General features: G+C 39.5%; 2 protein-coding genes across 2 annotated transcripts; both read left to right on the top strand.

The window, feature by feature from the left end:
- Nucleotides 1-22,598: 22,598 nt before the first annotated feature.
- On the top strand, nucleotides 22,599-43,211 carry LOC129067071 (adhesion G-protein coupled receptor F2-like). The gene is made up of 8 exons (XM_054568797.1): nucleotides 22,599-22,670; nucleotides 26,898-26,940; nucleotides 27,650-27,801; nucleotides 29,681-29,914; nucleotides 30,820-32,181; nucleotides 37,423-37,464; nucleotides 40,606-40,665; nucleotides 43,150-43,211. Exons 1-8 carry the CDS (start codon nucleotides 22,599-22,601, stop codon nucleotides 43,195-43,197), a joined length of 2,013 nt encoding a protein of 670 aa, XP_054424772.1. The 3' UTR covers nucleotides 43,198-43,211.
- A 12,690-nt stretch (nucleotides 43,212-55,901) lies between these two features.
- On the top strand, nucleotides 55,902-67,430 carry ADGRF4 (adhesion G protein-coupled receptor F4). Its single transcript, XM_054568796.1, has 8 exons — nucleotides 55,902-55,988; nucleotides 57,112-57,166; nucleotides 59,751-59,902; nucleotides 61,071-61,322; nucleotides 62,166-63,545; nucleotides 65,831-65,872; nucleotides 66,300-66,359; nucleotides 67,383-67,430. The coding sequence occupies exons 1-8, from the start codon at nucleotides 55,902-55,904 to the stop codon at nucleotides 67,428-67,430; spliced, it is 2,076 nt and encodes a 691-aa protein (XP_054424771.1).
- The last annotated feature ends 4,659 nt before the right edge of the window (nucleotides 67,431-72,089 follow it).

Genomic DNA, 72,089 nt, shown 5'->3' with positions numbered 1-72,089 from the left:
TTTCACTATAAGAACTTGGAAAATATTAGATGGTAAACATTTTTAACAAGTCCAGTAACCAGAGAAGAGATTACTACTACATTTTAATTTATTTTTTTAAAAATGTCTATGTTGTGTGTATACATATTAGATATTTATTACTTGACATTTTATTATCTTTTTTCACTAAGTTATATAATTCTCAAAACATGACTTTACATACTGTATAGTCTCCCTTTGTATGGTTATACTATAATTAACCAATTTCATTATTGTTTGTTGGACATTTACATGAATTTCAGATTTTTTACTATTATAAATGACATCATAATAAACATTTTTACACTAATATTTGGATACATCTCATATCCTTAAGCTAAAGAACCAGAAGTTGCTGAGTTAATGGTATGAACCTTTTTAGTACTTTTGATAGATGTGTCCCAAGTCCTCTGCAGAAGTTGTATCAATTTATACTCCCCACCCTTTTTAGCGAGACTTATGTCAATCTGCATGGGCTATAGCAGGGGTCCCCACCCTCCGGGCCACAGACCGGTTCTCGTCCAGGCCTGTTAGGAACCAGGCTGCACAGTGGGAACTGCGCTTGAATATAATGCACTTGAATCATCCTGAAACAATCCCCCCAATCCCAGTTCATGGTAAAATTATCTTCCACAAAACTGGTCCCTGGTGCCAAAAAGGTTGGGGACGAATGGTCTAGAGTACACTGACCCTGCATTCCAGTGACCCTGAACAGTTGGTTTATCCTGGATGATAAATTCTATGGTAACTCTATGTAGAGATGACATTAATACAAAGACATAATTAGACAGAAGAAGGTGAGATTAAAGGCCACTTAAAAAGCTAATTCCTTACTCTTCTCAAAAATGCCTTCTGACTTTGATGCATTGTCTCTGACTAAGCTTTTCCATCTCACCTTGATTTTTTTCTCCCATTTGGGTTCATTCTTTATCACGAGGCATTGGGATCCTAGAGCTAGCAGTCTTCTAGAAATCCTTCCTCATTGGTTTTCTTGACCCCTCTGAAGACCAATAGGATTCACAAGCTGCTACATAGCACTTTGATGCCTGATGTTTAAAGCACATCCCAGTGTGATCTGTACCTACTTTTTTCAGTTTTTTTCTTTTGTTACATTCATTTTCTACAAGGTACACATGCTCTGAACATGTCTACCTATGAGCCCACCAACTCTGTAAAGGCAGTGGAGCAGGTGCGCCTGGAGGCCCTCTTCTGAGACCAAGACCCGCAGGGTCCCAGGACAAAACGGCAGCATGCACACTGAATGAAGGTCCTGGGAGGTATATCTGAAAATGAAATATGCAAATATTAAACAACACAGGAAATCAGCAGAAAGGACCAGTTTTCTTTAAAAAAGGAAATCAATGAGTTTAATTGATGAATACAATGAAAAGGAAACATCTCTCCCCTGGGAGTAATTCACCGTCATAGTCCCTTTAAGCATCCAGACTCTTAAAGTTAGCCAGTTGGCTAATTTTGTGGTGGATAATAACACCGTAATATAAAGCTAATAAGATCCCTTGATGCTTAAGGTGGGAAATGGAGTTATTGATTTATTAAACAATGGAGTCAAAAAAGGGTGAAGGGTGGGCAAAGGCAGACGAATGTAAGTTACTGAATGGTAGGACAAATGACAGTGAGTTGTAGAACTTTACAAAGAAGTTTTCCCAACCTGGGTTAAACAGTATGGGAAGTGAGTATTCATTCCTGTGCCAATGTGAAATAACACAAAAACTTAGTAAAAGGAACTTAGGTACTTGCTCTCAAGAAAATACTGAGTCCTGGAAGATAAGCTCTGAACCATGCAAAACAGCTGATTACCAAGAGTAACAGCTTGCTCACCAAGACTTCAAGAAGACCTCTGTGGTGTGCTCACCTAGCCAAGCCATTATGCCACAAACTCTGCCCAATCTCAACCAGTTTTCAAGGCCTGAAAACTGTATAAGCATCACCCTACCCTTCCTTGACTTCCCTCATTGGAAGTTACTAAGACTGTCTAAGTGTAGGTCTAATATAGTTTGGCTTTGCTTGATCAATAGATTTTCCTGGCGTTTTTGTTTGTTTGTTTTTTGGGGAGGGCGGGGGGGGGGATAGTTGATAGGTCAAAATTAAAATGTTCTTCTGTGAGAAATAAAAGTTTTATTGTTTTTTGTCAGAAATGAGGCCACTGTATTATATTGTCACCTTTATATTTTGAATATTGGATTAAATATCAAGATTTCTTTGGATCCTTCAAAGAATCTTGGGTCTAGTAATCCTTAAAATATTTTCATCCTTGGAAGTTCAAAAACCTTACAGAAACTTTGTTTCCCACATCAGCCCTGTGGCATCTCTTACATTTCTTCCTCCTCTCCTCCCCCTACTCCCAAATGTCAGTAGAAGGTGCCCCGAAACTGGTAGAATTTGAAGCCATGTTCTTTCAAGGACAGTTGAAGGAATTATGAATATAAAACCAAACATTTACTGTGTGTGTACAGCTCTGGTTTTCCTGAGGCTGGGTGGATAAATAGACAATCTCAAAATAAATAAATATGTAGATAATTATAAGTTTGAATAAATGAACTGAGAGAAACAAAGAGGTTGCAATAATTTAGGGTTACTGGGTGGGTGGGGAGAAGGATGGAGGAACTATTTAGAGGCAATGGACAAAAAAGGCCTCTTGTGAGCAATTCTGGAGCTAGAAAGCAAGAGAGGAGACAGACCAGACTAAGAGGAGCAGGATGGGGCCCAGGACACAAACTTTAAGGAGATGCTCACTCTCAGTGCCATGCAAGGGTTGGTTTGGGACTTTTTGACTCTGACAGTGAGGGCCTCCTGCACGTTTGCTCCCAGGTTCCTCTCTTTCTTCTTCTTAGTCTTGGCACATTGGAGAGGAGGAATAGCCAGTTCTGCAGAGTGTGAGTGTGTATGTGTGTGTGCTGAAGAAGGCAGTGGGATGAGGGACTGGGAAGGAGGCATGGCACAGTGACCCTAGGCAGCAGAAACAGGGTACACAATGGCATGGAGGTGGAAAAAAACTTGATTATGTCTCCAAAGTTAAAAGGAGAACTCATGTCTACATCTGAGTAGACAGAGGACAAGAGACCCAAGGTGAGGCTTTAGAGGCAGGCAGGTCCCCAGTTAGCTGGGCCTAATAGGCCGTATAAGGCAAGCAGACCTTATTCTAAGTGCAAAGACAATAGGTTTTATTGTGGGAAATGCTATAATTGAATATATGTTTGAACTTTCTGAAAAACAGATTGAAAGAGGGGTTAAGTATAAAATCAGACAATAAGAAAGTATTCGTATTAGTGCAGGCAAGAGAAGATGATGACCTAGATTGAATGAAAATGGAAAGAAATGAGAAGATTTGAGATACATTTTGTGGAAGAAATAGGACTTGCTGACATGTAAATAGGGAGCTTAGAAATGTAGCCTGGAGAGACATAAGCCTTGGATGTGGATGAGCTACCTTAAGGAAAGAGAAAGGAGAAACTGGAGGAGAGGGGTGTAAGGCAGAGGGATAAGGAGAGGGCCTGGGAAACTCCACACTCAAAAATGCAGCAGGGATGACACCAGACAGAAAATCTGCACTTGAGGAGCACATACATTTAGAAAAGAAGTGTCTCAGGCACCCATATGTCCACTGACAGATGAATGAATAAGCATTATATGTGTACACACGATGGAATATTATTCAGCCTTAAAAAGGAAGAAAATTCCGTCACATGCTACAGCATAGATCAGTCATAAGGAAGTTTTGCTGAGTGAAATAAGCCAGTCACCAAAAAACAACTACTATATGATTCCAATTATATGAGTTATCTAGAGAAATCAAACCCATAGAAAAACAAAGTAGAATGGTTGTTAGCAGGTCGGGGGAGGGTTAATGGAGTATTACTGTTGAATGTGTAGAGTTCCAGTTTTGCAAAAAGAAAAAATTGTAAAGATCTAGTGCACAAAAAGACGCGAACATACTTAACCAAAGAATCTTAAAAAGGTTAAGACAGTAAAAGTTGTTTTTCACCACAATTTTTAAAAAATAAAAATAAAAAAGAAAGAAAGGTGTTTCAGAAAAGGGATGAGTGACCATGTTGAGTGCTGCTAACAGAACAAGCAAGAAGAGAACAGAGAAGTAATATACTGATTTTTGAAGGTGGCGACCACTAGTGACTTATACACCTGATTGCAATGGTGTGAAGGAGGAACCCAGATTGAGACAGCTGGCAGCTCAGGAAGTTGAGACAGCCCAGGTGGACAGTTCTCAGGAGAAGGTTAGCAAGAAAAAAAGACTGGGGGCAGAGTCAGTAGGAACTAAGGGAGACTTTTGGTTTGGTTTTGTTTGGAGAGGGAAGCTATTTGAACATATCTTAATGATAATGGAATGATGTATTGTATAGGGAGAAATTGATGAGGCAGGGAATAGAAAAAGGAATGTTGTCCTTGAGGAAGTCTGCGGAGGAGGGGACAGAGCTACTGAGAAGGAACAAGTTTTGACAGGAGGACACTTTCTCTAACTTGACAGGAGTGAAGGAGAAGAAGGCGAGAGTGCATGCAGGTCGGTTTGTGGGTTTGGAGGTTTCTATTTTCTCTGCAAAATGTCAGGTGATGTTGATAATGTGTGGGGTGAGGAGTTTATAAGTGCTTGAAGAGAGCAAATGTATGTCATTAGTCATCCAGAATCATGGAAAAACAAGCCTGTCAATGAATCACAGCAAGATTGACCAACTACATGGCAGGCTGTGGAATTCTGTATAATTCTGTAAGAGACACCACCATGTTTTATATTGGTCAACTCTGAGGCTCTCCTCTGAAAGTGGGATATATTCTAGTATTGTTCCATAGTTTTCTAGCATTGTCAGAATTTGTCAGCTTTGTTTTTTCTTAGTAATCCGTAAGACAGTGGGCATCGTATAATCAGTAGCATCTTAGAGTTAATGAAATACGGTAATTTTATCCCTGCCAGGTCCAGCTGCCTGTGTGAAGACACGGAGAAGGCACTTCTTTCAGGGTTAGCTCTCAAAGACAAGATGAATAGATAGCAGTTCGACAGTAGCTGTCAATCAAAAAGAAGCCTGTTTGAGCCCGCTCACATTTAATGTAATTCCAACTGCATTGTAAGCCCTGTCTCCTGAGATGATTAACTCTATGTTACTAGAAGTGTTTCTCCTAGAAACTTGGTCTACAAGGTCAACCTTTAAGATCTTTTGCCAGTTTAAGAGTCTATCATAAAATTTTCTTGTAAGCTCATCTGTTATAAAACAACAGTTCAGAATTCTTTTATCAAGGCATCCAATGTTGGATGCTCAGAAGTTGTATCTTAAATAGAGAGATGGTTATTGAAGAAAGGATCCAGAGAGCATATGTACCCATTCATAAAATATTATTTGCCTACTCTATGCCAAGCCAGGCAGTCTGTTAGGTTTGAGGGAAATAAAAACACATAAAATCTGGGTCTCTGACCTATAGGAGCTCAGAATCTGTTACGAGACAGACAAGAAACAGAGAGTTGTCACCAGAGGTATTCATTCTCCTCAGCACTTGTGTAGCACATATCTACTGAGCTCCTACAAAGTGTCAGGTACTGTTGTAGGTCTTGGAAAGACAGCACTAATAAAATTGACAAGGTTTATGCCCCATAATCCTTAGGAAGTAAAATTAAGCAATAATATTCCCAAACATGAACACCTTTGATGAGTTATATAGATAAAAAGTGGAGTATGAGAGAGAATAATTGGGGTGCTGTTTTAGATAGGGTTAGGAGTATCAATTAAGCTACTTTGGCCACAAGTAATAGAAGACCTAACAGTGGTACAAGTCTTAAGAACATTAATTTTTATATTAAAAGCCCAGAGGTTATTGATCCCAGGGCGGGTTTAGTAAATCAGTGGTGTCCATTAATGACCAAGGTGTTTTCATCCTTCTCCTCCTCCATGTTAGACATTTTGGCATTTTCCTCAGGTTTGTTGCTTCATGGTGGCAAGACAGTCACAATAGCTACAGATATTACCATCTCTTAGAGGTTTTAAATCTTGGAGGGAAGTCTAAAAGATAAAAGATAAAGTCTAGCTTCCTCACTTTATCAGGAAAAAAAAAATCCTATCTAGAAGCTTTCTCTTCCTCCAATGGACTTCCCCCTAAAACTCATTGAACACAAATGGCCACCTGTCTACAGCTAACTCAGAGACCCGAGTTCTAATTCAGAGACTAGACTAGGTCAGAGGACTTCTGTTGCACAGTTGGTTCAAAATAGTTGTCATCTAATCAAAATTTTTGGCAAGAAAGAAGACAAAATGAATTTTGGTGGGTAAATAATGGCTGCCAAATCAGAGAATGCAGAGGAGGTAACATTTGAACTGAAATCTAAACAATGAGGTAGTGTCAGTCTCATGTACTATGTAGCATGTGGTATCAGGCCAAGGTAGTTGGTCATGGAAGGTGAGACATTGCAGGCACTTGAGGACAAGGATGAGACAACCAGGTGAAGCTGTGGTTAGAGATGGGCGGAGGCTTTTCGAGCTGCATGAGAGGCCAATGGGAAAGAAAAAGGATATGACCCAATTTCACATTAGACTAGAGCTAGATAAACAAGACAGGGCAGATCTCAACCCTGGTGAGGGGGGAAGATTCACATTCCAACGTTACAAAATGCGTGACTAGGTCACTCATGCAAATACATGTAAAAACAGAATCCTCAGTTTCACTTCAGGCTTTGGAGCAGATTTTCTCAAGAGACAGTTGGGTTGAATCATGATTGAGGACAAGGAATCTGCCAGCAAACCAAGATGGGAAGGTTTCCCAAGGGATAGGGCACAGCATGCACAGAGGCCTGCAGACCTGAAGCAACAACATGATGAAAACAGTAAGGCATTATAAATACATATAGCCCATGTGAGTCAGGGAGCATCTGGTGACCAGGCTGAAGCCTTGCTTGGGAGCTCTGCTTTATTTGGCTGATGCCAGCACTTTCCTTTTAAAAAGTTGAGAGTCTCAGGTAATAAAAGCTGGTTTTCTGATTTGCGCAATGTGAGGTAGGGCTTGGGTGAGCTCCAAGAACACTTCCATCTTTATGTTTCTGTTCTCTATGGGAAACAGAAACAGAACACATAGTATGTGTTCAACAAAAATTTATTGAACAAAAGTATGAACAAGCCTTAGTCTTTCCTGCTGCCAGGCTTTGTTCATCAAGATGAACCGGATGTGTCTGACAAGACTGGCCCACCTCTGTGAGCTCCAGGAAGTGGCCCTGGACCACATGCCTCCGCCACCATTTCCCTGCTTTAGACTTGCTGCTTCAGCTTTTAGCAGAGAAGGCCTTGCACATATTTCACATTTATGTTTCTTTTCTTCTCAATTAAGCTGTAACATCTTAGTGGTTCATATGTTATGTAAATCAATATATCCTCAAATATATGGCACATTAAGGATATGAAGTTCAATGGCAATATTGAATTTTCCCACCTGATGGATGAACTTGACTGGATTTCAGCCCAAAAGACGATTCTTAATTATCTGGTCACTCCCTAGAAGATCCAGAGCAATCCATGAAGCAAAATTAAGGTGAGGGAGCACTAAGATTAAAAATAAGTGTGCCTCTCCCTATGGTGCAAGAACTTCTTAGTGAAGGATTTTAAAAATGCCACACCCTAGATAAATCTGAGTGTGGTTTTTGAAAAATTGAAATATGGGCTTGGGAGCAATGGAAACTCTATGAATGCTTAAAAAAAAAAAAAGAATTTTCAGTGTCCATAAATAAGAAAGATACATCACTGTCCATGCTGCCTTCCAAGCGCCTTCCTCTTTGTGTCAGTAGAGGTTAGGTTAAGCTGAGGTAAAAAAAAAAAAAAAAAAAAAAAAAAGCTCCAGAATTTCAGTCACCAAGAGCAATAAAGAATAATTTTTGCTCATGCTTAAAACAGGTCAGCAGGTCAGCAGGGCCTTGGGCTTACTACAGTCACTCAGGGACCCAGGCTGATAGAGTAGCTACCATTTTCAATTGTCGGTCACTGTGCCAAAACAGCTCACGTGACCCTACAGAATCACAAGGAGGTTAAGAATTGCAATGTCCCTGTCTGCCTGACACTTGGGACAACCAGAAACAATTAGAGAACCATACTACCACAATCCCAGCAACCAGAAAACCAGACAAAAACCTAACTCCAGACATAATCAGAGGTGTTTTCCATGTCCCATTTTTATGTCTAGGCAGGTTTGTAGGGATGTTAATAGCCATGGCCAAGTACTACAGACCCCGTGGCATCACCATAATCTTGGATCCCTTGCCAAAAAAAGGGAAGCGTCCGCTCTTTGTGAGAGCCTGTGTGTCACCCAGTGAGTGACTCATCCATTCTCCCCCACTGTGCTCCTCCCATTGGAAGAGCTTCATCCATGCAGGACTGGTCTGTCCGGCTGCGGAGCCCCTGCTTGTGGAGTTGGCTTTCCTCAGCCTGGGAATCTGCCATTCAGGGGTAAATTTACTGCTCAGTGATATAGGAACCTGGCCTGCTGATTTGTGGCAAGATATGACAAAGGAAATCCACTGATGCCAGCCTGTGTCTCAGCTGCCAGGGATTGGGGCAAATTTGCTGGTAACTTCTTGTTGGCTAGCCACAGTGAGTAGTCCCATGTCCTCCTTCTCCTTCCAGTGACTTTCTTTGGAGAGGAATTTCAGAAATGAGAAGCCAATCATGATTCCACAGTTGTGAGGCTTTGTAATTTGGAGTTTAATAACATAGGGAATGAGTAAATGTTAAAAAGGAATTTGTTAACTTGGAGGAACTTTGCATAATTCAATAACAGCACTAGTTTGGTGTGAAAATATTTTTGTTTCTAATCTATTACTGTCTATTCCTCTGACCCCATCCAAATGTCAGAGTCCAGGAAATTGGAACCTTTGAAGGAATATTCTTTTGTTGACAATCTAACAGTGATAGGCAAACACATAGGCTAATTAGCTGTTTTTTAAAAATAATTTCCCTCTCATAAACTTTATAATGTTTTATCTACATTTTTGACTTATTATCAAGATATAAACAGGTTCAAAGTCTCCTTGAAAACAAAGGAATATTTTTACACCTTCACAAAAAAAGTCCTGCACGTTCAACAGTTAACCTATGACATTAAGAATTCTTAATCCTAGGCGCTATTTCTCACAGATCAGTCTTTCTCAAGGTAAATGTAAAGTTTGGGGAGATTTCCTTTCATTCATAAGCTTGTGTGTATTTTGTCATTCTTTGTGCTTGGGGAGAGAATGACCAAATGTCTACATTTCCATTGATTTTCATATCATAGCCTAAAATAATTATTGTAATTGGTACCTAACTCTATGCCTTCCTTTTTGTGAAGGATTTTGTGTCAGTATTTGTTGAGCATGAATTTTAAAAGTTCAGTTTTACTTAAAAAAAAACTTTAATCCTTTGAATTTTGACACAACGTGTTTTCCTCTCTAAAGTAAACTTACAGATAAAGAGTGAGGCTTGAATTAATCTAACATTTTTGGTTTATTGAATTTCTTCCTTCAAAGTTCATTCAGATTCTTAGAGTTTGGGAAAATTGACTTCTTTGTAACTCAGATAAATGATTTCAAGTAAGTTTCTGGATGTATGATTAGCCTTAGAAGACAGCAAAACTTATATTTTATGTCTTTAGGGATTGTACAGCTCCAAATGGCTTTTCTACAGCAATTACATAATACAGAGTTACAGCACCATTGTCTTTTTTGCAAAATGAATAGAAACCAAAGCTCTTATCCAAAGATGGTGAGAACAGTGGACAGCTCCAAGCCTGATGACAGCTTGTCTTTCCAAAGCTGGGCTTGGGAGCAGAGGCACGGGGGTTGGGGGTGGAACTCTTCTGCACTGGGCCTGGCAATAATGGGGTACAGGGTCTATAGAGAATATTTCTAAATATGGCTAAAAAAGTAGAACCAACTAAAAATCAGTCTGCCTTTTATTATCAGCATGTTCTGCTGATTCTGAACTACCTCATTGATAAAACACTTCTTGCCACTGGGGCAGACCATGTGCAAGGCCCCCTCCGCTCTCCCTTTGGTACTGCACCTGTGTTGTGCAGGGTTTGACTTCATTCATCAGTGGAAAAATGGTCTATTTCAGAACACAGTAGCTATTTCTGCAGAACCATAATTTAGCATGCAGTCTCACATTTTTAATCCTATTATCTTGGAAACTCACGCACTCTTTTTTGTTTTTAAATATATTTCCCGTAATGTAATCTCCATCTTTCAAACCAATAGCTCCCCTGTTTTCATTTTTATTTAAGGGTTAGGTTGTAGAATCTTATTACTTCTGCATATCATTCCTGAAACTTTTGATTTCAATGAACAAGCTCCTAAGTCATCCTACGTTAAGCCCCAAAGGTGGTTTTATTATAATGATATCAGGGTATAAAGTACAGGACCATTTGAGTCACCAGGATCCTCCTTTTATCTTTGTCCTTGGGGTATCTGCTTCATTTTGTCCTGGCTGTCCTCTCTGTAGGGCCTCCATTACATATTATTATCACCTGGGGCTGTTTTCATTTGTGTGTAAATATCACCTGGGGAGTTTTTGGTACAATGCCTGTTCATCCCTAAATGTGAATAATTAGCTCAGTCTAGGTGAAGAGGTATATAGGTCTTCACTGTACTCTTCTTCCCATTTCTCAGTAGTAATGAAGTTATTCAAAATACAAAGTTTTGGCGGGGGGAAAGAATCTTAGTGTCTGAGCCTTACCACCAGAAAAACCAATTCAATGGGACTGGAGCAGGCTTCAGGCTGGTAATTTTTTAAAAGCTCCTCTGGGAATCCTAATGGGCGAAGTTGGAAATTGCTATTATGGGGATTCTGTCTCTTTTGGCTTCCCTAAAAGAGAATGGATCCCTTTTCTTTATTCCTTTCAAAATTTGAAAATTCCTGGAGTGAGGGCTGGGGCCCAGCTTGGATCAGCTGCCATCTCCTAAACCAACCAGCAGGGACGAGGCATATCGTTCAGAGTGGCTGCGTGCACAGTGAGAAAGGTAGACAAGCATTTTCCGGAGAAGCATGGGTGCGCTGAGAGGACAGGTAGACAAAATAATTAATAGTAATAAAAATAATAAATAATAATAAAAATAATAAGAAGTATCCCGTGTATTCCTCCAACAGAAATGCAAATTGAGTCCTGAACTGCTAAATCTGAGAATGTCTGGCTATTGATAAGCTAAAGCCATTTTTTTCTTACTATAGTAACGTTTCAAATTATGCCTTTTAAAATGATGGAATGATGGAGAAGTAGTCTTTCTCAGTTTGAAAGTTTTGTATACCAAGATACAAAGTAAATATATCAATATTTAATAACAAAAATAAAAACTCTGTCCAGAACAAAGTGGGCTTTACAAATTGCTATGCATTAAATAATATATATTAATGAATACTATTAAAGAAGGTCACTTCTAGGCCTAATGTTCTCATTGTAGCAGGAATACATTTTACTTGATAGCACATCTGGTCTTTAAAATTTCCCATGTCCAAAAAGAAATTCTTTAAATGAGTTTGTAGGCTGTGAGTCAGCCCCCGCCCCACTGCCTTGCAGCAGATTCTAGCTCAGCTTTGTCTCTGAGGGAGCTGCCTCTTGCCAAGGGTCTGGGAGGAACTCTGAGAGCCTTAAGCAGACTCAAATTGTCTTGTAGTTAGAAAAGAGTGACATTGTCACTTCTGTGCAAGCTTGGGCATAGAGATGTTCTGTGATAGTCCCTAGTGCCACGGACCACAGGTTTCCTGTCTTTGTTGCACCCTGAGTCTCCCACAGAGATCCTGTCACCTCTAGGGGATTTGGGTTGCCAATGACCACGGAATCTGTTTTTTGGGAGAATGGTTTTGGTATGGAAAAGCAGGAGATGTGTAAGCAGATGCAAAGGTGACCGATGACATGTTTCTAGCTCATTCTGGAAAGATAACTGGGCTTCCTGTAGTAAGAACTGGACTTTTTGGAGAGAGAAAGGCTCTGTGACTTTTAAAGGAATCAGAGCAGGAAGAGAGAGGAAGAAGAACGCATGAAGAGGGATGAGGAGTTTCCCAGGCCCCGGGGAGCAGCAGGGACTGGGCCTACCCCAAGCAGTCTTTGCTTATTGAGACAATAAAGAATTGGTGTGGTCTCTGTGGACCTGGGAAGTAGAGAGGAGAGTGGGGCACAGATGTTTCAGTGTGGACAAAGAAGGGCCAGGCCCAAAGCCTGGCAGAAGCTTGCATACAGCGGGGCTCATCTTTGCATGACTCTCTCTGGTTGCTGATGTCAGAATATCATCATTCCTGGGGAGAAAGGAAGAGGAAAAGAAAGAGGAAATGCTAAATTGATCAGAAGAGACCTAATTTACACTGACAGTAGATGAGTTTACCATGCATGGGAAAAATCTCCATCATTGGGTCAAATAAGGGCTCCAGTACAAATTTAATTTGGTTACAGTGCAATAAACAGTTACATCTGTTTCATGACTGCTACACATCGTCACCATGGTCTTTGCGTACTTGTACTACATATAGACTTTAGGTGCCAATTCTTCCTGAACTGATCGATCCAGAAGGCAGGCTTCTTTCCCAAACGCTGGCTGTACCTCTGAGATGCCTGCCCCTTTTACCAGAGCTCCGCGTGTCTTAGTTCTCCTTGGCTGCCTTTCTTCTACAGTCTCATGTCTTGGAAACCATTTCAATACTTAGTTGGTTCAAAAGTATCTTCCTGCCCAAGAACCAAATTGTAAACGAATTCCTCTTTGAAAAGAAACATTGATGACTTGGCCATTCACCTGCTCATTTATTGAGGAGAATGAGAGGAACTTAACAGCTTTTTCAGATATTCAAAGATTAAGAGAGTTTGCCACCCAGAAACCTTTATTAAAAGAAGTTTGAAAGGATACAGCCCAGCAAGAACTAAAGTAGATATAGAGACAGGCATGAAATAAAACAAAGAATGTGAAATGTAAGGTACCAAAGGATGAAAGGTATCTTTTTTTAAAATTGAACTGATGTAAATATCCTTTTAGGTTTAAGAGTTAGATGATTTCTTGTTTTCATATTGTTTTATGTTTTTTAAAGATCAACTTGGGGAACACTTTTTCTTTCTATTTATATTGGGAAATAATTATTCATGGCTCTTTCATATATATAAATTATGAATAATTATTTTCATATATATATTATAAATGAGAGAGAATACCAAATGTCAAATGAGACAAAGTCCCCCAAAATATTATAAAGCTATTTCAAAAGTAATCTGAAACTCCAATTTGCCATCTAATTAAAAATATCTCTGGTTGAATAAATATTCATATTTCAGTGTAATTATTAAAGTGTTGAGTAAAGAAGTCCACATTTTCAATCCTTTTACTGCCATGCTGATCAGAGGAGGGATGCCATTTAAAATTTCTTACTTTAATATTCTCATTTTGTGAAAATATAATCATTACTCATCCAGGAGCATAATTGGGGATTTATACTACATAAATATTCAAATTTAATGACTCTGTGGACGTCCATATGTCAGAAATCATTTCCATGGGATGAGCTGTCATATATTTTTATCTTATAACAGTTACCTTATAATTGTTGTGTACTTTTTTGTGCTGGGCTCTTTCACTTTTGAGTCTTCCCTCTTGGGAACGACACAGTTCTGGGATGCCTTTGCAAAAGTAGTAAATGTTGCAGCCTGATGTTTCCCACAGTTACCAGTTATGGACAACAAGATGGTTTTAATCGTAAGTAAAAATGCTTAAGTCCATCAAAATCCGAACAATGATAGAAGTGCTTCAGGAGAAAATTTGCATTAATGGAAACACATAAATCTTGAAACAAATTTTTCCAGCTAAATGCAACTTAAATGTCAGCTCGACTATCTCATTTATTTCTCTTCATTTTGAGTCTTACTTCTTCTGTATTTCCTCTCTTGATTAATATTCAAGTTCTCCCAGATGCTTAGTCTAGCATAGTCAACATCATCCTTTTCTCTGCTACCTTTCCACATACGCTTTTCCCCTAAACTTTTGCTTATTCTTCTAAAACCAACTTTTAATAGTATTTCCTCTTGATTCTTTTCTCTTACTCATTTGGTCATGAGACCTTCGGAATCTGTCCCCCTGCCGTTGCTGTCGTTCCAGACCTCGCTGTTGATCACCTGGATGAGGACTGGCCTCTTCACTGGCTTCCTGGCTCTTGTCTCTACTTCCTGACCTCCCTTGGCACTGTGGGTAGAATAGTCTTTCTAAAATAAAATTTGATGCTCTCACTTGATGGGTCCTTATTGTCCATGGAAGAATCCCATTACTTTATCATCTCACAGAACTTGCCTCACTGTCGCATCAGAGTGTGTTTAGCTGATGAGGTACCTATGTCACCTTCCCATCACACATTTGATACCCAACTTGGTGACCCTCTCAGCCATCCCTGGACAACCTGGCTTTTTCACACTCTCTGCTCTGGACCTGCTGTTTTGCTGCCTGAAATAGTTTTCTTCCTTCCCCCTCAACCCTGGCAGGGTCCACACCAAATGCCACCTTGTTTGTGACATTTCCCCAACCCCCCTTAGGGAGGGCTTATCACTTTTTGCCATAGGTTCCTAAAGTGATGAAGGTTATAAAAGGATCATGACAGATATTATGTGCTTTTCATTCAATATCAAAAAATTTTACTTTTTCTCATTGTAAATCTAATTATTTGTAGAAAATTGGATTACAGAGAGAGAACACGTGAAAAAAATATTTTATCCTTTTCGGCAATTGCTAATATTTTGATGCCTCAGTGTTTTATTTATGTCTCATTATTAAAAATTAGAAAAACTTCAAGTATAAATATGACAATAATAAACCATTCACATTTCCTCCGTCAGAATTACTGGATTTTAACATATTTCGGGCCACTCTATTTTTTACTCACTGTCTCCTTTTTAAAACCACGCTTCTGTTTTGGCAGAAATAATACATGCCTTTATAAAAAAATTAAAAGAGAGCAGAAAATTTAAAAAGTAAAGGATATCATCCCCAATTTTCCTACCTAGAAATGACCATTGCTAGTGATTAAATATTATTCCAGATGTTTTTCTGTGTGTGTTTATACATAAGGCCATGATAGGGCATGATTTGTTATTTTAAATAAAAGTGAATAAACAGTTTTATTTAAATTAAGTGGAAAAAACAGTGAAACATGAGATATTTGAATGTCTAAGACTCTTTTTTTCCTTCACAATAATCTCTAGATTATTTTCTAGAAGAGGTTTCTAATGCTTAAGAGAAAATTTATGAAATATATTGAGATTGAAGGCAGCAATTAAAAAAAGAATTCCTGTTAATTTTAGGCAGTGTGGATTTATTCCCTACTAGAAAGATGAGATTTTAACAGTTCAAATTTTTAGCACCTTCAAATTTTTTCCATTTCCCTTTCACCTCCTAGTTTTTAACAGTTACATTCCACTTTCATATTAATCTTTTCTCCTTTTGAAATTTCAGGGAAATACTCTTGCATTATATCTGAATACAATGTTTAAATTTTGCTTACATTTAATGTGCGCTCTTCTTCAGGGACTGCAATGATCCTTGCTTTGGATTTTCTTCCTCTGTCTTCCATTAATATTACCTTCTCTCTATTTCACACTCTATTTCTTTATCAACATTTCTGCTTGATTAACTGAAGTCTTTATTGATATTTTCCATGTTGCCTCTCCTGTTGCTTGAATTTCCTAATTCATGAATTTCATAATATTATTTTGATCTTTGGGGTTTTATCTCAATTTGTTATTTTTATAATTTCTTCTTGAAGCTCATGCATAATAAAAAATTCTATATTAACTTGTTCCGTGGCTTGAACTAATTGCATGTGCGTGTGATACAATGTTTTATGTTGGAGTTTTGGCCATCTTTCACAAGCTCTGCTCCTTGGTGTTTTTCTTAAGAAACATTGCTCCATAATATGTTTGCAATGGTACAATGCGTTTCCCTTTATTTTGCTCATGCTTAAATCACTCTGATATACAGTGGGTGACTTCTTGTCCTTCTTCTGTATATATATGACACTACATTATTTTTTGTCATGATAGTTTGGTTTGATGGTTTGGTATTTTGTGTTCTATTCACTTTTCTGCAGTCTAAAGGGATGGTAGGAGGAAGAAGAGTTCAGTGGCAGTGCTATTCTTAGTGTACCAGGTGAGCTCTCTGCTAGGAATAGCCAGCACTTGGAAAAGGATTTAGCTGAAAAGAATAAACTGAAGAGAAGTTAATGAAGAGATTCTTTGCAGAGGTGCAGGCAGGCTAAGGGAGCCAGCAGGAGACGATGGGGAACCAGGGGACTAGCAAGACTATCCCTAGACCTCAAGAGACAAAAAGAGGGAATCGCTGGATTCTGGCGCACACTGTAACCTGGAAGAGAGAATGCCCAAAAGGAACCATAGTCAGAAGAGAGCAGTCACTGTGGATGGTGAGCACAGAGGGAGGGAAAAGAGGGCACACATACCCCTTGTGGCCTGATTCTCCCTGCTCTCCCAGATCTGCTGATGACTTTCATTGGAAGAACCCAACTGAAAGCCAGAGGTAAGACTTGTGCAGAAGTCAACTACGGAAGTGGGCTCAGCTCTGTTACCGAGACTTCGTTCAGTGTCCTGTACCAGAACTGACTGCATTTTTCAGGGTGGTCTATGCTGATAGCAGGTGTCCTTCGTCTCCGGATTGTTTCCCTGACTCAGGATCTCTCTGGAGTCTTTATTTCCATCAGAGAGAGAGTCAGTCCCTGTCCCCCCATTTACAGTGTGTCTCCAACACCCAATTAAAAAATTGTCTAGTTAGAAGAAGAAAAACAAAAGGATTCTCACATTTTGCTTTGCTTTAGATTTCTGGGTATTAATGAAATTTCTGAATTTTTTTCTACTCTTGTTTTGCTAAAAGGGTAAAGAGAAAAGGAAAAATAAAGTTTAGGAGATATGCTCTGCTTCTACAGGCTACTCTAGTTCAAAATTTTCAACTTCTTTTCTTTAGCAGTTTTGAGGTTATTCCCTTAAATCATGCTCTTTTTCTCATGTTCTTGCAATTAGTGAAGTTTTTGCTGGTTTTCAATATTTTGTTAGTGTTGGGTGAACTATTTTATGATTCGTTTCCAGCCAAGCATCCTAACTGAGAAATCCCACCAGTGTTTTTTCTATGGATGTATATATTTTACAGAGCATCTTAATGACTGTTCTTCCCATTAATATTATAAAATTGTAATATACTACTACCTGATAGTGATGTTACCAAAGCTCTTCATAAATGTTTTAATGTTTGTGCAATTTTAATATAGCTTTATCATACTTTACTATCCATTTTGTTATTGTTTGGCACCTATTTTGTTTCCATATTCATACTTTTGCTACTTTATACACAACTGTCATCAGCAAGCCTGCATGTCATGCTTTTCTTCTGTACTTCGATATTTCCATGAGATACAGTCCCAAAAGTTCTGCAGTGTTGCACTAGTTTGTGTTTACCTACATACTTAAGAGTTCATTTCCAAATATCGTATGCCATTACAGTCTTTTAAATTTATCCTGGAAACCTTTGACTGTGAGATTAGATTCTCTCTTGGTTTTGTGATGACTCATGAGGTCAGTGATTCTCGGGCACACCTCTGCCAAGTGTCTGACATAGATGCCACATGCACTTGCTCATTCTCCTTTACAAATTCACCTCCCAGGTGTGAGGAATCACCATTACTCAGTGCTGCTTGAAACCTGCGTGCAAAAGAGGGAAGTATCCAGTTCCAAGGAGGTTTAGAGAAACTGAGCAAGGCTCAGAGGAGCCAATGAAAATGATTTCAAGTTTTAAAAAAATGGCCTTCTGGAGAAAAGTGAGGATTCATTTAAACATATGGATAGGTAGCTCTGTGGGTATGATTTGGGCCATGGAGAATCATTCTCGCTCCCAAGAATTCGGCCTTTTGACACATGTCAGTACCTAACTTTCCACTGTTGGAGAGGTTACCTCTAGAAAATCCCTGTTAAAATGTACACTCACCTGAGATGATTAAAATTAAAAAAAAAAAAAAAAGGTGTTCACATTCACATGACTGATAGCTTATAGGATTAGTTAACTGTTCTTTCTTGGCACTCAGAAGTTCTGAAAGGCCCAAGAAAGGAGGCCCTTGATATGGAAAATGTTGCAGCAGAAGAGCTTTGTCCAAGGGAAAAGATTCTGGACCGGAGCTAAACAATTCTAGACTGTGACCCTGAGCATCTGGGCACAGCATAGGGGTTGACCCAGGGTAAAAACAAAAGGAGTTGGAAGGCAAATCTACTTAGTATGTACATTTCTTTAAGGTCATTTAAACCTAGATATATCTTTCTCTCCACCCTATCCCCTTTCTCTCTATCTGTCTCAGGATGTATATAGATGATAGGTAAATAGATAGATGATAGATAGATAGATAGATAGATAGATAGATAGATAGATAGATAAATGGAAAGATAGATTTATTTGGTCAGAGATTGTGATTTGCCCTTTCATATATCCAGTGAGTAAGAAAGAAAGACAGGGACAGAAAGATGTAGTTTAAAGAGCCCTGGATCGGGGATCCAAAGAGTGTCAGCTTCTTCCAATAACTTGGGTTGTAACTTAGGGAAAGCCACTCGCTATATCTGGACAATTTTCTCCTTGATAAAAAAAGGAAAATAATAACATCTCTGCCTACCTCATAAAAATCTTGTGACATTGAGGTAAAAGTTATATGTGAATATGTTCTGAAAGAAATAATCCCATATAAAAATAAGCTCTTTCTTATTTTAGATAAACCACATGACGTAATGAAAAAAGTCACAAACCTGGGTCCAGATCACACATGTGTCACCTAATACCTATGAGTTTGGGCAGCGTCAACTTTTAGCCCTTTATTTTAGAACATTGTGGAAATGACTTCAGTTGCACAGAATTACTTGATAGCATTAAAAGAGCTACTGTAGACATAGTGCCAGACACACAGTAAACAAACAATAGTTATTTGCTATATTCTCTTTCCTTCCATAATGTCTGCATTCAGGCAGGAGGGATGGGACTAGTCATTGACTAAAGGTTAAACAGTGGGATGGTTAAAGAATAGACATTATAGAATCTTTCACCCCTGAGATCATCTGATGTGTATTCCCACAGTCTGTCTGGGAACCCTGATAGCATTTTGTGGATCTCACTTGGAGCCTCAGGAATTCATTACAAATCCTGATTATGCAAGTAGTAGCCTCAGACTGCCAGCTGACAAAGCTGGTGATTGAAATACACTTGGGTGGCTGATAAAGTTCTGTCCAGAGTTTTGTTTACCTTTCTTTGTGAATACTGTGATTGCTATGCCAATCATTTCTTTCTAGTTAAGACTGAAGAGTTCAAGTTGTAGAGTTTCTTACTAGCTGTTAGTTTTATTCCTGAAATCACTCCATAAAATTGCTCTGGTCTCTAGCACTTATTTGGGTAAATGTGTGTTTAAATTAAGCAAATGTTTGTTCTGATGGAGCCATCCACAAAACATATGCTGCTCATGTTTTCTTTCTGTCAGTTTTGTCTTTCACCAGAGAGCTGTGCCAGTCGCCAGTCAATGATATGGCTTCGGGGTGGAGGAATTCGACATAAAGGTAGGAAGACATACTTTGAAATTAAACTGCATAAAAGATGAGAATTGTTTTGTAGAATCTGGAACTTTGGAATACTTACTGTCATAACTATTCCACTAGCTTTGACTCTTGAGGAGTCAAAAGTTTTTTACTCTAAGTAGCAAGTCCCATTCAAGTTTCCAATCTGCTGGTGGTGCCTCAGTAGGCCCCTCACACTGTGACTTCTCTGAGGTGGTAAGGAGGCAGAGAAGAAGTCCCCTTATTTAATTTCTAGCTGTTAGGACATTGCTGGGAAATGAGGAACTCCTTTTTTCTTTGCTAAATAAACACTTCAATGAACACCTTAACCACCTTTTTTAGATTTGGAAAGCAGGCAACAGAGAATGGAAAAACATTCTAAGTTGGATGGTTGGAGATACGACTTTGCCCCCAAACACTGTACTTTGCTGTTCCATTTTTCTTTTGTAAGGGAGGAAGTGAAGCAGTTCCTCCTCCCCACCCCTCTCCTTCTCGTCTTCCTTCTCCTTCTTCTTCTTTGGTGTAAATTGCCTGAGGTGACAGTTTTTTTAGGTTGTATGTTTTTGAGAAATTAGCCTTTTCTGAAGCGAATGTTTCTAATCAATGTTTGGACTTAGGCTACATGAAACCAACATTTCAAACATTTGAGAGGGAAGAGTACTCCAGCTACCCTTGCATTTCAGGAAGGTGTGGGCTGACCAGGGAAAGGAGGGATGAATCGTTAGAGACCTACAGCTTTTCAGAACAAAATAGGGGCAAAGGCTGTTTTGGGGGGAGGGAGGAGTGAGAGGTCAAAAGATCGATTTGTGCTACTATTTTGCCATTATACCCTTTTGCTTCATCTAAACTTTCCACTTTCATGGAACTGAAAAAAGACCTAATGTAAAAACAGGATTAATGTGAACATATCTGAATGAAAAATGGTTCTATTTAAGTTCAGATTAAAACATTCCACTTTATTTAAAGAGCAATCAGTTGTATAAGCAAACTCCAGAGTCAACTTCAGAAAATGTTCCTTCTGGTTAAAAAAAGTGGAAAAAAGTTAAAGTAAAAGCACTAAAAATTAGACTCACGCTTTTGCTGAAACTTGGAGAAAGATAGTATTGTAGAGTTGTGATCCCAGTTATTCTATGAAAAGGTAGATCTGGATCATAAGAAAGATATTAGAAAATTCTGGGCTCTAGGTAGCAGCATAACTATCAAAACAGGTCATTCCACAAAGTCTGGTGAAGGTCATTAACACATAAAACACAAAGGCCTTATTTTGCCATACAGAGAAACATAATTTTGGTAATAATCAGAAAGCATTTGCTATCCTTACAACTTAAAACAAAATGATAATATAATAAACAAAAAGTTTTTCAATACATCTGAAACATTTTAAGCAGCCAGTGGTTTTCATCTTGATTTGTTAACCTTAGATAATCATTCAATTCCTCCTCCATTTAAAAAAAATATATATATCTATTGAGTAGTGGGCTGAGTAGTGCTAACTCTGTGAGAGTTTTTGTCTTGAATTATTCCTTAAATCACTTTTTAAAAGTTTGTTTTACTTAAGAGGAAGAGCATTCTGTATGATGAGAATACAGTTAATGCAATTCAAAAAAACATGGAATCATGCTCAGATTTCATGAGAAATGTGTCAACAAGTTCATTGGTTTTAATTGTTTCCATTTTTGATGATTTCACCCAGTATCTGCTTTGGTGATGACTCTGACAAGTCATATTAATGATTTGCATCCTGGAATTTCTATCCATTGAATGACTTAGACTGGAATAAAGGATACAAACAAGACTGCAATTTACTTAAAATTGTGTGGCCATCTTGGTTGCTACTAAATTCTTTAAAAGTGATTATCAACAAAGTAATCCCGTTGCTTAAAGAACCTTCAGAAAGCTGCATTGATAATAAGCTGAAACAGATAATACAAAATATTTTAAATAACCATTGGATTTCAGTGGAATTTCAGCTAGGCAAGTATTTCAATTCAAGAAACATGATTTAAAAACACACTTTGCCTAATATTTAAAATAATGCCATTGTTTGCCATAGAATTATGCATGGTTGGGATCAAGACTATTCCCTTATGGCTAAAAATGGTCAAATAGCCAATATCAACCATTGCAAAGCCCCTGACCTTTGCTGATGACATCCAAGTCTTCTAAATCGTTCTATCCAAAAACAAAGAAACAGTAAATGCCTTTCAAAGAGGATCTCACTCAGGATAAAAAATATTAAAATAATTAAAGTTTAGGATTGAAATTTTCAACTTATGTGAGTCCTCTGTAGAGCATAGACCTGATGCAAATTCTCAGCTTTTCCCAACCACCTTCTTTTTTCCTCCTTTCTTCTTCCTTTACTGAGTATATCGTGTGCCCACCATGCATCCAGCACTGTTCTAGGTGCCAAGGAATCATTTTGATGTCAGTTTTGGCAGAAATAAGTTGCTACCTACCTACGAAAATACAGCTCCAGAATTAGATGGGAATGAAGAATAATAGGCCGAGCCTGGTCCCTACACTCCTTAAAAATATATTTCCAGGCTGAGTCTGCACATAGGAATCCCAGCTCACATTTCACTAGAGCCACCCACACGTTTCTCAGCCCTGCCTAACCCAGAGAGTCAGCTATCTTTCCCATCCCCCAAACATGGGCTGTTATTTATTACACCTGGGTAGGTAGCTTCCTTTGGAGGGATGCCCCCATGAGGCATCACATGCAAGCCCACAGCAGAGGCTGGAGGTTATCTCAGCAAATGTTTGTGCCTCCCAGTGCCAGCTGGCGCTCACAGGTGCAGCTTCCTGATGAAGTCTCTGGATGGGAGACCGCAGGGGTGGTGGCCACCTCAGGAACAGGGACTCCTTAGTAGACAGCAATAAGGACAGAACCCACTTTCATAGGCTGAGTGGATCTGCAGTGGCATAGAATTTTGAAAGCTTCAGATTGGAAACCTTTTGTCTTTTCATTTGTTTTTATAGAAGCAAGAAAGGCGGCTGTGTTGAAGACAATGACTCATATGTTTTTGCTGTACTGCTTAGTGTTTCTTGTGCCCACAGAGTCCTGCAGGACATTATGCCAGGTAAGAGAAGGGAGGGAGGGGGATGAAATGGCGGGGAGATCAAATGGAAACTAAAACCCAGCTCTATGTTATCTGAGCTGAAATGTAGGGAGAAGATGGTGGCAGAATGGTTCAGCCAGAAAAAAGTTGCAACTATATGAACCAAAACCCATTTTAGCCAAGAGCTACAATTTATTTTCCCATCAATTTTTTTCTGTACATTTCTGATATGCAATGAGGTACAAATTATTTAAGGGTGATAACTCTTTAACTCTTCTTTCTGTATCCTTTGATCATGAAGCTTTCAGTTGGTTGTAACTAGGGCAGTGCCACTTCCTCAGGGGCACTTGGAAATGTGGGTGCAGTGACTGGACTGGAAGATATTTAATGCCATTCAGTGTGGGCAGGACCTAGGAATGGCCTGCCACAATGAAGCACTGTCCCACCCCAAATGGTGTCTCCTTTGCAAAACCTGATAATGACCACTGTGGATGGACTGGAAGGAGCAACAAGCAACTCGGATAGTCAATGGCTAATCAAGGTCTAACTGGGATGGAGTTTGTAACAATGTACTGTTTGTATATTTTTGTGGGGCAGTGAGTGCTACGGCTCTCTCCGGGATATTTCTCCTCATACTACATAAGTCACTTTAATTTCCCTATTAGTTACTTATTTAAAATAAAGTATGGAGAACCATTGAGGGAGAAGGGGAAAGAGAGAAAGAAGGAGAAGAGAAGAGACTATTATTATTGGAGCACATGATCTGGAAGGGAGCTTTGAGATCAACCGGTGAAGCTCCACTGCCTTATTTTATCAATAGGGAAACTGAGGCCCATGGTGTGGAATGCGACTTGCTGAGGTTACATTCCTACTTAACTAAAGAGCAAGCCCAAGACACCTGTCTTCAAATTCCCAGTTTCTTGATCTTTCCATTTTAATATATGCCTTCTTAAGAAGAGCCTCCTTAAGAAAGAATGACTTTGGAAATTCTAAATTTCCAAGTGACATTTACTTTACTCTCTAAGTAGTCTGTCTTTGGGTGGAAATTTTCTCAAGGACTCCCCTTCCTTCTAACACTGAGCTAGTTCCTAGTTTCTGGAAGAGATTAGACAGAGACTCCTTCAGAAAGGCCTTTTCTGGGCAGCACCCCAACCCCGCAGCATGATGCTCATTCCTCTCTTCATTTTCTCCTCCATACTTTTCTACAAGACAGAACTTGAAGAGCAATCAGAGCATTGAAGGTTAGCTTTGTTTTCTTGATTATTTGGGATCACCTTACCAGGAACATTCCATTCTTTTATTTTTACTAAGCAAGTTATGGATGCCGAACTTCTGGTGCTACTCCTCTCCTGACCTTCCCACTCACCCAGGCAGCTCCGCAGGTTTAGCAGTGGCAGGTTTGAGGTGTTTGTTTGTTTATTTTCCTATTCATTTATTTATTTCAGTATTCGGTTAAGGATTTTGTTGGTATCTGAAGCTAACATAACTCATTTCAGATGCCACCCTGGAGATGAAGTGACCGGGAGTTGCATATGGGTGTGCTTTGGCAAATTAACTAGGAAGAAGTGAATCAGGTCCTTCACTGAAGAAGGCAGTTTCCAGAATTCCTTGTAAATAGCATACCCCAGCCTCGTGCCCACGTATCTGATTAACATTATGTGACTTCACTGTAGTCTGTTTAATGGGCCAAGTATTATCCAGAGTTAACTACTCTTACGTGCTTTATTATGGTGTATTGGAGACCATGGCCCTCTCAAGATGAGCTTAGGGTCTCTTGAGATGCTTGTACTTCCGTACACCCTCCTCTGGCTTCTCCACTTGGACATGGGTTGGCTTGGTGGAAAGAGCAGTGTTGTGGGAGTTAGGAGAGCTGAGTTCTGGTCGCAGCTCTAAGAGGAACACCCTGCATGGCCTTGTAAACGTTACCTCATCTATCTAAGACTCACTTTCCTTTTCTGCAAAATAAGAGGGTTGGACTGATTGGACTATAAGGTCTTTCATAACTCCAAAAATATCATTTAGTGTTCTTGTTTAGTGGAAGGCCTTTACTCTTCCATATATACAATAAGGCTTGATTCTCTAGATTGTGAAATGAGGAGTCATCTTACATCAGTATTTTGGAGGATGTTGCATTCCATGAATCAGAGATACCTTCCTCATTTTGGACAGACCCCAAGTGCTCAACTCAGATTCTCCATAAGTTCTCATGTGGTAGATAAAACAGAAGATTTGTCATTGTTTCCTCATAACATAGAGAGAAACAATATATTGTGAAGAAGAAAGGAATATGAAATCCAAGTGTTAGTCACATAGCTGAGTCACTGAATTTCCACTTCCTCCCCAAATATTGAGATCTAGGAATACGAGTTGGAGTAACTGTCCCAAGGCTCTTTCCAGCCACCAGAGGGCAAACTTCTGGTGCAGAAGCAAGAAAATATAGATTCATATTCCACACATGCACAAACACATACAAACGTGTATATACATACAAACATGTACATATACATATATTTGCTGATGTTGCTACTTAGTGGGATACAAAGAAGCACAATACACAATCCATGTTCTTAAGGAACTTTTAATTGAGAAGCTAATAGATATATATAAAAAATAACTTGATAGTAAGATAGCAGGTCAGGTGAGTACATGCCAAGCACTGATTGAGTGGTATGGTGGTATGTATAATACATTTTACAGGAGCCAGAGAAGAAAATATGTATCATCTAGAACTGGATTAGGAAACACTTCTTGGAGGAAGCAAACTTGGGCTTTGTTTCCAACATGCAGTAAATCCATTTTCAGAGAATGATAATGAAAGCTAAATCTTAATTACCACTTACAATATTATAGGCTCAGTTCAAGTGTTTTTCATACATGATCTCATTCATTCTTCATAAAAATCATCTGAGGCAAGATTATGGAATTATAGTACTATAATTCCTACACAGCTTTATGGAGGAGGAAACTGAAGCTCAGGAAGGTGAACTTTCCCAAAATCTTAAGTGGCAGTGTCGGGATTTGAACCCAGACACTCTGTTCCTAAAGTCACCCCTTGATCAGTGTGACACAGCTTCTCAGCACCATACAGATGGGTGGGAAAGAAGAGGCTTCTAATCAGGAAAGGTGGAAATGCCTGTGATAAGAGAAAGCCAGGTTTTGGGGAACCTCTCTTTAAAAAGAATACAAAATTACAAATACAAAATTTAGGGAAAAGTGAATATTTAGTTCAAATGAGAAAAAGAATCATTCAATAATTACTCAGCATTATTTTGTAATAACTTCTATGAAAGAACAATATTTTTATTAATGAACCACCCACAGTTTTTTGTTCCTACATCTCTGGCTACATACTTGCATGTCAATAATTTTATAATTTTTTTCTATAGAGAGAAGAGAAAGATTATTCAGTCTTTCCCCTAGAATTGCTGAATAATTTTATTATTCTAGTTTACAAAAATAGTTTCCAGCTTCTCAGTTCATTATTAGCAATGCCATGTAAGTATGTAGCATTGTTGTCAAATTTGGGAAAACCTCTAATGATTTTCTTTCATATGTGGCCTAAAAGGTTTCAGGGCACTTAGAACTTTCTTATTCTGTGACTAATTGTAAGTACTCCTGGAATTAATGCCACTTAAGTATTGATGTCCTCACTGTAATGCAGAAGTGACTGCAAACTATGTAAGTACTATTCCATCCAAGCTAAATGTATCCCCACCTCAGCTTCTACTTGTCTGGATTCCATAAACAGCTACAGCCTCCCTGGTGCTGTCCAAAATGAGGGAGTATGTGAAGGAGGGGGAGTTGGACTGGCAAAAACTAATGGTCTGAACAGATGGTGGTTAAACTGCTTTGTTTTTGAAAATTTAATAAAACGTATGATCATATGAAGCCATTGCTAGATCTTCTCTCCGTGCTTTGAAGGGGCCCATACAAGCAATGGATTCTGAAGCTTAACCTGCAATAACTTCCCAGTGAATCCGCCTCTGCTCATGATGCATTTCTTAGGTAGAAAGCAGCTCATCCCCACTAGAGTGGAAGGAGGGCTCCTACTGAATAGCAGGGGGAGAGATAGCTGTCCAGGCTGAAGAGCACATGGGGTCATGGGACATGCTTCATGGTCTTAGCTTTTGGTGGCATCCTGGCACCATAGCTGATGAAGATGTGGTTGTTGGTCTGGGACTAAAGTGAATCATAGGACTGGAATATCACCATTTGATTTTGATGTGAATTTTGATTTTCCCTCTCTAGGATGCCAGAAAAAGCAAAGAGAAGGTATCTGCTGGAGCACATGGTATGTAGCAGTTACTGATCAAAGGAAAATTTTACTGTCTATCTGTTGCCATAGAGGGCCATCGTCAGCCCTGTCCTATGGCATGACTGATGGGACACCCTTATGGCTTACACTGGGGCTCCCTTTTTATTTTTCTCATATTATATTATGCCTTTGATCCCCACTTCCCTCTCCTGCCAGCACCCTCTGCTCCCTCCTGGTCTGAGAGTTCTTTGTTATAAATCCTTTGCATTGAGCCAACTCAGATGGGGCGGTGGCTAGTACAGGTCTGTGGGAACTCATTGATGACATAACTCATTATAGGCTCCAGAGATGGGAGGTTTCTTGAAGAACAGCAGGTACAGTGGCTTCCAAACTGTCCCCTCATCTAGGGAACTGAGGAGGTGCTCAGGGCGTTCCTGTGGGTTGTGTCAGGTACCTCGTGGACTGAACTGTGGGCTCTTCTCTTTCACTTCAACTGGGCCACTTATGCTTTTCTGTATTTCCTATATTTGAGTTTAGGATAAGATATTGTTGGAAACAATAGGAGTTTTTCACTGAAATATATGATGATGATTGATCTACTTCAATCTTCCTCCACTTTACAAAGAAAAGACAGTCGATATCCACAGGATTTCTGTGCCTTTAGGTGTTGATACCTTGATGACTGGCTCATGCAGCCAAGAGTCCAGACCTCTCCATCTGATGCTGATGCCTTTTTTGTTCCCAGGTGCATGCTATGGTGTCTGTGTGGACAATTCCAACTGCACTCAACCTTGCCCCCCTGACACTCCAGGAAATATGGGGTTTGTATGTAGGCAAAAGAAATGGTACAAGATCACTGATACCTGCCGGACTCTTACAGCCTCTAACATCTTTGAGGTAATAATATCTTTTCTCCTTACATGTGCAGTAGAGCCCCAAAATAGCAATACATACTGCACTCAATAAGAGAAAGGGATGGCTCCAGGGGCGTTTGCAGCAGAATACATAAACACCCACCTGTCTTCTCTCTATGCTAGAATGGCCTTCTTAACATTGGGCACCTAAATGTTTGTGCTCCAGCCTCCCATGCCTTTCATGACACAAAGGGATCTGACCATTTAGGTCAGAGCTGGAAGAGCTGCCTGGAATCATCACAGCTTACTTCTCCATTCCCACTCTTAGCTCTTCAATACCCCAAAGCCTGGCTGCTCAATGTGTCCTTCACTGACCAGCAGCACAGGACATCTCTGAGAACTTTTAGACATGGCCCCACCCTAGACCTGCTGAGTCCCGTTCTTCATTTTACCAAGATCTCCAGGTGACTTCTGAGCTCAGTAAAGCATGAAAAGAGAGCTGACATAGAAGGAAGGACTCCATTGTCAAACAAAGAGCATATTTCCACATATACTTAAGTAGTTACACATGTAAAAAAAATCAAAATCTGGTAAATAAAATCAGGTCAAATGTTATTTCTTCTTCTTTTGTTTCTTTTTCTCCTGTTCTGGCAGGGGCTTTACCTTTCTGAAGTTCAGCTTCTGATTCGTTCAGGGGCATCAATGCTTTAGCATCTCTTGTGTCCTAGCAACATTCCCATCCCCTGTTTGGGGGCACGGCCAGGGGGAGAAAGTGCATGCTATACCGAAGTTCCCCTACTGGACTTTAAAAGGATGCCCACGCCTGATTTGAAGGACCTGTGCAAAGATATACATGGAGAATGACATATATGCCCTCAGATTTAAACTGAGCCTACAAACTGCTAAATAAAATAGGTTCTGTCAGTCTCCAATTCCAGAATTCCATCCTGCACCTTGAGGGTGGTGGAAGGCCAAGGCCACACCTCCCTAAGCCTAAACGCAGGTGTCTCTTTGACACCGCTCTCTCCTGCGGGTAAGCACACTGGTGACATAGTCCATCCCTGGCAGCACAGACTTAGGGCAGGCCCTGGAAATGGGCTTGCAATTCTTGAGTAGAAAATTCAGGTGTCTAGAAGCAGGGACATGAGTTCTGAGCAGGCATGTCCTCTAGACCATAGATTTCTTGTCCTCTGTCATGTGGCAGGCTGGAGAAGGGGGTCCACCATAGGAAGGTTTGGCAATTTTTTTTTTCTGTAAAGGGCCAGATATTCTAGGCATTGTGAGTATTATGGTCTCTGTTGAAACTACTCAGCTCTGCCACTATAGCATGAAAGCAGCCATAGACGATACTTACAATGAATGAGCAAGCTGAGTCTCAATAAAGTTTTATTTACAAAACAACAGGCAGCCATCCTGGGGCCATACTTTGCCACAGGTGCTTTAAAGTGTGGGACTCAGAAATACTGTCAGTCACTATTTTTAGTCTTTCTTCCCTCTCAGTGTTCCAGTCAATTCATCTAAATCTGTTCCAAATTTCTATTTTTAAAATATGCTTATGTCTCATGCTCTGCCCCTTAGGAAGAGTAAAAAATAAGCTTACATGGCACTAGAAATCTATCTTTGTGCACAGTATATATGGAGAGCAGTGGTGTGAAGTGGTATGCTAAAGATACCAGTTGCTCTTTGGACATAGGGGGTTCAGGAGTAGGCAACTGGCAAGCTGGGACTTCCATTTTCTGCTCATACACCTTGGTACTGGGCAGGTTGTTCCACAGCAGATGTGACTTTGACGATGTAAAATAGAAAAGCATTATGCAATATACAATTGTGTAAGAAGGCTGTCCTACATTTTAGGAAAGGTACTTTTACATTTAAAACAAAAGTAATATGATAAAAAACTTCTTTCTTTTGCTACTTCTTAGGAGGATCTACCTACACTGGCAGCACCTCCAACAAGGATAAAAATAAATGAATATGCCAAATCTGAGGCCATTGCAGATATGCTGTTGCAGAGATGTCCGAGGGATTTGTCCTGTGTCATTACGAACATTCAACGTTCTCCTCGGATACCAGGCAACATTGCTGTCATTGTGCAGCTCCTACACAACATATCAACAGCAGAGCTACCGACAAATGTGGATGAAACAAAGATGCAGGTGAGTGGCCTTAAATATTTGGGAGAGCATTTGTGGGTGTGGTATGGGAAAGGAATGCATGTTAGTTGGAGCTTTTGGGGGTCTAAGTAGACCATGTCTTTTACTTCAGTATCTCAAATATCTTGTAAGTGCTGAAAATAAACATTCACTGAAAAAAAATGAGTAAAGGAATGGAGAAAGCGAATAAACTCATTCTACAAACATTTAAAGGGAGCATTTACTGGGTGCTGGATTGTACATTGAGGAAAGTTTTTCCAATATATATTTTGTCTACTGAAAACCTCTGAGAACCATCATAGGTTTTACAAAGAGAAAGACTTATTTGTGAGTCAGAATAGGTTGCTAAAGTGGAAAATAACTGGATGCCAAGAATAATAGCAATAATCTGCTGCAGAAATATGAAATGGAATTGGACCCACTTCCTTTGTTTTGATCTTCAAAGTAGAGGACAGTAAAGAGGAGGTTCAGTCTCTGGGGTCAGTCTCCAATTTGGTACAGTCCTGTCCAGTGGTATTTAATAGATGTTAATTACCTAGTGATCAAGGTAAGCAAATTGCCATTCTTACCCAGGTACGAAGTGGAGCTGATGAGGGAAATGAGCATGGTGAAGGCTTCCCACTTGCCAGTCTCATAGGAAGGCATTATATAAAGGGGAGGAGGGCAGCTCCCTTATGTCTGTCCTCCAACTCAAACTTGAGCAGCATGTGAGTCACCTCAGGATTTCATTAAGTTGCTAATTCTAAATCCTTTGGTCTAGGGTGGGGCCAGAGATTCTGCATCTTTAAGAGGTTCCCAGGTGATGCCTATATTGCTGGTTGACAGACCACATTTTATAAAAGGGAAGCTTGAATGTCCTGGAAGATTCAGACAGTGGCTCACTACTAATGCCAATTCTTCTTTGACAGAGTTACAGCATCATGGCCAACCACATCCTTGACAGCAAAAGCATCTCAAACTGGACTTTTATCCCTGAAAAAAACAGCAGCTGTGTGCTGCTACACTCGGTCAATACCTTTGCAAGAAGGCTACTTATAAATAAACATCCTATTGACATACCGGATGAATTCATTCATACGATGGGCACCATCATATCTGGAGATAACAATGTAAAGAATTTAACTTTCTCAATGAGAGTTAATGACACCTCCAGTAATGTCACTGGGAGGGTGCTGATCAGCAGAGATGAAGTTCAGAAGATACGTTTCCCTTCTCAGGTCATCAGCATTGCATTTCCAACTCTTGGAGCCATCTTAAAAGCCAGTATTTTGGAAAAGGACACTGTGAATGGGCTTGTCCTGTCTGTCATTTTGCCCAAGGAACTTAAAAGAATCTCATTCCTTTTTGAAAAGATCAAGAATTCTGAGGGGAGGGGGACACAGTGTGTTGGCTGGCACTCCTTAGAGAGCAGATGGGACCAGCATGCTTGTCAGATGATTCAAGAAAACTCCCAGCAAGCTGTTTGCAAATGTAGACCAAGCAGGGTGTTTACCTCATTCTCCATTCTTATGGCACCACACACCTTGGAGAGTCCCATCTTGGTTTACATCACGTACATAGGCCTGGGCATTTCCATCTGCAGCTTGATCCTTTGCTTGTCCATTGAGGCCTTGGTCTGGAGCCGAGTGACGAAGACAGAGATCTCATATTTACGCCACCTGTGTATTGCTAATGTGGCAGCCACCTTGCTGATGGCTGATGTGTGGTTCGTTGTGGCTTCCTTTCTTAGTGGTCCAACAGCACACCACAATGGATGTGTGGCAGCAACATTTTTTGTTCACTTATTTTACCTTTCTGTGTTTTTCTGGATGCTTGCTAAGGCACTTCTTATCCTCTATGGAATCCTGATTGTTTTCCATACACTGCCCAAGTCAGTCCTGGTGGCGTCTCTCTTTTCAGTGGGCTATGGATGCCCTTTGGTCATTGCTGTCATCACAGTTGCTGCCACTGAGCCTGGCAAAGGCTACCTACGGCCTGAGGCCTGCTGGCTCAACTGGGACATGACCAAGGCCCTCCTGGCCTTTGTGGTCCCAGCTGTGGTCATTGTGGTAGTAAACCTGATCACAGTGACAGTGGTGATCGTCAAAACCCAGCGACCTGCCATTGGTAGTTCCATGTTCCAGGAGGTGAGAGCCATTGTGAGAATCAGTAAGAATATCGCCATCCTCACACCACTGCTGGGTCTGACCTGGGGATTCGGAATAGCCACAGTCATCGACGACACCTCCCTGGTCTTCCACATTCTCTTCTCCTTGCTCAATGCATTCCAGGTAAGTCCAAGTGCTTCTGACCAGGTTTGAGTGAGAGAGTTCAGAAAGAAGTCTTTGTGGTCAAGAGGTTGTGCCATCATATTTATTCCTAAAAGACAGTGGATATAGAATAGTCTATTGGGTCAGGAAATAAGCTTTTGTTCCAGAAGGGCCTGGATTCAAATCTTGAGTCTATCATTTACTAATGTGTAACATTCTTCTGGGATATTTGCTTAATTTTTCCAAACCATATTTTTCTCATTTATAAAATGGGTATAATCTGCCCATTTCATAAATAGTGAATGGGGAATCCTCAAGTATTAAGATGATCTACAGATCACAAGTAACCTAAAAGTAGGCTGAGTTTTAACTGGTTTAGGAATTAAACAATACCACTTCCCCCAAAATCTAGGTATGTAACTGATGTATTTACATATGCAAATTTATATTTTATTCCATTTAGAATTTTTAGTTATCTTTGTAAACCATTTTATTTTAATAAAGCAAGTCACACAGAGTGGTATTAAAGATAGTTTCCCCTGTCCTCTCCCCTCTTAACTCACCTCTGTGAATTAAAAAATGTTAATTAAATATATTTTTACATAATATAGGGGTTAAAAATAATATATAGTATTTTGCAACTTACTTTTTCATTTAAAAATACATCCTAGCATTTTTACCAGGTTAGTATGGATATATATGTCTCTTTAATGGATGCATCGTATTCAATATTCAACAATTCCTTTCTTGATTGAATTTTCCTACTTTTTTTTTTTTTTTTGGTTACAGTCAACCAATGAGTCAAAGTTTATTATATTGAATGTTAACTATGTAAATAGCAACCAATTGAAAAGAAAGCTTTTATTTTCCAAAGGCCTCTAAAATATTTTTTTGAATGCATGCTTATTTAAAGAATTTATTTCCAAATAAATATTTTACCTAATGAATAATAGAAATTTTAAGTCACATATTTTTTTCATTTTTCTCCTTCAAAATTTAAGTATAAATGATTTTATGTACAATGAACATTTTGATGTCTTAGAGAACAATGTTAACAATAATAAGGATCCTAATCTTTTGACTCCCTGTTGTTTTTCTGCATTTCTATAGAATATACTAACTGTATTGGGTTAGCCTAAAAGTCCATATGGTTTTTTTCCAGAAAATAAGAGACACATTTTTCATTTTCACCAACAACTTTATTGATTTGGATATTTTGAGTATGTTTGCTATCTCTTGAGTGGTAGACCATTGATTGTTCTCAATTAATGTCTCATTTGATTGCTATCAACTTCAACTGGTCTACCTGACCATGGAGCATTATCCAGCAAGAAATCTCCAGCATGAAACTTAAGAAACCACTTTTGACATGTTCCATCAGTCACAGCACCATCTCCATACACTGCACAAATCTTCTTCTTTTTTTTTTTTTTTTGCATTTCAGTTGTGTTTTTACCTTTCCTGAAATAATAAAGCAAAATATGCCAAAAATGTTATGTACTTTCTTCCACCTCCAATATTAAAATGGCTACACAAAAATTTACCAATTTTGATAAGTTTTTTTAAAATGCATACTGACATGACAGCTGTCAAAATACAATCTAACAAAATTGTTTTGAATGAAGTTAAAGACTACTAAGCACTACTAGCACCATCTTACAGAAAAAATCAAATGAACACTTTGGCCAATCCAGTATGCTACATTTTCTGTATAGCTCTTGGTAATGATTAATTCCCTTACCTATGTTTATGCATCTAGTCACTGAAAGGACTGGGATAAAAACTCAGTGTTTCTAAATTTATGTTCAGCATATGCCATGGCTATTTGTCATGAACTTAATGAGTTCACGTCTTACTCCTCAGCGTTTTCCTTTTCTTGCCTCCCTTGGGGCCATCTTAATTTTGGTTTTTGTTTTGGACTAGGCTGTAAGCACTTGTCTTTCAATATCATGAGCTCTTTTACCTGTCATAACAGGATTAACTTGTAATTGCAACTCAGTTACTGCCTTGACTCTTGACAAGGAGGAGGGTGGGGCCCATCTAAGTAGCAGTACCAAGGGGAGAGTGAGAAGCCAAGAGCAGGTTTTGGGTGAAGGCCAGATACTGGGGCAGGCATTAGGCAGTAGAGTGCTGAAGCTGGCTTGCATTAGCTCAGGAGAGCTGACTGCTGTATTTTCAGGAATTTTTGCAAGCTGGTTGTAAACACAAACATCACTAAATTATGTAGACTTAAAATGAAATAAATCAGATTAAAAACAAAGGTCAGACATCTTCAAAACTCATCACTTCCTAATTGTTTGTTCACAGTATACCATGCTCTTGAGCTTATTTGAATCTACAGTATCTGTATGGTGGAAACACTGTATAATGTTATGTCTGTCTCTTCCTAACTTTACAGTCAGTGATGTCACGTTGCTAGATTTAAATCAGCCATGGTAGAAGTATTTAACCATGGAGATTGACAAGTGCTACAATTTAGCAGAGGTGATTACCAGCATATCAGTGGATCAAGGTATCCTTGGGAGAAGAGGAAGGAGAGCCATAGATCTAATGAGGTGGGAGACAGAAACAACTGAATGGGAAGAAGCAGGACGAGCAGAGTCTTAGGATGAACTGAGATGAGAGTCAATTGAGGCTGATGGAGCAGACTGAGAAGGAAGATTCCTAAGCACGCTAAGAGCACCACTGGTTTTTAAGCTCAACCAGCCCCTTTACTAGGGAAGGATTATTATACAGGGTGTGTTAAAAACAGATTTACAGTTGTGAGTAAGCAAAACATAGACTTTAGTTTATATTTTTATTTATTAATTATTATATTATTTTCCATATGAACAATTTTTGCTCCTCACACCCTGTACAGTAAGTTGCTGCCTTGAATGCTATTTTATCAATCCATAACATCTAGTTGGTATCTTCTCCTGTATTTACTGAGAGTAACTATAAGCTGGGTAAGGTTTGGGGACCCTTATAACAATGGGTGGCTTATGAACAATAAAAACTTGTTTCTCAAAGTTCTGGAGGCTGGGAAGCCCTAGATCGAGGCATGAGCAGGTTCAGTGTCTTGTGAGAGCCTACTTCCTGGTTTTCAGATGGATTGCTGTCTTCTCGCTATGACTTCCCCTAGTGGAAGGGACAAGGGAGCTCTCTGGGGCCTCTTTCGTAAGGGCACCCATCTCCTTATGGAGATCACCACCTCCCAAAGGTGTGCCTCCTAATATCTTCACATTGGGTGTTCGGATTTACATGTGAATTTGGGGGTGGAGAGCATTCAATCTATGGCAGTAAATCACATGTTTTTAAACCTGGGAGAACACGTTGGGATTTATCTGCTCAAATTGTGGTTTTCCTATTAGAAGAAATGCAAAGAAGTTGCTACTTCTGAATTCATCTCAATCAGAAACTAAACCTTATGACTAATACTATACCTAAATTTTATGAATGATATTTTGTGTAACTTTTCCCAAGGTGGCATGGGCCAATATAAAGTGATTGTAGTGAGGTGTTTCCCTGTTACATATTTATAGCTATGCAGATGAGATTGCATAATAAGGAAATTAAACACATGCACAGGCATAGACAAACACACAGAGATGCCATATTTACTCAGTATTTATTTTGTGCCAAGCATTATGCAATGCTGCAGGTAAAAATATTAGTCCAACCTCAAGCAACTGAAGATCTTTCAAGGATATAAATTCCTCTTAGTCCTTTAGCTAAAAGAATGTATATTTGTGGAGGAAACAGGCTAGAGTTGTGATATTTCAGATGTTTTAAAAATTTAACTCCTGGGCAAAATTCATGGAGACTCTGAATTAAAATGTATTCTTAGTGCCCGAACCAGACTGGGATGTACCTGTCCCAAGCATTTGTATACAAATGGTACTCCTCTGTAACTTTATGGATCATGCCATCAATGGCATTTTGTTAGTAGACCAATTGACAGAGTTCTATAGTTATCTTGTAGGCTAAGAGTGTCACACAAAAAAAGCCATCTGATAGAAGCACTCCAAGTTTGGAACACCTGCTGGGCTGGCTGAATGGAGAGGTATATTTTAGTATGCTTCAGGGAGCGGATGAGCTGCTTGGCCATCCAGATACTCACTGGTCCCTGTGAAGTCCCCCACCTTTTAGCTGAGCTTTTGCAAATCATGACAGCAGTGGCTTTGGTATCGTTCCTGCTGATGACCACTTGGTTGCAACATCTTTATTATTTTGTATTAAACCCAGGTACCTTGATAGACCTCTGCCTGGGTTAAGGTTTACATTTGATTATGAGATCAGAGCAACTTAACAGAGACATCTAAATTAAAAGTCATTATCTCACTTCTCTTTTTTGGTGAGCAAATACCTGAATATCTACACTTTTAAGAGAAATTTTGTCTAATCAATGTTGCCGTCTGTCACATTTTGAAAGTTGAGTCTCGGAGCTTCCTTTTGTTATATGCGAAATAGGATGAATATTTTTTCTTCTTCTGGGGTGGTTTTTTGCCACCGAATATGAAAAAAAGATTGAAAGCTCAAATGGATTTAATGATGGAGGAAGAGCTTCCTTTTGACTTTGATGCTGTCTTTCTTTCTTATGGATGATAAGAGATATGAGAGCTAAGTAATTCCTTCTGTATCATATTTGGAAAACTTATATCTGAGCACCCATTATGTAATTAGAAATTCAATCTGTTTTGGGTCTTGGTTTTTCTGAAGATCCATGTACTTGATTTTTCTTTGCAATTTTATAACTGTTTTTGGTTGTGGATGGGGGAAGGAGGTTGAAAGTATTAAATAAAACTGAGCATGGATGATTTTTATTCTGTCTGTGAAAGTTTCTTTTATTACTCACTATTCAGGGATTTTAATGATGCCATCCATTGCATAATATCTCCTTTGACTGTTGCTTGGACCATTATTTTCTGGTGAGATGCACAGCTCCTGGTAAATGCAAAATACTTTTATTTTGTCCAAATTAAAAAGAAATTCTTATAATATACTTGCACAAACCAGAGATGCTCCAAGTGTCTGGAACAGAGGCTTGCACAAGGAAGGTGCTCTACCAATGTTTGTTGAATGGATGAATCTAAGTGTTGTGACCTTAAAATGAGGGAGTCAATGAATGAATCAAATGGTCTTCATTTCAGTTTTCTTTTTATTACTTTTATCAATTTCAGAATAGGAACTGATAATGAATGCTGGTATTTCTTGAATTTGTTATTATTATAAATATTATTTTGAAAATGGCTCTTTTCTTCCCTTTTCTGTCTTTCTCAGGGCTTCTTCATCTTGGTGTTTGGAACAATCCTGGATCCAAAGGTACTATAAATTCTTATTGGTTTTTTTCCCCTGTATTAACAATACTTGGCCCTGAGATGCTTATTTGTAAAGTCCACCTCTTGAAGGTATTGTACCTCAACTATTTGTGTAGACTCTTGAATAGGACATCACTGTTATTTGTAATGCAAATGCTACTAGCCATATTTCAAGCTCTTAAGGGGCTAGCATTTTATGTACATTAGCTTTAATCCTTAAAGCAAACTTAGGTATTCCTATTTCCAGTTTTATGGATGAGGAGACATTCAAAGTCATTAAGTAGCTTGTACACAAGTTCTATAGAAAAATCAAGTACATGGATCTTCAGAAAAACCAAGACCCACTCTAACTAGTTGTAGCAGAAAAGGAATTTATTAAATCTCATAATATCACCTGTGGAAAGATGTCTCTTTGGCTTGGAGGCATGGAGGCTACACAGCAGGAATGGTCTGCAGTTCATAGCATAGAGCTGCTCCGCATGTTACACCTTCCCAACTTTCCTGGCCACTAAAGTACAGCCCGCCAAGCCAATGTCAAATAGTGGGCACTAAGCTAGAGTTGCTGCTGTTACTGCTTCAGGGATCACCTCCATCCTGCCTGTTGGGACCCAATGGCACCTGCACCTTGAGCTATCATGTCTGATTGGCTGAGCTCTGGTCATATGGCTGTATCTTAGCTGCAACAGAGGCTGGGAAAGTGAGTTCCTGGCTTCTACCTTGAAGAGAAATGGACTCAAGGAAAGCAATTATTCTAATACAGAGAGTGGGTATAGGTAGTGGGTAGTAAAAACAAATAAAACCTAAACAAATGAACAAAACACCAAATATTTACTTAAGCTTCTAAAATCACCCTCTTTCTATTGTACTATACTGTCTCATGAATGAGAAAAGCAAATAACCCTCTCAGATATAGATGCAGACACCTTCACTGCAGGGGTTTATTTTATTTTTTAATTAATTTATTTATTTACTATCAATGCTATTCTACTAATGGTCCTTTCATTTTCTTATTAGACTACCATAACCTGATAAAATTATTCAGAGGTAAAAGTTAGTGTATTAGTCTTTTAGCCTTGATAGTTTTCTGTACTAGCTGTGTGCCATTGAGGAGATCCTTAGTTAGCATGAACCGCAGATTCTCCAAAGCAAATGCAAAGATAATGTTTCCCTTTCCTTTTTTTTGCTAGATTATGGGAAGGAACAAAAGCAATTTGGAAGTGGTGGGAAACACATAGAAAGCATTTATGTTATTATGTAGTTGCATGCCATATTATCATTTTTTTTGTTAATCTAATACCACAATTAGTATTTTATAGCCAAAGCATCAGCAGCATTGTTATTATTTATTAGTGTACCAGTGTTAGGTGTTGTGAGATGTGCCAAAAGCTCTAAGATATGGAAGCTTCCATTAAGATAAAAATATTTTACCTTTAAAACTATAATGTAAAAGGTAAATACTGAAAGGTGATATGATTAATTGACAAAAATTTGTAAGGTAGTCCTCCTTATCTGTGGGGAATACTTCCCAAGATCCTCAGTGGATGCTTGAAACCATGGATAATGTCAAACCCTGTTTATAGTCTGTTTTTTTTCCTACACATACATATTTACAATAAAGTTTAATTTATTATGCACAATGAGATATTAACAATAATACCTAATAATAAAATAGAATAATTATAACAATATACTATAAATTATGTCAATGTGGTGTCTCAAAATATCGTACTGAACCGTACTCACCTTTTCACTCAAAGGAAGCACTTTACCACTTCTCTCTGCCAGCATCACTACTCTTGTGTTTTGGGGCCATTATGAAGTAACATAAGGGTTCCATGGACACAAGTACTACAATACTGTGACGGTCAATCTGATAACTGACATGATTATGAAGTGACTAACAGGTGGGCAGGGTATACAGCATGGATACACTGGACAAAGGGATGCTTCACATCCTACGCAGATGAAGCAGAATGGCAGATCTTATTATGTCACTCAGAATAGCACATGATTTAAAACTTATAAATTGTTTATCTGGAATTTTCCATTTAATATTTTGGGATCAGGGTAGACTGTGGGTAACTGAAACTATAGAAAGCAAAACCACGGATAAGTGGGTACTACTGAATGTACCTGCAGTCTTTAAGCTTTTAGCATCACCTATTCCCTGATGTGTTTACTATTAACTTACAAAGTATGTATTATGCACATTGTGAAACACAGAATTCCAAAAAGACAAGAGGAAAAAAATTTAAACAGAGGCTTCAGTATGGTATGTGTCTGTGCATTGCCATGGACTTTGCGTACACAGACCCCACACCAGGGAGAGCTCCTGCTTCTTGGGAGCCTGTCTGTGACCAACAACACTGCATTTCCAGGGAAGGGTGAAGTTACTCTGAGCTAGGGGACTTTAACATACATTAGCTGTGAAGACAAAACTTCTACAGCTGGAAGAAGAATAACATTTTAAGTAGCAAAAGGCAAGAGAGTGCCTGGATACAGTAGGAGAGATTTAGGGAAAATGACAGGATGGTCTGAAGTCAGGGGGCCCAACCCCTGGCTCTTTCTCTTGGCAATTGACTGATTTTGCATGCTACATAGTCTCAGAGACTTAATTTCCTCAGTTGTACCTATCTTAGAAGGTTTGGTGTTTTGTTATGTTTTTTTTTTTGATAAAATGAAGTGATAGGAATGGAAAGCACTTTAGAGTTATAAAACAAAATATAATTTTATTCATTATTTTATTTCCTTGGTTCTAAAGGTCTTTGCTATGATGTGTAGGATTCTATTTTTTTTAAACCAGGGTTAGGCCCTCTAGAAAAGGAGGTTTGAATAGTTGACAAACCATGTGAAATGTTCAACTATTTCAGCACTCCCAAAAAATAATGCCAAAGCTATGTCAAGGTATCCTCAAGCTGGTGGCAAACTGCATTTCTTAGCCATTGGGTTCATGTTCAAGAATCTGTGCTAGTTCTATTTTGCTTATCTCTCCCCATCTCCCCACCTTTTCCCAGACCTCTTCACCAAGTTACTGATCCTTCCAGGACCTGGCTGCTAACACACTCCCCTGCCCCAGTATTAGCCAACCCCAAACACATGTTGATTTCTCATAATCTTTTAATTTGTATTTTTGTTACTTATCCAGATAAGAGAAGCTTTGAAGGATCGAATAACCTCTGCAAAATGGATCTCCAGAATATCAGAGGTAAAGCCTTCACAGTCATTTTTGTACCTAAAAGTTTGACCAGATAATAATGCTGGAGTTTCTGGTCTATGAAGTGTTGTTAAAACTATCCTGCAGCACTGTGTGGCATGGAGTTTTCACAAGTGCTGAGGGAGTGCCTCTTCGAGCTGTTCAAATTCTTTTTGGAGTCCTCGGACCACATCTAAAGGGATGAAAGTCAACTTAATTGCATTCAGAGGAGAGAGGCTAAGTGGCAGGGCCTGGAGGGGTGAACCAAGAACCAGGCAGTAGGAGAGCAAGGGATGAAACAGGCACATGAGAGAAGATAAAAAGTCTCAGATTCCCATGACAGCCCACTTGTTCTTTATGACTCCAATTGGTTGAACCACATGCAAACTGAAAAGTCCAGGGAAACAAATTCTGATCCTGCACAAAGAACTATCTACTAACCTGATTTTCAAGCAGGGCTGCTGATCATGGTTAGTGGAGTTGTAAGAGAAGATTAGGGGCCTGGTCAGCCATTGGATGGTATACATGCCCTTTCTTTGATCACCACTTGTAGTATTGTTATGCAAGGTGCATCCCATTAGCTATTTCAGGTGAGGGAAAAACTGAAAACAATGTAAATGGCAACAAAAGAGGGGATTCTGGGTCAGCCCAAGAAACATATCCAGAAACAAGAGAAGAGGCCATTGACGGTTTCTCATGCCAACATCTAATGAGATCCACGTGGGCCAGCATGGGCTGCTGTTGCAGGAGGTTTGCAGGGAGAGGGATGACAGGTCATTCAAGGGCTGGGCATCCTGTGCCCCTGGATAACAGCATTGCCCCCTCCCTGTCACCTTGCTTTTTCATTCCTTCTTCTTTGCTTTCCTTAGTCCCCTTCTCCTTTTTCCCTTTATTTTTCTATCCCTTTTTGCCTCACTCTTACCAGTTTTGATCTTATTCCTAGTCCTTGGTCTTCATACCTGGGAGATTTGTGACCCTTCTACATCTTTTTCTCCTGAAAAATAAACAAAAACACACACAAAAAGTAGCAACCCCCACCCTTGACCCCGCCAATCCTACCCTGTTTTTCTAAGAATAAAGCAGTGGTTCTAAAGCAACGGAACTCAGCCTTGGCCAAACATCAAACTCAATCAGGAAGCTTCAAATAATGTTGCCTGGGTCCCGCCCCTGGAAGTTCTAATTGAACTGGTCTGCAGTGTGGCTTGGGTTTTGGGTGATTCTAATGTAGTCAAGGTTGAGACCCTCTTCACCTAGGCCTTTCTAACGTGTGTTAGCATTAGAAACATTTTCTTCAGACCGGCCTGCCTGAGGTAGTATTCCCACTCCCTCACTCTGGTCTGCCACCACACTCTCTGGAGAGAGGCATGACACTCTCAATCCCTTCCAGTTTAGCATGGCTCGTTTCCTTTCGTGTTTTCAATATCAATCCATTCGGCCACCGTACGGAAATTCTGTTCTTCAGTGCTTTGGAAAAATAGTCTTTTTTTTTTTTTAAAGACACGTCAGGATCATGCCCAGACCTTTATTCTCAGTTTTTGATTGTCTGAGTCAGTGGTTTTTAATGCTGGCTGCACCTTAGAAACAACTAGAGAGCTTTTTAAAAATACTACTGCCCTGGCCCCACCCAAGAAAAATTTTACCAGAAAGTCTTAGAGATAGAGCATAGTCCTTTTTTTTAAATAAAAAACTCCCCAGTGATTCTAAGTGCTGCCAGGATTAACAACCACTGGTCTAGGTACTAAGTAAATTCAGCCTAACTTCTTCTAATCCTTCCTTCACTCTGCCTACTAGTTTTTGGTCATTCCAAATCAGTTTTATCAGCCCTACTCAGAGCCAGTAGGCTTATCATCTGTTTTCTCCTCTCTTGCTTTGTGGGTTCTAATCCCTAGGTGGTAATCTTTTACAGTCCAGGTTGGACTCTGTCTTGTTATAATACCTGCCTGGAGAGTGTCAGCCCCCGCCAGGTTCCCAAAGCGAGGATAGTCAATGTGCTTGTCTGTGTTCATTCTGTCTTCGATGTGATGAATTAATCTATGCTCATGTAGTAATAATTTTACCAGTGAATTAATGTCTTACGTATCTTAGGCACCATATGCCTAAAACACAAAATATTTTAGACTCCAGCTTGTGATAAGGGGATGACTGTAACATTGAGGACTTCAGCTGGCCAGCTGAGAGGGAGTGATTTGGGGGATAGCAACCAAGATAGTGTTGACCTCTTCCTTGACTCCACTTGCCTGTCTGCTCCCAATTCCCTCCCAAAGCAGAGGCTCTTCTGGAGAGGGAGCTGGGACAGGCCAAGGAGTGGGAATCTCCTTGGGGATCCCCACCAGCCTGTTCCCATGCTGTCAGTGGTTCTAAACACAAACAAGGAGAGGGAGAAATTAAAATGATAAAATAAATTGCTATAGGTCACAATTCTCTATGTGCTGTGGATAATTGTGGTGATTGAAAACAGACTAATAATAAGTGAAGTTATCCTTTTGTCTCCAACAGAACCTTTCTTCCGAATACTCCTGTCACCCCGCCAAAGGGCCGAGCTAACAAACCAGCCTACTGCACTCCTGATGGGGGAGGTGAGTGCAAAGCAAGTGGGCCCCCAATGCATGCTGTATATATGGCATTTCTTTAAATAAAACACAACTTGATGACTTGATTAGAAATTATTTTTTCTTGATTGAAAGGATTTTCCTTATGCAGCCTATACTTATCTAGCTAAAGTCAGAGACATATTCACACTCCTCATTCTCGTACTACCGAAATTGTGGTTGTCCCTGTGAAACAATCAGGCCCATCTGAGAATGCTCTGAAATTTGCGTGGGGGTAGCTATGAGGAGAGTGAGCAGAGGTGCCAGCTCCTCACAGCTGCTGTCTGTCCTCCTCCTCCTCTTTGGTTCCCCCACCCCAGGACATCCTTCATGACATCAGCAATATCCCCAGATTTCCCACTGTGCGAAACCTTCTCCCTCCTGTGAAATGATCAAGGAATTATGGCAAACACTATCTATGTGAGGTTTCCAGGATAGTGTAGAAGCAAATTCACATTTGAAGACAGTGTCTGAGAGATTGAGACAGAGAGTAAAACACAGTTAGAGAAGGGAGCAATAGGGAGAAACAGAAATAGAGATACTTACCCAGGGGCACAGCAACTCACTGTTGGAAGAGAGCCATCCAGCTACATAGACATGTGCAAAGGGTCTTTGGACCTCTGTGTCGGTGAGCCCCTAGATCTAGAGAGAGACCAGGCAAGGAGATGGAGACGCTCACACCAGGACACCCACATTCACAGTCAAACAGAGAGATGCGAAGAGAGGCCGAGGGTTGCAGAGAGAGACCCAGAGAAATACAGAAACAGAGAAAGAGACACATACAGACTGAGATTCATACAGAGACATATACAGGATGACAGATCAGGAACAGAGAGAGATGCAGGGAGAGGCACCCAGTATGTAGAGAAAGCCCATCACTCCCACCCCAATACATCGGGTTCCAGCAGCCTGTGTTACCAAAACCTTCTGCAACAGCCCAGGGTCTTGTACAAAGAAAGGGGTACTTTCCAAGAGGCCAAGAGGTTCAGCTTAAAGAGTGAACCAATAATGCAGTTGTTGTGAGGTTTTTGGGTCCTGCTGCTTGTACATTAAAGCTTGCTGTTTGTGATTTTCTGTTCTTGACAAGGTCATACATTCCAGGAATGGTGGAGCCTCCAGGAGAAATGTGTTTATTCCTGCGTTCTTGCCTCTGGGGAGCATGGAAGAAGGTGCTGATGGCAGAGGGAGCAACATGCAGAGAAGATGGAAGGCCCCTCTCCCCACCTAGTTCTGTGCTGCTAATCACTTCTCCCACATCAACTGGCAACATCTATGTGCCATTCTGGGAATCCACGAAGGAACAGAAAGACAACATGGGGCACAGCTGGACCTTGGTCTCATTGGGGCTTCCAGCTCCAGCCTGTGGGTCACATTTACCCCCAGGCTCTGGCTCATTTTGGCAAAGGTGGCCTGGGATGTCACCTGGCTGGATCCTGTGGGTTGCTGAGGGAGAGGCCCTCATAAATAGTCACCAACAATTGGGCTGACTCTAAGTAGGCCATTGACGGCTCTTTGTACAAAAGGAATCCTACTGCTAGCATATTCCATCCCTCCATATTTAAATTGATCTTCAGGCTCCCAGTCCGGAACTTTCTCCAAGCACAATGAACCACTGAGGGACTCTGTCTACTCTGACAATGTAAGATTAACCCTTATCAACAATATATTTTTTTTTTGAAACCTCGGGTTAGGAAGGGGAAATATCATGTTTCAAACAGAGAACTGCTCATTTTCTTAACCTCAAATGTAAACAAATTCAACATTCAAAGCAGGAGCCATCTGATAGGAGAGCAGTACTGCAGATACAAGCTCTTTTAGAAAAATAAATTAAAAAGCTCCTTTATAAAGCAAGTACACAGGCTGATGCAGCAGAAGAAAATTAGTGGATAAAGGAAAAGGGGGCAATGGGAAGGCCCTAATTATCCTGCCAAGAGGTCTGCATTAATGAAGTTACATTACAAATGAGAACATGACACTCACTTTGTGAATGACTGGGGTCTCTCTCTCTCTCTCTCTCTCTCTCTCTCTCTCTGCCTCTCTCCCCTCCCCCACTCAATATTTCCTCAGTAGGAAGTATTGAAAAATATTATAGGAAAGGGAAGTTTGAGAAATAAAAATATAATAAAGAAGTCAGTCAGAAGGTAGAAAAATACACCAACCTGCAGAATGGATCATTTTTCAAGTAGCATTGCTCATGTTGGAACAACAATTGCCTCTTTCTCAGATGAAGTCAGAAAGTGTTTTGAGCCTGACATTGCCCAGTATTTCTGTAGGGTTTCTTCAAGGGAAAGGAGTGGGACAGACATAATGCTGATTTATCAATGCAGGGATTTCAAGTACAAAGAAATGTCACTTACCCAGAGTGATATATTGAAATGAGGAGGGAGCCTCATGAATTCAAATAGTTACAGGATTATAAATTTGGAATTTTAGAAAATACCGCGTCTGACTGTCTCATTTTACTCTGAGCACAATAGAGAGAGAGAAGGTGGAGAAAAGAGAGAGAGACCTTTTGTATGCATTGTGCATTGAGCAGTCACATCTAGCATGAAAGCACATGGCTGGGAAATCATTCTACCTAGGAATTATTATTAACCAAGAAAGGCCCATGGATGCTAAGAGAGATACTCTGGAACTATTTGGGAATCCCTTGAACAAGCTGTTCCCTCTCTCCTGCAGCCCACAATCCAGCCTGCCCCATTCTGAAAGATGTCAATAAACTCAGATGGATTAGGTTGACTGTGGAAGGCCCTGGGTGAAAACACATTCGATGTCCTATCCACGCCTCACCAAGGAAGTGACTTGGTCACGTGGCTCAAGGAAACATTAGTGAGAACAACATCTAAGGCAGGTGCATAGTTAGAACACTTAGTGCATGGTGATCTTTGGCAATTAATTAAATTTCTTAGACTTTAATTTTCTCTCTATAGTTTGGGGAAACTAGAGCCTACCTCATAGGGTTGTTGTAAAGATTAAATGAATAATTGTAGGTAAATAGTAGAATAATACTTGGCAATAGTGTTTGCCCATTAAAGTCTTAGCAGTTTTCATTAGACTACCTGTGAATTCATGAACACACACACACACACACAAGCAAACACACAGCTAAAACAGAGAGTTTGAATGTAGGTACTCTCATGGGAGTTAATCCAATGACTTCTCAATAAAAGAGTTAAGCATTTGATTCAACACCAGGGGTGTCAGCCAGAAAAATATGCTGACCTTGCCATTGAATGACCGTTTCACTCACTGTTACCATGGTTGTAATTATAGTTCCCTGCCTGGTAAAGAGAACACACCATGGGCTCTACTCAGGACACCCTGTATCTGAGCTCTGCTTCACCCTTTGCCTTCTCTGTGAAGCCTTTCCTGCTTAGTCCAACCAGAAGTGCTGATTCTCCCCACCTGATTTCCTTTAATATTCATAATCTGTGCCATTCACTTCCTATTTAGTATTTATTGTTACATTGTTGAACTTTAGTCTTTGTGTGCATATATTCCCCAGATAAGACTGTAAACTTTTGGAGACAGGATTACTCACGTTTGTTACTATGCACTCAATTTTGTATGCCTGAAGTACAGAGCAAGGTGTCTTCTTTTTAAAAAATTATATTGTATTGATTATGCTATTACAGTTGCAAGGCGTCTCCTATGTTTAATAAAATTCTTTAATTACACAACCAAAGATTTGATGATACTGGCTTTTCCAATTGCCAAATGACCTGGCACTTAATTAGCAACCTCAATGGAACCGACCTATTTCCACAAACATAGCCTTCTTGATCTCCCTTTCTGTAAAAGATATGACAAAACTGCCTTTCCTTATTTCTCTGTATTGTCAACATTTCCCCTGGTGATAGTTAAATGTAGGTTTGCATTACATTTGGGGGCCAAGATGATACATAAGTAGAATACACTAGAATAGGGATGCATGGGACTATTTGGTGGCGAGAAGGACAATCCAAACTGGCTACCCTGTCAGGTCATGTGACATTTACTGCAAGTGGAGATGGAACCTTCTGTTCTGAATTCCCCACGGCCGTGGCCGCAGTTAGAGGTTTGGTAAGAACAACTTGGCCCAGTAACTAAAAATTAAAACAAAAATCTCTTTGGTACTAAGGTAGGGATTAGATCAGGACTTACTGATCAGTGTCCTAGCCATTTTTCCCAAGTCCAATATCAGTACAGGCAAACACTTGATAGCCTTTTAAAACCATCAACAGCAGTGGCACGATCTTGCATTTTATTCCCCACGTCCTAATTACACCAGTGCAACAGAGGCAACACAGAGTCTCATGTGATCATCTGAGATAAAGGTGAGAAATTAAAGGACAAACAAGTGACTCATTTTAATGGATATGCTTCAGACAAGAGAAACCTGTAATTTCTCTTAGGCGTGCTAGACTGGACAGACCCATTGCAGGGTGAATCACAGACTTACACAAGCCTCGCAACCCTGGGCAGTTTTACAGTTCTCAGGTTGGCCTCTCAGGACACACAGCTGGTTGGCACGGGCCTCCTGGATTTCCCCTTCAAAAAATGGAAAAGAAGGATCACTGCCACTGAGGGGTCACAGTTACCCACAGGAGGTGCCAGTGCGGACACACGTGATGGTGGGGCACGGTGGTGGGACGCGCAGCACCGACCTTCCTGCTGGGCTGCTACTTATTCTCCTGGATGCTGTGAGTACGCACGCCCCCCAACACCCTATTCCTACCAAAGGCAGGATTGCTTGTGTGCATATTCCAGGATGGGGAAAATGTATAATTTAGGATGGTATTTTCTGGAATGCTTATGTAAGAACCTTTCCTAATATTATTTAGACATTGGCTAGCTCAAGGTTGGGTTATTCCCTGTCTTCTTTACACTTGTTTTTCTTTCAAAAGTCATTTGTCAGGCTCTAAACTGTTCACTCCCAGGAGTGAAAAATGCAAACACCTTGTCAGGCAATTAGACTGTCTCTTCTTCAATTGTCCTCTTGGTTGATAAATGGATGAGCAAACTAGCTTTCAATCCCCTTTCTTTAGGCTGAATGTAAAGCTAGATATTTTTAAAAGATGTTCTTTACCTTTAAACACTCACCCAAGGGAGGAAACATCTGCTGACCCTAGAGAGAGGAGAAGGAGCGGGGAAGAGAAAGTAGAGGGGAGAGAGTTGGGGGAGAGAGAAAGAGACATTGATAGGAGAAAAATGTTGATTGACTGCTCTCTGTACGTGCCCCAACTGGGAATCAAACCCACAACCTAGGTATGTGTCCTGATCGGGGATCGAAACCGTAACTTTCTGGTGTATGGGTTGGCACTCCAACCTACTGAAACACCCGGCCAGGGCAATAAATCATTCTTTAGCAGTTTCTTTTTCTAGTGGGCTGGCAAAGCTCTCTTTCCATCGATTTACAAGGAAAGATCTTTTCCAATTAAAAGACAATAAATCCTTTTTGCAAAAGCATGTTCCCTCATTTTGAGTGACCACTGGTACAGCACTTGATGTTTATGTTTCTTGTACTCTGAGGGCAGTTGTAGGAGTGCGAAAATGTTGCATCACAAGGTGCAATTTTTTTTTATTATTGCTCAAGTACAGTTGTCTCCATTTCCCTCCTTCCATTCTCCCTGTCCCCCCTGCTTTTTTTTTAGTCAGCATTCCAGTGAGCTTTCTTCATGGAGCAGAGCAGTTGCTCAGTATTTCAATTTCTTTACAATCATCTCAGTATCAACATGGCTGGTTAAGATGCTGAATGCCTTCCAACTCTGAAATTACGTGATTCTTCAAACTTGTCAGCATTTGAATGCACACTGTAATTCTCAGAAAAGATATTGAGCTACAAAGAAATTGGCTGGAAGCCATCTAAAATATCCAAAGATGAGATATTTCTGATTCTAATAGATCTTTTTTTATCTCTCTTTTCCCAAAGGCTCTTTATGAAACAGCTCATCCATGGCAAGGGAGGACTGGTAAGAGTGACACCATACATTGTGCTACTGAAGCCAAGAAATGCACCAGCAACTCACTAGCCATCTGACTATATAATCAGAGTTATAATTACACTAATGGAATAGATGGGGCACAAGATTATGAAATTAGGCTGTGGGGAACAAAGTACATAGACACCTCCCAAAATGCAGACCACCTAACTCTAAGTTCCTCATTCCCCACTTAACATTTCAGAACTGGTCCTTCCCATCAATGGGACTGGCCAAGGAGTACATGGTGAAATGTCACCTAGAAGGTTAGCAAACAATTGAGAACATGCCCTCCCTGTCACCCCGGGGTGAAGTTCAATGGAGAGGAACACTTTGAGAAAGTGTCTACTTAGTTTACAGGAATTCCTATCCAGCTCACCATTGGGGATTGTTTTGCATGAAGAGTTTTGAGACATCATATCTTTTGAGGTACTCCGTCCTCCCTGACTGCAGTTACAGTTCCCAGGCTGTACCTCTTTTTATTTACTTTGAGTCCAGATGCCAACTCTCATTCAGCCTGTTCAGACAGGCGGGGCACCTCAGGCTGTGTGCGTCATCTCCTACAACTCCATCAGAAATAAGCTCCAGGACCAACAGAGACGAATTGTATTTTTGAATTCCAACTCATTCAGAAACTCAGCTCTAAGTGCAAGGGAGCGGGGACAAATAAGAGATGCTTGTACTGCCATGCCCATGGCCAATGTCACTCATCTGGCATGACATTATTTCTTGCTGAACCTCAGTGGGACCTTACAATCCTTTTTAACATAAGGCATCAGGTCCAACAAAAAGATGTCACTAGTAGGCGGGGAGCATTTCTACTTAAATTAACATATTCTAAAACTATCTAGAGTTGCAAATATGCTTACACCTGCCCCTCTGAGATAGAAAAGTTGCCTTGTGATTTTAAAACAGAAACATTAGGAACTGGAATTACTCTCTGTTAAGGGTCATTCATTCATTCTTTCACTTGTCCACAAATGTGTACTGAGTACCTTTTATGTACCTTATGCTCTACTGGGGTGCTGGGGACAGAAAAACTTCCCTCCATGTTCACATCCTGACTAATGGTAATATGATTCATTTTTTGCCTATGCCACTAGGTGCAGCCCAATTTCTCTTAGGCTCTGGGGCTGAGGTACTAAGTCTTGTGCTCTGTTGACCTCTTGTCATCATGGTTTAGAGTAACAGCAATGGTGAGGGAGGCGCCCTTCTCTGTAAATTGCCTGGGAGGTAGATCCAGGGACACATTTCTTCTGGAACTATCATATCTACTTATATTTTCCTTTAAGCCTCTGAGGACAGCAAATACTATTTTCTCTCTGTTCAAGCAGGGGGTCTGGCTTCCATTCAGCAGCCTAGAAAGCTGTTTATTATCAAATGAGAAACGAGAGTGGATGGTAGCAGGTAATCACACTTTTATAAGCACATGCAGAGAGAGGCCGGATGAGGAATTTGAGACATTATTTTTATAGGTCCTGAGAGGCTGTCATTCCAGGTTGCTTGTTGTTTTCATCTCTGAAATGTCACCTTTCAGATACTTTGGGAACAAGACGCGGAGTTGCCTTTGTTGGGTGACTGAAAAGTATAGAAACTGGAGAGAGCTTCTTTTTAAATGCCACATAACTCTTTAAATATGAAATTGCCAGTCTCAGGCAAGAGTTGTTTTGTGTCTTGTTTTCTCTTCCTGTTTTATTCATCATTTCTGAGTCTCTCTTCCCTTCCTTGGTGATCCTTCCAAACCTCATTGCCACGCCACCCATGCCTGCTGTCCCTCACCTCTCTACCTTGAGCAGTGCGTTTTAGGAAGATTTTGACTCATTTTACAGGTTAAAGATGACCTGTCTACTGATGATCAGAATTGACTAAAGCCAGGACTATATGTCTATGATGGGCACCTTTAGGCCCAGAGTGAGGAACTTCAAGGACCTTCAATGGAAGTATTAGCACAGGGACTGCCATGTGGTAGGTGCCCAATAAGTGCACGGAGAGCCTAAGTTTGGTTGGGTTAATGCAGTACTGCTCCAAGATAATACTTTGTCCTTGAAGAGCAGACTCAAGTCCTCCCAAAGCATTTTTATGGTCAAGTAAATTTTGGTAAAACCTGGGTCAAACAGTTTTTGTACCGGCATAATTCCCAGAACTTTTGCTGTGCATGTGCTTGTGAGAGGCAGCAGTGGTGATGCTGGCACACACTCTTTCCCACACTGATCTGACCTTAGAACCCCTTAGGCTTTGGTGAGACCAGTGTTCCACAGAAACCCACTTCAGGACACAAAACACTGGCTAAACAAAATAGACAAAAACTCTGTATTGTTTTCCTACTAAGAGTAAAGCAGGCAGACTTGCCACCTTCGTAGAACATTTAAGTCAGTGTGTACCACTGTCCTTAGTATTAAGTTTTTCTTCCATTTTTTATTTCTTTGAGTTTGGTGCCTGCTACAAACTGTTGGCAAACAAATGGTGGATCCCAGGCATAAACATGCCTATCATAACACTATTGTGTCAGGATTATTGTTTACTGTTTTTATTTCCCCCACTGGGTACTAAGCTCTTGATTGACTGATTGATTTTTAATATTCAAAGTTTATTTTATAAATGTAACATTTGGGGGTCCATAAAAAATGAGACCCTAGGATCTTGATTGAAATAACCAGTGATGGTTCTTTCAGTGTTTGCCAACACACCAAGCCCAAGGGATTTATGGAAATAGGGATTTCATGAACACCCACAATTTTTAGATAAACCTAACACACTGTAGAACCAGAACTCAATAAATAGTATAAAGATAATTTGAGCAAAATGTGGACAGGGCAGCTCTGGACTCTCCACATAGGAATGGGTCTGACATTGACTCCAGCCACTCGTCACTCAGAACCACTAGCAAACCCCTCAGCCAGAAGAACTGACTTCAGGTGGATTCACATCTGAAAGCTCCTTAGGATGGTATTGTCCGTGCTTTGCCGATATTCTTCTGGACACCCCACACTCTTCCTGTCACATTTAATTTAATGTTTTTAGACTTTGTGTCCTCATTCTTTTCTTTTTCTCATTATTTCAAGAGATAACTTACTACATGCAGACACTGTGCTAGGTATTACAGGGGTTCTTTATTTATAGTTGCAGATATTTTTCAGTTTGGAATTATGCCAGGCTCAAAGTTCACTTTAATTGCTATTTCTTTTTCAATGAGAAATCTAAGAAAATGTGCTTCCTTCAATGATAAATCTAAGAAAGTGTTCTATAAAATGTCAACCTCTGATTTTGAATTATGTTGGCAATGCTTCTTTTTATTTTAATAATTTTTTCATTCTCAGAGTCCTTAAACTCTACCCATTGTTTGCTCTGCAGAGCATTCTGATTTTTGGCCTCAGCCAGTATCTGATTCTGATGGGAAGGCTCTCATTCAATAATTTCTGGTGGGAAAAAAAACAACCCAGTTGGGGCTAACCTGGAAATATCTACCCATCTGACCCATACTTGTCAATTAAAATAGGCAAAAATACTCCTCTTGTATAACACCATAAACATTCTCCATCCCCTCCCCACACACATTTATAATAACTAAAAGAAATTTACTATATAATTATCATACCAAATGGTATGTGGGTTACATAGAGAAGACTACAATAACATGAAAAATCAAGTAGCAAATTAATTAAAATTAATTTACTGGTACCCTCCAAATAGCTAAATGTGCTCAGTTCAAAGTTTATGTTTCTTATGCCCATACTTATGATTTATGTTGCATATATATTTCTGCTAGTAATTTTTTATTTTAAATGAATCCATAAAATGTACTATTATTTCATAACTTTCCACAAAGACTATAATGATCTACATAAAACGCCATGATTATTGGACCCTTTACTTGAACCCTTTCAGGAGCTATGCACTTAGAGGCCCCAGCACTGTTTGGGGAAAAAAACATTCTTGGACTCCATAATTCATACCACATCCTGTCACATCACTATGCAAAATGCCTGACTTTCTTCCAGCAAGGTTAGCTTAGGAAAAGTTCCTATGTTGAAAACTTCGAGAGTAAAAATGGTCCATGGTCCTTCTATGAAGCCTTAGATAGCAGGCATTCGTCCATGTAACTGTGCATTTCACACCATCTTCTCCAGGTAGGAGAGAATTGCTTTTATCCTCATCATCTGTCCTATTATTTGGTCCTAAATGTAGATATCTTTTCTCCCCCATACAACAAGGAGACTTCAACAGAATGGTAAAGAACAACAAAGAGAAAGAATCAAAATGACCACTTTAGTGGGGAAAGTGAACAATTTTCAACTTGTTAAGTAATAAATCTTATAATCTACGTTCTGCTTTTCAGATTGCAGGTCACAGATCATAAAGTTCTGAATTCAATTTACTTTGTGAATTCAATTTAGTGGTGGCAACCAATTTTTAAGAGAATGTCAGATAGAACAGAGTGTAACATAAGATAAAAATCATGACATATCAGAGTGTCCATTGTTTCTTGCAGGTAGGAAGGATAAGTACTTTTACAAAAAAGGTTTTAAAATATAAAAATGATATATTTTCAGTTTATATATAGATACCTATATGCATACATATATTTGTCTATACATACTGAATCAAAATATATGATCTGTATCTACTGTGTCATAATAAAACATTTTTGAAATCCACAAGTATCTAGGTGAAACACATGGATACATTTAAGACAACCTATACTGACTGGTTCTTCTGGTACTTCTTTTTGTGATCATCAGTTAAAAATTTACCTAAACAATATTATCTTTGCAAATTGCTTAGTATGCTCATCCGCCAATATGTTGTGTAGATGAGAACTTCTTTCCACACACACCGTAAGATCATGAATTCTGCATGCATATCCCAACACCTATGCAAATCTGTTACCACACTTAGCTTGTCATTCTGCCATGTTCACTTTCCTCTGCTCAGACTTGTTCTACAAGACTGTGGTATAAATCAAAATACTTTCCCCTAGTTCAATGGTTAGGAACTCAAAGGCAACTTTATACTCAAAGATCATTTGGAAACCTCCCTATAAGTGTCTATGACTCGTCATCTCAACTGAAGGCTCACTGGAGTCATGAAAACCCATCTTAGTCTTGACTCCAGCCAGGAAAATTTTGACCCCAGATCAGTGAGCTTTGTCTGCTCCTGGGCCACAGGCTGCCTTGTGAGCCTAGATAGGTCAGGATAGGTTTATCTCCATTTGACCGCAAGGGAATTTCTGTGTACTGGAGGCTAGGTGGCCAGGCCTTGCTCAATAGGTACGATATGTAGATGATCTCTTGTCTCACAACCAGTTTGACTTTCCTATATTCCCCACTGGACACCCTTTTTGGAAAGGACAGCAGTTTTTATTTAGGTACCCCAGTACCTGATATATTTCTTGGCAAATACAAGGCACTTGAGAAATAGTCAATGGTAAAATGAATGATCATCCTACACTTTATGAAATAGATGAGAAAATAAGGTCAGTAAGGATCAACTAGCTCATCAACAGCAGAGATTAAATTACAATATAGCTCTTGCTGATTCTAAAATGCATGAATTTTTTATTTTACTGTATTTGCATTACCAGGAAAGTCATTTAAGGAACTTTCTTTCCAATAAGGGGTCTTAATTGCCACTACCCTAAAAGAAGGCTGTGATGATAATGATCATGATGATGTTGATAAGTTTCAACTATTGTAAATATACTTTCTTACAGATGTGTCTTTGAAAGGTGGAGCTGTCAAGAGTAAGACAAGAAACAGAGATGTGGCAAAAGAATAGAGGATTATCTTCCAGTGCCTCTAGTTTTTCTGTATAACAGTTTGTTACTCTAATAAGGAGTCTTAGTGCTTGTCCAGTAATAAATAATAGTACATATTCATTTCATTTTAAGTTACTTGACTCCATATGCCTAGAGAAACAGTATACTGTAGAACAGGGATTCTCACCTGGGGGCAATTTTTCCCCCGGGGTACAGGTGACAACGTCTGCAGACATTTTTGGCTATTGCAACTGAAGAGGAAGCTGCTCCTGGCAACTAGTAGGTAGATGCCAGGGATGTTGTTAAACATCCTGTAAGTCACAGGACATCCCCCAACCACAAAGAATTATCCAGCCTCAAATGCCAATAGTGCCATCACTGAGAGACCCTGCTATAGAAATTAAGAACTCCTCTCCATCCAAACTGTCTGGGTTGAACCGTTGGCTCCATCATTTTTTATCTCAGTGACTTTGGCTCATAGTTTCTCAAGTCATTAGTTTCTCCATTGATAAAAGGAAGACAGTAATAGTGTCTTGTATCACATGCTTAAATGAGTTTAATGAAACAAAAGTGCTTAGAATAGTGATTGGCAAATAAAAATCTTTAATAAATGTTACTTACTATTAAAGAAACTTATGGATTAAATAAGAAATGATGCTTTGGTGAGCATACACCTTCCCTGGTACTTCCACCATTCTTGCCTACTGTTTGTAAACCGGTCAACAACTAATAGACAGTCTGCTTTATTCCATATTAGCTGGTCTGAACATAGATGTTGGTGTCCTTCCCTGGGTAGACTGTTTGGTATAAATATCTTGGAGCACCCAGTGGAGTGACTCAGTAGTTAGTTAGTCTGCTAAGTATCGAGTTATTTGTGTGGCATTCTCTCCTGCAGCTGGATCCACCTTCATTCTCTATTGTAGGCGAAGATCCTAATGTGTGAAAATGAAGCCCCAGGAAACCATGATTTGCTGTTTAATGTTATTTCTGGCCACAGAATGTTTTCACTATAGAGCCAAGATCCACACAAAAGTAAGTTTGATCCATTCTTATGTGGTCCCATGAGAAAACTGGTAGTTCTCCTAGATGGCTAGATTTATGATTAAATGTCATGTTAAAGGAATTTTCAAATGACTGCCACTTTACTCTTGCTGATAGTAGTTTTCTAAAGACAGGGACAAAAAAGTGTTGAGAGGTGACTGGGACTTGCAACAGTTTAGTTGCAAGGTGCAATAGGGTGCAACAACTTAGGAGAAAAATCAATTTGCAAACCACAAAGAATGTAGAGAGGCACCTACTGAGAGGAGGAAGTACAGTCATGAGCTTCTTAATGACAGATAGGGACCGTCCTGAGAAATGCATTGTTAGGTGATTTACATAATTGTGTGAACACCGTAGTAAGTTTATGTAAGAGTGCACTTACATAAACCTAGGTGGTATAACCTGCTACACAGCCAGGTTGTATGATATACAGCTGTCGTATACATGGCCCATTATTGATCAAAATGTCATTATGTAGCTCATGACTGTACTAACCTGGGAGTTAAGCAGTTTAGGTTCAGACCTTAACTTTGATTCTTTTTAGTTATACAAGTTGTTTCAATTCTCTGAGATGTAATTTCCTTATTTGTAACATAAAGTGCTTTTTTTTCTTAGATAATCTTTACAGTCCTTTATAGCTATAAAAGAGTTTGTAATTCTATTATTGCAACCTAGTACTTATTTCTACTCTCAGTTTATTTCTTCTTTTCTAAGAATATATAGTATCTGGTGGAGTATATTTGCTGTATTTCACAATTACAATTAAGGTAATTAGAGAAGAGATTAAGGGGTCTTAATTGTTGTAATTGTTTCTATGTTCTCTCTGGGTACTTAAACTTTCCAAAAGATGTACCCAATTCACTAACTTGACCTTCACAACCCCAATGACCACTGTCCAGTTTCTAGCCCTGCTTGGGGGGCAGCGTGTTCTCTGTCCATGCTCACATCCATGTTTCCTTCAGCAAGTTCCTATGATATCAGCACGTGAACCTGCTGCATTTTTCTTCCCAGTCCTGAACACATTTTCTCTTCATATCCACATGGAGCCTCTAAATTGAGATGAGAGAGGAGAATTCCACAGTAAAGAGGACCTTTGGGGATTTATGTTTTACAGGATGGAGGTAAACTTCAGCATTTTGAAGAGAAACCCAAGACTGGAAAGATACAAGGTATGTGACTACAGAAGAGCCTGCTTCCATTTGGAGACATGGCAAGCATGTCCCCAGACCACAAGTATTCCAATAAAGTAAAAATATCTAATAAGTTCTCAAGGTTTACCAGTATTGATAGATTTTCTTACAATTATGCCATTATCCCTAGCATTGTCAACGAAGCAAGTTGGCAAATAGTCATATGTTCTAGAATAGTAGATAAGTGTTTATTTTTGTTGATTTTATTTATTTACTTTTAGAGAGAGGGGAAGGGAGGTAGTAAGACAAGGAGAGAAATATCGATGTGTGAAACATCGATCAGTTCACTCTGGCACACCCCCAACCGGGGACCTGACCTGCAACCCAGGCATGTGCCTTGATGAGGAATCGAACCAGTGACCTCTCAGTTCACAGGCTGGCACTCTATCCACTGAGCCACACCAGGGTAAGTGTTTATTTTAAAACCCATAAGGGAAATTTGAATTAATGAGCTAATAAGAAGCAGAAGAGGATGACAGAATTCATTCATTCCTTCTTTCAAGGATATTTTTTGGGGTTGCTTAAATGTATGTAATTCTTTGGTGCTGAGAGGTATTTTGAGATGATGTCAGATAGATATTGTGTTGCTGAGACTGGTCACTCTTGAGAAGTGAGAGACAAACTATGGAAGTAATCAGTAGAAAGAGAATGAAATCAGGAGATTCTCACTCAAATGGTAAAAATAATTAGATTCTGCAGTTATGGCCAAGTATATTTTTGGTGGAAGATCAGTCTACTTAGGTATGAAATTGAAAAAACAAAGAGGAGAGAGGGAGATAACTTTATTGAGCACTTATAGTCTAAGTGCTGCATACGATGCTGTCTCACTCAATGTTTGTAACAAAACCATGGTATCTCTCCAAATTTTATGGATGAGGAAATTGACAAGTACTCAGCTTAAATAACTTGCCAAATTGATACACTGGACAAATGGCAAGCGAAGATGAAAAGCCATTTATTTCCTTCCTCTGTGAATGGGGACATCCACAAACCTACCAGTGCCATAAATATGGATGCATTCCTTAGCTCACAGCCGAATAGTCTACATCATATTGATGTCAGCACCTTAATAGTTCTCAGCATCATTTACTTCTTCTCATTCCTCTGCCACTATTCTAGGGAAATTCTTCTTGGGAATACTTTAACAGCTTCATTCCTGGGCACCATACCTCAAGTCAATCCACTCTCCTCATGGACCAAGTTAGGCCTCCCATTAGTTTTTGTAAATAAAGTTTTATTGGAACACAGCCATGCCCATTCATTTATACATTGTCTTTGACTGCTTTTGTGCTACAAAGGCAGAACTGAATAGTTGCCACAGAGACTGTATGACCCACCATGTTGAAAATATTTACTCTCTGGCTAGTGTAGTCATTTTTAGCATGTAAAAATATAGATTACCTGATTACGTTTAAACAATGAGTAATAACGCATGGGCCATACATAACCTAAAACATTATTCATTGTTCATCTGAACATCCTCAGTTGATCCTCATTATTTGTGGATACTGCATTTGAAAATTCTCCTACTCTTTGAAATGTATTTGTAGTCTCCAAATGAACACCCCCAGGTTTCTTGATCATTCACAGACATTCACAGAACAGCAAAAAGATTGAGTCAGCCAAGGTGCAGTTCCCAGCTGAGACTAAACAAGGTGGTGCTCTGTCTTTTCTTCTTCTAGTTCTCTTACTATACACAAGTGTTCATTCCATGGTCTGTGTAGCGCTTTTTTTTTTTTTGCTTTTTTGTTGATGGTCTTGCTGTTTAATATGGTCCCCACAAACAGAGCTGAAGTGCTGTCTAATGTTCCTAACAGAGCTATGATGTACCTTATGGACAAAATACTTGTGCTAGATAAGCTTTGTTTATATGCTGAGTGATAGTGCTATTGGCTGTGAGTTCAATGTCAACAAATCAACAATATGTATTACATAAGGTGACTTTAAGTAGAAACACATGGAAACCAAATATATATTAATACTGATCTGTTGACAAAAATGTTACAAGCAGAAGCTCTCAGAAACCTAACCTAGAAACCATTTAGTCTTTGCTGGTTTAGTGTTTGCGGCGGTTAATTCATAGAAAATAACCTCTGCACATAATGAGAACTGACTGTTATCTGAAAGTAAAATGAACATTTAACTGAGCTCCACATATTTTATTTGCCATTTATCCCATCTTTTACAGAAAAGTTTACAGACTCCTGATTTATGCTACTGTTAATTATTTTTCAAAGACAAATTTAAGCTTGTTTTTCTGGTAACCCCCATGTTAGCACAGCATTCAAGATCCTCCAGAGCCTGACCACTGCTTCACTGCCCCTCCTCATCCCTTGCCACTCTCCCCTCAGATACTCGGAACTAACCTTTCTAAACGGCAGTGATCCCTCCTTTCCCTGTGCTGTTCACTCTGCATAGCAGATCTTTCTTATTGTTGAGGACCCAGGTCAATGTCACCTTCTCTGGAAGCAGTCCAGAATCCCCAGTATGAGTTTGATGCCCCCATCAAAGTGTAGAACTATGAGGTAGACTTTTCTCTCCCTCTTTTTTTTTTCCTTTTTAGAGAAATGCCATGGACCTTGCATCAGTCCATCCAACTGCAGTGAGACTTGTGCTCAGCCCTTTCATGGAGAAATAGGATTTACATGTAATCAAAAGAAGTGGCAAAAATCAACTGAAACATGTACAAGCCTTTCTCTGGAAATGCTCTTTAAGGTGATGTATTTGCGTATTATTGGCTACAGGAACCAATCCTTCTGGGGGAGGTAGAGGCATTTTTAATGTGTTCTGTCTGGCATGACAATAAGTCTTAGATGGGCTTTAGAAAATCTACATAGTTTATTAAATTGGCCTCTCTTTCTTCCTTTCTTACCCAAATTCTCTTCTGTCCCTACTCTCCTCTTCTCCTTTTCAGAATTGTTTTCTCAAAATCAGATCTGAAACCCACTTACAGAATGGTAAATGGTTGGAGGTTAAAGTTTTAGACCTAAAGATGAAGTTGCATGCCTCTTGTGCTAACCAATTAATCGACTAAATGTGCTTAGAATCAAATTCATTTTGAATTTTTCTTCTAACACTCTCAATCACTTGACCAAAAGAAAGGAGAAATGCGTAACCCAAAGGAAATATAAATCCAAAGACAAGGAATCTGAGTGCAAATTAAAATGTCCTATCTTATGTTCTTTCACTTAAGCACCATGTCCACCTACCTTCTCTCCAATCCTGTAGAAGCACATGGATCTCATAGTTTCCTGAAACTCTAGCAGTGATTTTGTAAAGGGGTAGGTGTGGAGTCTCTATAACTTAGCATTGGTAGTGACATTCAAAAGTGAATTAAATGTAGTGAATTATTGCTTTGACTTATCCAAAGTCACATTCTGGGAGACTCTGGGTAAAAGCATGAGGAAACAAGTGAATAATTTCTTCTAATTAGTGAACTCAACTTTTTGAAATTACAGTTCCTTTGTGTTCCTTCTTTGACCTGCCAACCTCCAGCTCCACCTCCTCCCTCAAAATTTCATGTGGCTCTTCTTGGGAAAAAAAAAGTAATTAGACAAATTTTGTTTCTAGAATTTCTCCACATCTCTGGAGAAAATTGCCTCATTATAATACTTGAGTTAAAGTCACAGTCTTGAAAGCAAATTTTGATAGGAAAAGTCAGGATGCTGATCTCTGTGGGAATTTTGATAGCATCTCCTGCCTGTGTGTGACTCCACCTTACCCCCTCTGCCCTTCTCAGCACCTAAACCACTTTTTAGGACCATTTACTTCTCTGTCTGATTTCTCCATGTGGATCATTTGTGCCTTTAACTCATTTAGTCTGATACATATAAGTTGCATAGTCAAATTTTAATAAAACACCTTTTTCTTTAAAAAAACACAGGACTTAAACAGTGTGTCGCGCCTTTCCATCGCAGCACCCTCTATACCTCTGCGCATTCTTGACTTTCAAGCGCCAGAGCCCATAGAGAGTGTAGTGCAAGGAATCCGCAAGAACTGTCTACAGGACTATGCCTGCATAATCAATGTTGTGAAATCCTCGGAAGCCACATCTGGAAATATTGCATTTATTGTCCAGTTATTAAAAAATATTTCTACAGACTTGTCTGATAATGTTACCCAAGAGAAAATGAAGGTAGGTATTCTTTGTTAATGCCATTAAAAAACTGACCTTTATTTTTCCCAAAATCTTGCACTTTAACAATTTCAGATATATTTGTCAGGGTAAGAACTATAGCCACCACAGGAAGCATAACAACAATAACAGAAATTCCATTTCAGTTCTTCACATTGATTCATTCTGATTTATGGAAGTTGTCAAGAAGTTAGAACATTCGTTTACAAATTTTTGTACAGAATTAGTATTTTCAGAAAATAAATCACATAGTGATGGCTTGTGAGCAAAGTTGTGTCTATTCCAGTGTTTCCAAATTTTTATTCTGTAGAACATAATTGTCCTGAGAAAAGTTAATGGAGCTTTCATTTTTAATAGAGAGATCCATAGCATGGCAAGTGTAGGGAATTTGAGTTAAACAGTTTCCTTGTGGCAGGACTTTTTAGGGCTTTTAATGTGTTAATGAATGTTAGTACCCTTTAAAACAATGAGGGATATAGGGACATGGTATTTTTCAAACTTAAGTTATCATAGAGTCTATCCCCAATTCCCTTCATTAAACAATTGTTATTATTTTACGGGAGACTTGTGTTATACAGACTGCATTTTGGAAATGCTTCCCTAGACACATAATAAAGCAGATAAATTTTACCTATTATACATTGTGTTTTATTTTACTTTTAGAATTCTTTTACTTTTCTTCCCTGCAGGCTTACTAGCATGAGATGCAATGAACAGGAAATTTGAAGAGAAATATGTCAAATAAGATTAGATGATTAGATTCAGAAATTTCAGACTTTAGAAACCAACTTTGTAAAATAAAGAGTAAATCCTTAGTATAATATCCACTTTTTTCCATTGCAGAGCTATAGCATAGTGGCCAACCACATCCTTGACTCAGCAGCCATTTCAAATTGGACTTTCATCCCCAACAAGAATGCCAGCTCGGATTTGCTGCAGTCAGTGAATTTGTTCGCTCGGCAACTCCATATCCAAAATGAATCTGAGAATATTGTGGATGAACCCTTCATTCAGACGAAAGGGTTTCACCTCAACCACAATACCTCAGAGAAAAGTTTCAGATTCTCCAGGAACATGAACAATACAACAGAGGATATCTTAGGAATGATAGAAATTCCCAAGCATGAGCTATGGAAGTTACCACCAAATACATCCCAAGCCATCAGCATAGCTTTTCCCACCTTGGGGGCTGTTCTGGAAGAAGCCCACTTGCAAAATGTGAGTTTTCCCAGGCCAGTAAATGGTCTGGTCCTTTCGGTGATTTTGCCAGAAAGATTAAAGCAAATCTTACTCACGTTTGAGAAGATCAATAAATCTCGGAGTGCCAGGGCCCAGTGTGTGGGCTGGCACTCCAGAAAAAGGAGATGGGATGAGAATGCATGTGAAATGACGTCGGACATCAGGAACAAAGTGAAATGCCGGTGTAACTACACCAACGCGGTGATGTCTTTTTCCATCCTTATGTCCCCCAAATCTATAGATAACAAAATCCTGGACTACATCACCTGCATTGGGCTTAGCGTCTCCATTCTTAGCCTGATTCTTTGCCTGTTGATTGAAGCTACGGTGTGGTCCCGGGTTGTTGTCACAGAGATATCATACATGCGCCATGTGTGCATCGTTAACATAGCTGTGTCGCTCCTGACAGCTAATGTGTGGTTCATTATCTCCTCCAACTTTAGCAAAAAGGCCCGGGACCACAAATGGTGTGTTGCAATGACATTTTTTAGCCACTTTTTCTACCTTTCTCTGTTTTTTTGGATGCTCTTCAAAGCACTGCTGATCATCTACGGAATATTGGTTGTTTTCCATAGGATGATGAAGTCCCGCATGATGGCCATTGGCTTTGTCATTGGCTATGGGTTTCCGTTGATCATTGCTGTCACCACAGTTGCTATCACAGTGCCAGAGAAAGGCTATGTGAGACATGATGCCTGTTGGCTTAACTGGGATAATACCAAAGCCCTTTTAGCATTTGCCATCCCAGCTTTGGTCATTGTGGCTGTGAATCTACTTGTGGTTTTGGTTGTTGCTGTCAACACTCAGAGGCCCTTTATTGGCAGTTCCAAGTCTCAAGATGTGGCCATAATTCGGAGGATCAGTAAAAATGTTGCCATCCTTACCCCACTGCTGGGACTGACCTGGGGTTTTGGAATAGCCACCCTCATAGAAGGCAATTCATTGATATTCCACATAATCTTTGCCCTGCTCAATGCTTTCCAGGTAAGTTCCAAGAGAGAGATGTGTTTTACTAATTAATATTATTAAAGAATATTTCACTTATATTATTATTTTATAATTTGTTATTCTGGTTTTCCAACAAAAATGGCTCTGATTTTAAAATATAGAACACAAAATATCTCTCCCATTTCCCTCCATAACTTAAGGATTTTTAGTTGTGGCATATCTTACAATATTGATTATCAAACCGCATTTAACTGATCAGGTTGGTTGAGTGGGAGTTTCCTTCCTTCTCTCCTCCCTGATCCACCTGTTTCCCTCCTAAAGTTTCAATGTAAGAAGAAGTCGACTTGCACTTATCAAGGACTAGTCTTGGGTCAGAGACATGTGAAGCTACACTTCAAAACAAGCACAATTTTTATCCTTTCTCAAGTAGTTTGAGAACTCAGGGAAATGAGCCATTTTCCATGGGGTCTCATTCTGTTTGAGTGGCAACCAGTCAGGAGGGGTCATGCCTCTCTTCCCTGTGATGCAATTGCAGGTTGTTATTCATAGAAATAAATTTTACCACATGTTGCCTGATCCCGAGAAATTCACTTTTCTGTGGACCTTAACATTCTCATCTATAAGATAAAAAGGCGGATCTGGTATGATCTCTATTGTCTTTTTTTCCCTTAACATACTCGTTTGGCACAATTATCCCTCTAAGAGCTGTTTTACTACATCTTGGCTACTAAGCTCACACAGTTGGTAAACTGTCGTTAGCCAGACTGCTTTCCATACCTATGGGTAACAAACAGTTTGGCCAGTTTATATTCTTAATTATGTTTTAATGAGGGGTTGGCAAACTATGGCCTGCTGACTGTTTTTGTAAATAGTTTTATTGAAATACAGCCATACTCATTCATTTACATTTTGCCTGTGGCTGTTTTGAGCTACAATGGCAAAGCTGAGGTACTTGTAACAGAGACTGTGTAGCCTGCAAAACGCAAAGTATTTATTATCTGCTTCTTTGAAGCAAAAAGAAAAAAAATGACTAGTATTTACATAAAATAAATATTACTGCACAATAAAGCAGGAAAGTATTCCTATTAACACATCATTATCACTCTATTTAAAAATGTGGTAAAAAATATAAAATAAGCTTTAAATAAATGCCAACTCAGATAAATTCTGTATCTTACTCATAATTCTTTAATAACTATGGAGAACATTTATTTTACTCTTTTGCTTGCATTGCTTTATTTTTTTTCTTTATCATATTTTCTTTATTTATTTTTATTGTTGTTCCAGTACAAATTGTCTCCATTTTCTCCCCATCACTTTCCTCCACCCCACCCACCCCCACCTCCCACCCTCAATCTTACTCCCTTTTGGCTTTGTCCATGGGTCCTTTATGTGTGTTCCTTGATGAGAAACCTTTGCCTTTTATTGTTGTATATTTTTTTAAAATTAAAAGCTCTTGGACTCATGTAAACCTCCTGAACTTTGGAGGAGAGAAGAAAGGTTTTTACCAGTTACTCTGGTGACTAATGATATCATCCTATTTTTAATTTCAATTTAATTAATCCTCAGAAAGTTAAGTGGTTTTGTTCAGATAATTTATTTTCCTCCTTTCTTAATAGAAAGAAAAATACTAAAACAATTGTGACTCATATATTAAAATTTCAGTCTTCTGATCAGTGTTTCTTCACCATAAAACTATCTGTAGAAACCTAGGTTTCCCTCCATTCTCATGTCAGAATCCAGATTTTTCTTGGATCTCAACTCCCAGCTTTTAAAAAGATTGCCTTCCAATTGTTAGAACTTTATAAGTAACTAAATTTGTAAACTTGAGGAGACTCTGACTTTATCAGTTCATGGAGTTTCTCTTTTATGCAGAAACTTCTTCCACCAGCCCCAAGAATCTGGTGTAAAAGTAGCCTAGAATACAAGTTTTATTATCTCAAGACACCTTCCATGATTGTGACTTTGAGCTACAAGATCCAATGTCATGTCTTATTGTCATCATGAATAAGAACAGCTACCTTAATATTTGGGAAGGAAACACAAAGACTTAGTAAGGTTTAAAACTCTATCCTACATCTGTAGCTATTTAATAAATATCCATAACTGTGATGCACAGACATGAAAGTGAGCCTCTTTCTTTGAGGTATACTCATGGAAATACACTCTACATCAATGCATTTTTATTTGAATCAGTAGAAAGTAAAGTTTCTAATGTCTGATAATGGTCCTAGAAGGTATCTACAAGACTGGTATTAACAAAACAACTGGGATATTGCCTGCAAAACTGTCTCTCATGCTTCTGTTGAATTTTGTCACAGGGGTTCTTCATCTTGCTATTTGGAACCATTATGGATCAGAAGGTAATTTGAATGTGTTTCACTCATTGTAAATGATTTCCATGTGGCTGAGGGAAGCAGGAGGATGAAGCAGGTGTGATCAGAGAGCTTGATTCATGGGAATTGAGTCTGAGGAGGTGGTTCAGGGTATCAGCTATGAGGGGAAAAGAAAAGAACTCTATTCTCTCGTTTTCTGCACTTCATCAAGTCAACAGAAGGCTGTATGTGAGTATAGCTCATGAAAAGAATAAAAAGTATAACTACAATTTTAACCTTAATTGTAAACTTCATTACAACTACACCTCAACATTTATCTAAGCATTACTACTTGCCAAACACTGTGCTAAGCCATCTGATGCTGCTTCTGCCAGTGCTACTGCTATCAAAGTTTCAGGACAGCTATCTGGGGACTGGGGATGTTGTCATTTCTACACTGTTATTGCTTCTTTAGATAAGAGATGCTTTGAGGATGAAGATGTCTTCACTGAAGGGTCAGCCAAGAGTAGCAGAGGTAAGCCTCTCCTTTTCAGTCTCAGTACTAGAGGGTCAGTGTGCTTAGCAGAGTCACACAAATATTATAGCTCAGTGTTCAGGATCTGTTAGCAAAGAGAATTATTAGGGTACACCTTCATTCATTTATTTCTTCATTCAATAAATGTTGGAGTATCCTGTTAATGCGTAAGGTGAGCAGAATATACCCCTCAAGAGAACTTTCCACATTGGACGTGTTTCAACTTGACATTTGTACCACCGATATTGGTAACATGGACCCAGGACCACAGATTCATAAAATGGTAGTGGGCAGAAATAAGGGATGAATGATAAGTGAAATTCTAGTCTATCTCACTCATTTCACAGGCAAGGAAACCAAGGCTCAGAGTGCTTGAGATTTTCCCGAAACCACCCAGCTCACCATGAGAATTAACATTCTGCTTGCCCTGGATTCATTCAGTAAATCACACTCTGTTGAATTGAAGTGTCTGTGTACGTAAAGATCTTGAAGATGACTTTTGTCATCTGTCCTTTCAGATACCAATGAAAATTGCTACCACTGTTATATTAATTAGAAAGAAGTCATTTACTCAACTAACAGTTTCTACATAAGAACTATATTCTTAAAAACAAACAAACAAAAAACTTTCTGGACACATTAGGAATCAGCATTAATGGTTATCTAATATTAAGTGTGACTTTTAACATAGTTCACCAATTTAATGACAGACATTTTCTTCACCTTTTAACATCTCTGAGACAGAAATGTATCTCCCAGTCAATGGCATGTCCTGGTTTAATTGACAAGTTTATTTTTTTTTTCTTTCTTGGTGGAACATAAAAATAACATCGTAGCTTCCAATGTTAGATTCAGTCAAACATGATAATTTAATTCTGTGTAGCTGTATCAGTGTAGATACTTCTTCTCATGTCTTTATATTTACTTGTTTATCTCTAGGAAGACATATACATAAATTGTATATGTGCATTTTTGTTATTGCAATTACTCATTGACATCACTGTTATTTTTGTTCCCATATAGAATGCATCGTTAAGCCCAACCAATGGATCAAAGTTAATGAATCGTTGAGGATGAGATGTAAGTATTAAAAACTCGAGAAGAAACTTCACTGGCAAGTTGTGACAGACCACTCAGTGCCCCTTGTGAACATGCTCTTCCTTACTCTGTGATGCTGGAGCAAGTTGGAAGGGGACAGGTGGATGTAGCTTTCAGAGAGCAGAAACTTCTTTATTGCCCAGCATGTAAATGAAACTATGCACATCTTCTTTAAAAGCCTATGTCATCTCAATTTACAGGACCAGCTCTTAAGCACTCCTTTTTTCTGTCTTCAGTGTGAGGATCCTGTCATGACACCTGCACTGCTGCAGGATGCACCCTTGCTGTCCACAGCACTCACACACCTATTCCCATCTTGGCAGTGAGTGGTACCATTTATTGTAGCCCAATAGTCAGAAGGAAGACTTCACTGATTGAAATCACTAAACAACAAGCCTGTCTCTCCCTAATAAAGTTGCCCGCCCCCACCCTTAGATCATTCCTAAGGGAATATGAGTGGGGTTACAGCAAATTTAGCTCTCTACTCACAGCCAGCTTTGGCACATTTCTACACAGGGGAAATTAGGAGAAAACAGCTATTAGGCAGCCACAAAGGGGAGAAGTCACGCAATGGCAGCCAGAAGCCTGAGAGATAATAGAGAATAGAGAAGTATGGGCAGGAAAGATTAGCCTTGATATGGTTTTGTCTTGGAAAGTTTCATGGCTTTTCTGCGTGGATATAGATGGGTCTCAGGTTCTGTTTTTAAGCACCACCTGGTAACAGGCACATCCTCTTTTACATTCCTTTCCTTTTTGAGTCATGGCTCATATATTCAGCAATGGGACAAAGCAAAAAGGCAAAACTTATAAAACTAAAGAATCCTAAAGGGGCTTCCTGTGTTACAGATCCTACAAACCTGATGTGCTGGTGTCCCAGAGGGAGGGAGAGTAAGGAGGGCTCTGGTATATACATTGATAGCATATTTGGGTTGCTGGGAAACCAGAGGCAAACCCTGGCATATTATCCTAAATTAACCATCCTGACATTTGTATTTTTATATGAAAACTTTAAAAGGGAGAGTGAGGATTTAGTAGAACTTTACAAAGGTTAACCCTTCCAACCTCTGCCCATTTTCTAGACCATAGGATTCCTCCGTGGTGGAATATCACTATAGCATTACTTGATTAGTCACTAATTAATCACTAATAGCCACTAATAGTTCAGATGACCTATTAAAGTTGACCCTTCCATTCAGGTTCCATCTTGAGCTGTTAGGGAGTTTATAAAACTGTCTCAGACTGAGACCCTCCATCCTGGGGATTATATATCCAGCCATTCTGGAGAATAGAGGCATGGTTGTGGTCTTATGCCCAGCTAGTGGCTGTCGTGAAAGATGGAGAAAACAGGTAAAAGCCAAGATCTGGGACTACTCTATAGACAGTATTAGAAGAAAGTGTAGGAAGGAGGTAGGAATGCACGAACAAATCTCCCCAAAGAAATTCACATAATTCTTCAACTTCTATTTTGGAACCTATGAGGTGGGGGTGAATTTAAGGTTACACTCTTTCAGCACTTCCTAGTCTGGTGGCCCAAGGCTTATTGAATTATCTCAGTAACTGGGGCTGTGCTTGTCATTTCTGTTGGCATGTGGTATCAGAAGGATTCTGGAACAACAGCTGGGACTGTGGCAGACCATATTGAGATCCAACAAGTGTTAAGGACAGGGACAAGAAATTCACACTAAGTGATCTTCCCAGGTCCAAAATGGAGAGCTGGCAGCAGGAGGGGGAGGTCCTTCAGCAGAGATCAGAGGTCAGGCCTTATCCAGTGTTTAGGGCAGAATTATAACTCAGCAACATGGGGTGGGTGGTAAGTGCAAAGCAGGTCAGAGTCCAGGGCAGAGCTAGACCACAGGGAAAAGGTCTATTTCAGACTTTAATTCAGAATACAAAATCAGAGACTGACAGGATCTCAGGAAGTGGGTGCAATTCAAAGCGGGAGGGAGGTCAGGACTGGACTTGCAGAGAATTGAGGTCTCTGAAGGTGGTGGAAGCTCCTCATATCCCAGTGACCTCGGGTCCCATTGCTTTTAGAAACATGATGGGGGCAGGCTTGTCAGGAGGTCCCAGGGTCAGTGAAGGACTGCAGAGCTGTGAAAAACAGCCATTTTGCTTCAGGTGTAGATTCTAATTGGGATACACCATCTTGGAAGGCGAGGTGGGGTGGAGAACAGCATTTTCATGATGAAGCCACAAGTACATGGCGCCCTCTGCTGTTCATATGAAGACCGAGCCTTTCATGGGACCCAAACAGAGCCAGTTTAACCAAGAGCAATTTCGGGTTTACGACTCTGTTCCCTTAATAATCTCTTCCACATATCTGTTTATGCCAGAAATTCATCTAAAAAGTTACACTCTTTATTACACTGTGAAAAATAACACTGATTAAACAACTACCTGGAGAGAAGCAACACTGTTTTCTACATGAAGTTTCAGAGCTGCAGTCATTGTAGAGACCAAGCTTAGGGAGCAGAGGAGGGAGAACAGGCACTGAGCACTGAGTTCAGGGTGGAGAGGGCAGCATGGAGAAGGTGTAGGGCACAGATCAATAAAGCTGGGCTAATAACCTTCCGACTGTGTGACCTCGAGGAAATTGCATAATGCCCCTGTGCCTCCATTTTCTCATCTGTAAAATGGGGCTAGAAATAGTACACACCTCCCAGGACAGTTTCAAGACTCAATGAGCTAATACATTAAAAACTTGTAAAGTAGTACCTGGATCAAATTAAGTTATCCATATATGCTAGCCATCATTCTTTCTGTTGACCGGTGCTTCAACCTTTTTGCCTAGGCTTCCCCATTTCTCATGGATGTTCTGTGTCCTGGGCTGAGACGTGAGCTCCAGGAGAAGGAAGGCTGGAATGAGAAGAGACAGTTATTCTTCCTTGGGAGACTTTCTCTTCTTGTCCGGAACAACACCTAAGTGCTCAGTGTGGAAATGTTTGCTGAGGAAAAGTTGAGCTTAACATTTGGTGGCTAGGCTTTAAGGAAGCAGGTCTACTGACCCTTTCGCCTACCAACCCTTTAACCTATCATTGACCTGCAAGAGCTCGGCTTCTTGGTCAACCTTGGCAAGATTAAGACTCAACCTGCAAGCTGTTTGATGACCTTTGGAAAAGCCTGAAGCTATTGAGGCCCGCTGGACTTGATAGCTTCCACTCCCAGGCCAGTTCCATGCCCCCATGGGCTCAGTCACCCACCACTCTGTGTGGATCCTGGGCATGTAGAAGGATAGGGGTTAAATTTGGTTTCAGAAGTAGGGTTGTGGGTGCATGTGGGAAGCAGGGTGGCAGGAGAAATATTGAATCTGCTTTGGAGACAGTCAAGTCATGGCAGGTTTCCCAAAGATAGGACAGAAGAGAAATATGAAGACTTTTTAACGTGTTTATTATTTTAGTCTATTTTAGACCTTGAGTAAAATTAATTTAGCTCCTAGGACATTAGTTTCCTCATTTGTGGAACAGGAAAAATATCCTTGTAGATATTATTATTGTTGTTCGTGTACGTGTTATATGTCTGTTTAAACCGCTGTATAAAAAGAAGATTCCTGTTATTTTAGAAATAAAAATGAAAATATTTACCTTTCACAATTTGCTCATGTGTGAGTTCATTCAAGATGGACATTCCCATTGGTGCCACAACATTCTTGGTTGTCAATCCTGTCATCAGTCTACCTAAAGTTATTGATCAGACCCATAGGAGGCCCAGGGATGCAGTCCTACTGTGTACTGGTAAGGTGAGACCTGGAAATACTTGGCAAACAGAACTAGAGTCTTTCAGAGATGTGCAGTGAAATTTGTATCACAGGTTTGGTTTTAAACAGCAAACCAGTCAGCAGGACTGAAGATGGCCATGCGGTTATGGGTAGAGCAATTTAATCAAAGCAGAATGCGTAAAACCCTTTTTCACAAAATACACAAACAAGCATGTATCTCTTTGCAGGGCTGCTTTGAAAACCATTAGTACTGATAGTTTAGGAAAATACAGATATTGGTTTCAAACCAAATAGTAATTATTCAAGTGATAAAATTTTCTAGTCAATTGGAAATTATAGTCCTCTTATAAAATTAAATTGTTCATAGTGAGAGACATGAACATAACTTCCAGATTTATAAAAGTTCCTAAGCTTTAATTTATTGACCAATATTTCCTTTCCTGATTCTTGCATTATAAAAACAACTTTCATTTCTCTCTGTCCAAGGTATAGAAATTCCAGAGCATCATATAGTTCAAGCCAAATAATTACCTTTAGATCAGGAGATCTATTTGCTACTGTAACAAGGTTAAATTAATAATTTTTTATGCTGATGGCATTTAAAATGAAATTAAACCACCAACTTACACCATACACAAAAATAAACTTAAGATGGATAAAAGACTTAAATGTAAGTTGTGACACCATAAAAGTCTTAGAGGCGAACATAGGGAAATTTCAGATATTCCATGCAGCAACATTTTCACCAATATATCCCCTAGAGCAAACAATATAAAGGAAAGAATAAACAAATGGGACTTCTCCAAAATAAAAATCTTCTGCATGGCTAAAGAAAACATCATCAAAATGGAAAAGGAACCAACCATATGGGAAAATATATTTGATATTGTCCAATGATACCTTGGACAAGGGTTTGA

Source organism: Pteronotus mesoamericanus, unplaced genomic scaffold (assembly GCF_021234165.1).
Source record: "Pteronotus mesoamericanus isolate MK-2021 breed Mesoamerican mustached bat unplaced genomic scaffold, CSHL_Meso_final contig_20, whole genome shotgun sequence".
Classification (NCBI taxonomy): domain Eukaryota; kingdom Metazoa; phylum Chordata; class Mammalia; order Chiroptera; family Mormoopidae; genus Pteronotus; species Pteronotus mesoamericanus.
This window is presented reverse-complemented; position numbering and strand designations above follow the sequence as displayed.

Excerpts from the sequence above, each read along its gene's own strand:
- LOC129067071 (XM_054568797.1), top strand. The coding sequence starts at position 22,599 with ATGACTCATATGTTTTTGCTGTACTGCTTAGTGTTTCTTGTGCCCACA. Across the intron at positions 29,915-30,819 it reads TGGATGAAACAAAGATGCAG|AGTTACAGCATCATGGCCAA; the intron begins GTGAGTGGCCTT and ends CTTCTTTGACAG. Across the intron at positions 40,666-43,149 it reads GGATCTCCAGAATATCAGAG|AACCTTTCTTCCGAATACTC; the intron begins GTAAAGCCTTCA and ends TGTCTCCAACAG.
- ADGRF4 (XM_054568796.1), top strand. The coding sequence starts at position 55,902 with ATGAAGCCCCAGGAAACCATGATTTGCTGTTTAATGTTATTTCTGGCC. Across the intron at positions 59,903-61,070 it reads CTCTGGAAATGCTCTTTAAG|GACTTAAACAGTGTGTCGCG; the intron begins GTGATGTATTTG and ends AAAAAAACACAG. Across the intron at positions 66,360-67,382 it reads GTCAGCCAAGAGTAGCAGAG|AATGCATCGTTAAGCCCAAC; the intron begins GTAAGCCTCTCC and ends GTTCCCATATAG.